Source organism: Dipodomys merriami, unplaced genomic scaffold, assembly GCF_024711535.1.
Source record: "Dipodomys merriami isolate MVZ:Mamm:240054 unplaced genomic scaffold, mDipMer1.0.p SCAF_435, whole genome shotgun sequence".
Taxonomy (NCBI): domain Eukaryota; kingdom Metazoa; phylum Chordata; class Mammalia; order Rodentia; family Heteromyidae; genus Dipodomys; species Dipodomys merriami.
Genome location: NW_027205993.1, coordinates 164,858 through 225,805, shown reverse-complemented (window position 1 = coordinate 225,805; position 60,948 = coordinate 164,858). Strand labels below are relative to the sequence as shown.

At 45.7% G+C, this 60,948-nt stretch overlaps 3 protein-coding genes across 5 annotated transcripts in view; 2 read left to right on the top strand and 1 right to left on the bottom strand.

Moving 5' to 3' along the window:
• Nucleotides 1-4,389: 4,389 nt before the first annotated feature.
• Nucleotides 4,390-33,344, top strand: LOC138807808 (tyrosine-protein kinase ZAP-70). 3 transcript variants are annotated; one of them, XM_069993572.1, is made up of 13 exons: nt 4,390-4,510; nt 13,172-13,590; nt 14,548-14,708; nt 27,016-27,154; nt 27,244-27,328; nt 27,408-27,454; nt 27,651-27,702; nt 28,438-28,630; nt 29,126-29,332; nt 31,283-31,475; nt 31,550-31,690; nt 31,791-31,903; nt 32,882-33,344. In XM_069993572.1, exons 2-13 carry the CDS (start codon nt 13,189-13,191, stop codon nt 33,003-33,005), a joined length of 1,857 nt encoding a protein of 618 aa, XP_069849673.1. In that variant the 5' UTR covers nt 4,390-4,510; nt 13,172-13,188; the 3' UTR covers nt 33,006-33,344. The 3 variants fall into 3 exon arrangements, with proteins under 3 accessions (XP_069849673.1, XP_069849675.1, XP_069849674.1); XM_069993574.1 differs by lacking the exons at nt 13,172-13,590; nt 14,548-14,708 and having other exon boundaries at nt 4,405-4,510; XM_069993573.1 differs by lacking the exons at nt 4,390-4,510; nt 13,172-13,590 and having other exon boundaries at nt 14,627-14,698.
• Nucleotides 33,345-53,748: 20,404 nt separating this feature from the next.
• The window catches only part of LOC138807830 (transmembrane protein 131), a gene marked incomplete at its 5' end in the record, with an annotated part of 140,668 nt that continues 133,468 nt past the window's right edge, over nt 53,749-60,948 (bottom strand). Inside the window, 6 exons of the mRNA XM_069993630.1 lie at nt 53,749-54,813; nt 55,882-56,042; nt 57,455-57,552; nt 58,329-58,425; nt 58,515-58,636; nt 59,712-59,877. Coding sequence (XP_069849731.1) covers nt 54,529-54,813; nt 55,882-56,042; nt 57,455-57,552; nt 58,329-58,425; nt 58,515-58,636; nt 59,712-59,877 — 929 coding nt within the window. The remainder of the gene's footprint in view (nt 54,814-55,881; nt 56,043-57,454; nt 57,553-58,328; nt 58,426-58,514; nt 58,637-59,711; nt 59,878-60,948) is intronic.
• The window catches only part of LOC138807807 (small ribosomal subunit protein eS1-like), an 838-nt gene continuing 179 nt past the window's right edge, over nt 60,290-60,948 (top strand). Inside the window, exon 1 of the mRNA XM_069993570.1 lies at nt 60,290-60,948. This exon is cut by the window's right edge and continues 179 nt beyond it. Coding sequence (XP_069849671.1) covers nt 60,308-60,772 — 465 coding nt within the window. The 5' untranslated portion in view covers nt 60,290-60,307 and the 3' untranslated portion in view covers nt 60,773-60,948.

Genomic DNA, 60,948 nt, shown 5'->3' with positions numbered 1-60,948 from the left:
GGATTTTTATATGTGGTGCTCATGGCAGTCCCTAGTATCTACTATAGGGCCAGTGCTAATTAGTAGAGATCTCTGAGGTGACAGCAGTGAAATGGCGGTTTGAAGGTTGCAGAAAGAGCCAGGTATTGGAGCCTCCTCCCCAGTCTACCTGCTTTAAATCAGCTTGGGTAACCAGGGCTTGAACTCAGGGCCTCATGCTCTTACTTAGCTTCTTCTTCTTTTTTTTTTTTTTGCTCATAGCTGGCATTGTATCATTTGAATTATGCCTCCAGTTTGCATTTTTCTGGTTAATTAGAGATAGACTCTCAAGGACTCTTATACCTAGGCTGGCTTTGAACCGCAAGCCTCAGATCTCAACTTTCTGAGGAGCTAGAACTACAGGTATAAGCCACTGGTGCTCAGTTTCCACCTTGGGTTAAATTTTGTTTTAGGCGATACTGGGGTTTGAACTCAGGTTTGCACCTGTTAGGCAGGCATTCCATGTCCTTTTTTGCTTATTAAAGCCATTAGGGTCTTGATTTTTTGGGGTGGAGGGGGCCTGAGTTGGCTTGGACTGAGATCCTCCTATTTATACTTCCCATGTGGCTGGGATGACAGCTGTGTCCTCTCGCACAGCTTTATATTAGTTGAGAGGAAGTTTCTAGAGCCTTTCTTTCCTGAGCTGGCCTTCCAAACTCAGCCTCCTGAGTAGCTATGATTAACAGGTATGAGCCACCGTGCCTGGCCAGCTTGGCTTGATTTCTTTTTTTTATTTGAAGGAGGGTGATAGTCACTTTCAATTTTAGAATTAAGAACTTGCTGAGTTGTACTGCAGTACTCTAGAGCTGCCCCTGGAGAGCACTAGGAACTCCGTGGTTGCCTGTGGAGGTGCAGTTCTAGCACACTGCAGAACTTAGGAAAATAGAGGGATGATGATGGTGGTGATGATGGCGTCAACCTCATGAGGTAGTACTGTTGTCATCCCCCCATTTCCCAAATGAGGAAGCAAAGGCACAGAGAGTCCAAGCAACTTACACAAGGTCCCTCATATGGAAAAACCAGAACACAGCAGGAAAGCCCACCTAGAGGGAAGGCAGTAAAGTTTCTCAGGGTAGGAGGTTATCCAGTAGGGCTCTTGGTGGAGGAGGATTTCATCTCCACTGCTGGCGTCATTCATCTGAGGTGGGACACTCCTTTGGAAGTCCAGAGCCTCCTCCCCTAGTCTACTTACCTACTTACTTACTAGATGTGTCAACTCCTTCCCTCCTCTTTCTCCCTTGTTGTTGTTGTTGTTGTTGGTTGTAGGGCTTGGACTCAGGGCCCAGGCACTGCCCCTGGGCTTTTTCACTCAAGGCTAGCGCTCTACCACTTTGAGCCATAGTGCCACTTCTGGTTTTCTGGTGATTAGTTGGAGATAAGATAAGAGTATTACAGACTTTCTTGCCCAGGCTGGCTTCAAACTGCGATCCTCAGATCTCAGCCTCCTGAGTAGTTAGGATTATAGATGTGAGCCACTGGTACTTGGCCAGACCCACCATTATGGTAGGAGCTAAGCTTGGCCCACTCAACTTCAGAAGACCTGGACACAGAGACCCACATTTGCCCCGTCTGAGGATTGAGAAAGTTTCCTAGAGGAAGCTACATTTAGCTGGAGACCTAGAAAAGGACCAGCAGTCTAGCAGTTGAAGAGAGTTCAGTTAAGGTCGTAGTGTGTACAAAGACCTGGAGGTGTGAAGGTGTGCCAGCAATTTCTCCCAAGGTTCTTTTATTTACGGTATTTACCTGAACTCATCAGTGCAAATGCACATCAACTCTCCCAGCCCAGTTTCCATCCGTTGGCCCCTTCCTCTGAGCATTTAAAGATGCATCTACCTCCTCCCACGAGGGTGGAACAGATGACCTTATCTCATCTCAGTATCTGCCTGTGATCTCAATAAGGATACATTCTTCAGCTTCTTTTACACATTTCCAGTTTCAGGATGTGTCCTCTGAGACAGGAAGGGGCCAGTGGTTGCTGAGGCTGGGAATCCCCTGCTCAGGGGACCCTAGACACTGAGAGGCCCTGCCCACCCAGATATATCCCATCCCACAAGTCCCAAATGCTGCCACCCCTTCTTGCCTGTATGCAGCCTGCTCAGCAACAACATCCTGGGAATCCATCCTCATCTCCAAGTTATTCTGCAACCAACGTTTTCTTCCAAGTCCACCAATGCATGGGCTATGAGGACAATCCTGCGTGGCAACTTGGCATCTGCTATTTGCTGCTTAGCCTCTCTGGAAGAACTAGGTTATTAATTAAGTGATTGCAACATTGTTTGGCACCTACTACTACGACGACGATGACCACTACTACTACTATTACTACTGTTGTGGTAGTTGATGTAATATTTATTTATTTATTTTTGTGCTGATCCTAGGGCTTGAATTCAGGGCCTGGGCACTATCCCTGAGCTTCTGTGCTCAAGGCTAGAGCTCTACCACTTAAGCCATAGCTCCACTTTCAGCTTTTTTGGGGGTGTGGTTAATTGTAGATAGGAATCTCATGGACTTTCCTGCCTGGGCTGACTTTGAACCTTGATCCTCAGATCTCAGCTTCCTGAGTAGCTAGGATTATAGGCATGTGCCATTGGCACCTGCCTATATGATTTCAGTCTACCAGACATTATTCTCTCAAACCCAATAAAGTGTACCTTATATTCAGAGAGGTCTTTGTGCACCCCAGGTTGTACAATGCCTGTAGAGAAAGGATAGCTAGAGACAAAAATAGTCTCCCAAGATTGGTGCAGAAGAACAGAGCCCTAGTCTAGAGCCCCATTCTGAATGGGGAGGGGGACTTAAGCAGCAATATCTAGCAGAGACCTGGGGAGGAAGTCCCTGGGGAAGGAGCTGTCCCTGGAAGGCAATTGGGCTGTCAGGTCCACTTTCCCTGTGGACCGCAGGACTCAGGGCAGACAGGTTCTTAGAGGGCCTCCAAAGTGGCCTGTTTGTGAGGTCTTACAGGTGGGCAAGCTGCTAAGACTTCCCAAAGTGTCCAAGAGACAAGGAAACAGTAGGGAAGAAAGGCCCTGGAGGCCTTGGGCACTAAAGGCCTGGATATGAGGTGGGTGGGTAAATACAAGGGAAGGGAGAGGAGGAGGAGGAAGAGGCTGTGGCCAGAGCAGGATGTGGTGAGAGGCCAGGAGTGGGGTCAATCTGGGTGGGACAGGACTGGATTGTGTGAGAGCTGGGGGATGTGGTCACCCTGTCTTTGCATCTAGACTCCGACTCCTTGTAGAGCCCTTCCCTGATTCCTAGTCTATGAGGGGGCTCCTCTGAGTACACAGCATCCAGCTCTCATCTATGTGTGGATTCAGCTATCTCCCCCTACTCTCTCATTTGAGGACATTTGAGGACAGAGACTGGGTGTCACTGCTCTCTCTCTGCCTGGCACAAAAAGGAGCTCAGAAGTTTTAAGTTTTGGCCTTGTTCGGTGGGTTTCTCCTCCATTGAGCTTTTTTTTTTTTTTTTTTTTTTTTTTTTGTGGTGGGGTTAGTCATGGGTCCTGAATTCTGGGCCTGAGTGCTGTCCCTCAGCTCTTCAGCTCAAGGCTAGCGCTCTACCACTTGAGCCACAGCGCCACTTTTAGCTTTTTCTGCTTGTATAGTGCTGAGAAATTGAACCCAGGGTCTTATGAATGCAAGGCAAGCACTCTACCACTGAGTTACCTTCCCAGCCCCTCCATTTAGCTTTAACCTGCCTGTGAAACAAATAAATCACCCCTCTGGGGGTTCAGCCAGGGGCAGTCTCTCGTCCAAATCCCCTTGGGGGAAAAGTGGGATGAGAGTGTCTTCCAGTTTTCATGGGACCTGGGGGTCTCCTTCCATCCTGCTGCCTCACCCCCACTTCAGCACATCTAGGCTCCCTTTTCTCTGCTGCTCAGGTTTGGGGGCAACTATTCATTTTACCCACCAAGCCTGCAGTAAGCCTTTCCGTTATGGCCCCTCTCTACATGCGGCTGAGGCAGATATTACATGGCACTGGAAATGTCCTCTGCCCTCCCCAGAGCCTGTGGCGTGTGATTTTCCTTGAACACAGCACTTTGTGACTTTGCCATACACTTCAAATGCAACCCTTCTTTCCTGTCTTCACATCAAAGAAATGCATTGAGTTGTACATTAGTCTGCTGGTGAGAGAGCCCCCCCACAGCAGGCCTTCCGGCCAGGCCTGTCCTGCTTGGACCTTAGTGTTGCCACTGGGCCAGTCAGATGAGTGGCCACCACCGGGTTCAGACCATATCCTGTCACAACAGCCACCCAAAGGGGTTCTGGAGCACGATCCCCTCCCCCAGGTGTGAACCTTGGCAGGAAGTGACTTTCTTACACTTGCCGTGTGTGTAAGAAGGGCAGGGCTCTTAAACTGGGGCTCCGGCAACCAGGAAACCCATGTTTATTAAGTGGGCCTCAATTCTTTTCCTAGAGTAGGCCTGTGTTGGTGTTAGGGACCAAAGAGCCTTTCAGGGGCCCTGGGCCATCTGCCATCTGCACATCTTCAGGTAAGTCAAGCCCAGATGGGGCAGCACTTGGCTCATAGCCCTGGGGTGGCCTGTCTTTGGAGGACAGAGGGTCGGACATGAGTCAGGAAGCTGCTGGGAAGGACAGAAGGGCCACACACAGAGCTGTGGCCATGATGGAAGTAGTAGGTCACTTCCTAGAAGGTCAACAGCACAGTAGTGTCTAGGGGATACAGAAATGTCTGCTTAGTCCCTGGCTCCTGCTGAGCCATGTTAGAATCATATCTTTGGCTCCAGGAAGCAGAGAAACCTCTGGAGAAAGGAAATGTGTACTCTAGGTCCTGTGAATGCTAGGGTAGCTCAACAGAGCTGTTAATTTGAACAGCGCAGTGCTGATGAGGAGACCCAAGGCATTCTCAAGTCTCTTGTAGGCAAGCCCATGTAGCCTACAATCTGGGAGGACTCAGAGAGGTGAAGGAACCAACTACTTGATTTCTTCTTGATCACGCTGTGTCCTTGGCAAGTTTCTTGGTTGGTCAGAGCCTTGATTTGTGCTTGATCTATTAAAAGCCTTGATCTGTTAAATGCAGATACAAATATGAGCACTGAGTAAGTGCTGAGGTAGAGGCTGAGAGAGGTGTCTCTGACAGGGAAGAGTCTTGGCAGGGAGAAACAGAGGTTTATTGGTGAGTAACTCAAGAGCTTCATCTCTCTTGTCTTGGCTAGGCCAGTGAGCACGTAGTAAGTGTTTCCTGACAGAATAGTCAGGGCTCACAGGATGGAAGAAGGTCTTTAGATGCCACCTGGAAGTCTTTCTGGACTAATTTACAGCTTCCTTTTCCTCTCCCCCTTTCTTCTTTTTATTTATTTATTTATTTATATTGTAAAGATACTATACAGAGGGTTACAGTTACATGAGTGAGGTAATGAGTACACTTTCTATTGAGCGTTGTTACCCCCTCCATTGTTTTCCCCCTACCATCCCTTCCCTCCCTACCTTCCCCGAGGTTCTTTTTTTTTTTTTGATTGTGATTAAGTGATTACATAATTTCCCGAATTTCACAGTATTGTGGAATAATGATGCTCATTTAAAGTCACAAGTTCATTCTAACTTTCCTGGAGCAAATTGTCTATCACAGTCTATAACATATAACGGTGTACACATGTTATACACCATATATGTGATCAGCAGCATGGGGATATTTAGTAGTGGTTTGACCAGATGAGTGGGAGTTCTTTGTTTCTTAAATCCTGTTAGTTTTGTCGTATCACCTAACATTTTGGATTTAGCATCCACTTATCAGGGAGACCATGTACCATTTGTCTCTTTGCTCTTGGCTTACCTCGCTCAACATGATTCCTTCTAGCTCCATCCATTTCCCTGCAAATGCCATTATTTTGTCATTTCTAATGGTTGCATAATATTCTATTGTGTATAGATACCACAATTTTTGGATCCATTCATCTGTGGTGGGGCATCTAGGTTGTTTCCATATCCTAGCTATTGTGAACAGTGCTGCAATAAACATGGAGGTGCACGTGTCCTTTTATCTTGGTTCCTGTTGTTCAGGGTAGATGCCTAGAAGTGGTATGACTGGGTTGTAAGGGAGGTCAATCTTTAGCTTTCTAAGAACCCTCCAGACTGCTTTCCATCCTCTCCCCCTTTCTACCAGCCTCACCCATGTAAGCCCTGCCAGAGCCGCTGGGTGGAGGGACAGCTGGCATCCTGTTAAAGTCTACATTCTAGAACCAGGGAGCTGGATTTGAGTTCTGGCTCTGCCACTTGCCAGCTGTGTGACCATGCACACCTCTCTGTGCCTCGGGTTCTGGACCTACAAATCCTTCCTACCCACCCTTGGCTGGTCTTTCTTGAGGATTAGTGAGAAGATAAATAGGACAGACACCTGGCCCATAGCAGGTGCTGTATTAGTTTTTGCTATGATCTTAATGATTATCACTCATTCTCAGGCTCTGAACTCCAATTTCTAGAAACTCTCCAGTGGGCTGCAATACCCAGACCCCTACTGATCACTCTGTGCTAACCACTCTATGCTGACCACCTTCTGGCCTAGTACAAGGAACAGAGGGGAAAGGAAGTGTTTCTGATCTGGAGCCAGTTTTTCTCCCCAGATCCCAGGGCCTCTGGTAGTGCCTGGAGATATTCTTGGTCTTTATTTGGGGCTGTGACTAATGTTCAGTAGACAGAGGCCAGGTGTGCTGCTGAATACCTTACAATATCCAAGGAAGCCCTGTCCTCTTGCTCACTCTACCGTTCCTTCTCTCCTTTTTATTGTCCTGGAGCCTCAGATTCAGAGGGGGAAAGTTCCTTGCTGGTGTCACATAGCTCTTAGGACCCGGGTAGTAGAGGTTGGGGGAGGGGTTGGCCTTGCTCTGTGGGGTGGAGAGACACTTGGGGGGTGATGAATTTGAGGACTTGCTCCCGATCCCTCAATAGCCCAGGTCCTGACAGTCTAGGCCCTGATAGTCAACAACAGCTTAAAGTGCTGCTGCTATACCTTGGCCAATCTAGGGCATGGGACCATGAAACCCCTGAGAATTCAGCTCAGAGCTGTGTGAGTACTGGTGCTTGAATTCAGGACCTCTCACTCTTGCTGGGCTTTTTCATTGAAAGCTAGTATTCTACCATTTGAGCCCCACTTCTGGCTTTTTGCTAGCTAATGGGAGATAAGGGATAAGGCTTTCACAGTCTGTTTTGTGAACTGGCTTCAAACTGTGGTTCTCATGGTAAACACTGATTTGAGGCTTTTGATGCTCAAAGTATGTTCTGTGGAACAGTTGACCTTCCACATCTACTACCCATGGGAGTTAAAGTCATACAACCAGAGCCCTCTGAAATGTTCTCCCAGCATTTGAAGCATATTTGACAATTTGGTCCTGTCTCACTTTGAAGTCTGTTTGGGATCAGGTCTGTCTGGGACAGGCATGGGTAACACCGCTATTCCACAGAGGACATTTGAATGGTGGAACTTCACGCAGGTCTGTCCTGCTAATGATCTTAGGCTTCTGCCATCTCCACTAGCCAGAGTTGTCAGAACAAGCCTAGGGATCCATGGCCATGTTTGGAGCCATCCAGCAAGCTGTTGATTCTGGCAAAGACAAACGATGATGTAGGAGCAGTGAGCTTAAGAAGAGGTGGCCATGGTTACGTCCAGGGGATGAACAGGTTAATAATGGTGGGTTGGAGTAAGTAAAGGCCCCTGATCCAAGTGCTGCCTGGTGTCTCAATTATGCCAGGTTATACATCCCCCAGGAAGGCCAGAGGCTGCAGGTCTCTGGTCCCTGAGTCATGGATCACTCTGGGAAGCTGCAGATAGGCCCAGCTCTTCTGAGATCAGCAGTTCCAGGAAGGCCTGGCCTACAGAGGAGTGGAAGTGGCCTGATGATCTGCTTGTGTCTTACCCCTAGCCCTTTGTCTTCTGCCTCCTCTGCCTTTCACTGCCATTCTCCATGTGGCTGGCCATGGGGTCTCTATGTTTTACTAACAAGGATAGTGCAGAAAGGCTAGGAGATGGATGCAGAAGCAGGGCTGGCTGACTCCTGTACTCACTGCCTGGCAGGACAGTGGTTGTTAGTACTGTTATCATTAGGGTTGTCATGCACAGTGGGACAGGGAAGGTAAAGCTGAGGTACACAAGATAAGCTTCTGTCTCTGGGTTGCCTTCGCCCTGGAAGGTCCGCCTCCTCCCAGCTCCTCTTCTGCCCTAATTCACTTCTGTCTACCCAGGCTGCACCTGTGGCCACTGTAGGGTGGAACTTCGCAAACTGCAGCTTCCTGCCACAGCTTCCTGGCCCAGACACCAGCCTCATTACCCACCCCTCCCCACAGGCCTCAGATAAGCCCCCTACCCTGATGCCTTGCTTGGTACTCAGTGGGGGGGGGCAGCTTCAGGGTCTTCTAAGATGGGCCAGCTGGACTTGGGAAGATGGAGGAGGGAGAGGAAGAAATACTAAATGGGGAAGCACTCTGGATAAGAGTTTGGAAGGAAGACAACAGACACAGCCTGATAAACAGAGGGCTGAGGATTTTAGATCCAATGAAGTTAAGCAAGTGAAAGCTACAGTAGGTTCTTGAGGAAGGGAGGATGTGGGGAAGAATCATCTAGAAGCGCCTGGCAGATCCCACAGCTTATGTAGCTCAAGTGGAAATTGGGGTTCAGCTGACCACAGATACCATGTGAACTAGTTCTAGATCTCAAGTTGTATTAATAGAAACAGTGGGTGGAGATCAAAGTGGCGGTAGTTAATGCTTCCAGTGCAAATCTATCTCAGGATGGAGCTGGGGGTGGCAGCATTTATAGCCACAGACAGAATAACCAAGTAAGAGGACCTGGGAGTGGAAGCAAAGGAAGGAGAGTCAGCAGGAAGGAATGGAGTCGGGGGAGCCAGAGCAGGGTATTTGCTAAGGACCAGAGAGATCTTCGAGGCCTAAGCAGGAGGGGAAGGTCATTGGATCTATTATTGGTGGACCCAGCTTCAAGGAGGGTGATATCAGTGCTGGGGAGCAGGTGGGGAGGGGGCAGAGCAGTTTTTAGGTGGGATCAGAGGTAGGGTGGGAGACAGACTGAACTTTTCTTCCTTTAGTTATTTATTTTGGTGCTGGTGCTTGAAATCAGGGTTTGAGCACTGTCCCTGAGCTTCTTTGATCAACACTAGCACTCTACTACTTGAGCCACAGCTCCATTTCTGTGCTTTTTTTTCTTTTCTTTTCTTTTTTTCTGTCGGTCATGGGGCTTGAACTCTGGGCCTGGGTGCTGTCCCTCAGCTCTTCAGTTCAAGGCGAGTGTGCTACCACTTGAGCCACAGCGCCACTTCCTGGAACAGATTCATAAAGAAAAAAACTTTTTTTGGAAGACTTTTCCTTTCTTTATTTTTATTTATTTTGTTGGTACTAGAGTTGAACTCAGGGCTCTATGTCTGCTCAGTTTTCTTCTTTTGCTGGTTTGGCACTCTACCACTTGAGTGACATCTACAGAATTTTTTTTTTTGTTGTTGTTGGTCATGGGGTTTAACTCTGGGCCTGGGCACTGTCCCTCAGCTCTTCAGCTCAAGGCCAGAGTTCTACCACTTGAGCCACAGCACCATTTCCAGTTTTCTGGTGGTTAATTGGAGATAAGAATCTCATGGACTTTCCTGCCTGGGCTAGCTTTGAACCTCGATCCTTAGATCTCAGCCCCCTGAGTAGCTAGGATTAAGGCATGAGCCACTGGTGCCCGGTTGTACATTTTTGCTGGTTAATTTGGGAGTTTCATAGACTTTTCTGACTGGGCTGACTCTGAACTATAATTCTCCAGGTCTTAGCTTCCTGAGTAGCTAAGATTATAGGCCTGAGCCATGGGGTGCCTAGCTATTTTATTTTCCAGGTTGGCCATGAATTCCTGGATCCTCTTGTCTCAGCCTCCTGAGTACTGGGATTATAGGTGTACACAACCACAACCAGCTAAAAACACTTATTTTAGACACTGCTCCAGATGGAAACACAGAAGCAGAGTTGTGGTCACTGGAGCACTTGCTGGTAACTGTTGGGACATTCAAGACCCCTCAAGCCTGGGCCCATGCAACACCAGGACATTCAGGACCCTTCAAGCCTGGGCCCATGCAACACCAGCACCAGAGACATCTAGTCAGCAGCCTCCAGTGCCCTGACTCAGACTTGGCCTGATTCTCATTCCAGTATTTTCCTCTGGCCCCAGCACCCATCTCTGTGGGCCCCTGGACACCAGGGCAAAAGGCACCTTTCCTCACCCAACAAACCTTTTTGATGCATTCTCTACTTACCATTTTTTTTTTTTCGTCTGTAGTGGGGCTTGAACTCTGGTCCTGGGCGCTGTCCCTGAGCTCTTCAGCTCAAAGACACAGCTGTACCACTTGGGCCACCGTGCCACTGAGATCCTCGGATCTCAGCCTCCTGAGTAGCTAGGATTACAGGTGTGAGCCACCAGCACCCGGCCTCTATTTACATTGGCACTACTGAGAAGACATCTTGCAAACATAGTTTATGTCCTGGTGGCCTTAATGGGCCTAACTTAGAGAGACAATAGGTCATTGTTATATGGAGCTGGTTTTCTTCTCCAGTATTATACAAAAAACTTGCAAGTATACAGAAAATGAAAAGAAAAGTACCCCTGTTATATACAGAATTGTACCCTAGCTCCTACACTATGTGCAATACTTATCACAGAAGATAAACATCATTATTCACAGATTCTACATCTTCAAATTCATGCACTTGCTAACTAACATTTATTTGTAATCCTCCAACTAGTATATTGGTTTTTGGTCATCTGCAGACGCATTCACAAAGGAAAAACATTTGAGTCACTGATGCACACATCCCCACTGAGGTTAAATAACGTGGGGCTCTGGCTTTTTTTCATATCTCATTCTGTAATTAAATGAATTTTTTAAGTTATTAGGGAATCAAACTTGAAGTTGTGCACATGCTAGGCAAACGTTCTATCAAATATGTGCTTTTTAAACCACCAATCTGGAGCAACATTTCTGGAAATTTTGTACTTTTTGCTGGTGAATAAAATATCCTAAGTCCTGGCTGCTGGTGGTTCACATCTGTAATCTTAGCTACTCAGAAGGCTGAGATCTGAGGATCACAGTATAAAGCCAGCTCAGGCGGTAAAGTCCATGAGCTTCCTATCTCCCATTAATCAACAAAAAGTAGAAGAGGAGGCATGGCTCAAGTGGTAGAGCACTAGCTTTGAGCAAAAAAGCTAAGGGACAGTATCCAAGCCCCACTGGTACACCTACACACAAACACACACACACACACACACACACACACACACACACACACGTCCCCAAATATAGTGCTAAGCTGTGCCTAATGGAACAGACATGGGTCAGAGAGGCAGTATTAATAAACCAACAATTATATGTTGCCAAAGTTTTCTTTTTTCCTTTTAGTCCTGAGGATCAAGTCCAGAGTTTCGTGCATGCCAATCAAGGGCTCTACCACCGAGCTACCTCCCCAGGCCTAACAATGTATAACATAAAGTGACATAAAACCCACATAAAATAGTTACATTTTGATCACTTGGTGAAAATGTGATCAGAGTAGTGCAGGAACCCAAATCCGTATTTCCTCTAGAAGCAATGGTTCAGTATTTGGCTAACTCAGTGTTTACAGTGATTTTTCAGTTATTGTGAATCCTAAGAATTGAGTGAGGGATGGTGAGGCATGGTGGCTCATGTCTGTAATCTCAACTATTTTGGAGGTAGAGGTTGAGAGGACAGTAGTTTGACGCCAGTTTGGACAAAAGTTGGCAACATTCCACTTCAACAAAAGAAGCTGGCCCAGAGTTCAAGCCCCACACCGACAAAAAAAAAAAAAAAAGAAGAAGAAGAAACTGGCCATTGTGGCAGCTGTACTGGACAATTTAAGTAGAAGGTCCTATTTCAAAAATAACAAAAGCAAAAGGGCTAAGGGTATGGCTTGAGTTGCATCATCTCTCACACACACACACAAATTGAAACATTTATATAACTATCTACTACCTATTATCCATCCATATCTCTTGATCCTTCCACTTGTAATCGTTATATTTTAGATGCCTTTTGAAGTCAATTTCAATCATCAGAATGCATCACAGCCTACACTTACAAGCATTATTTTCTGGTGCTTTATGGGAGGGATAATAACAGGCCCCTGTGTGATCCAATCTCCATCAAAGATAAAGGACATCACCATCACTCCAGAAAGTTTAAGGAAGACCATTTTATTTCCCAGATTCATTGTTCTTTTTTCTTTTCTTTCTCTCCCTCCTCCTTTTCTTTCCTCCTCCCTTAATTCCAGTTATCACTCATTTACTTGCTATTTTGACAGAACTGGATTTTGAACACAGGGCCTTTCACTTGTTAGGCAATTACTCTACCATTTGCCTAATTGATAAAGATCTTTGTGGTCTCTGCTTCCTGAGTAGCTGGGGCTACCAAACGTGACTACCAGACTACTTACATCGGCTTCATTTTAACGGTGGTATCAGGGTTCCTGGTGGAGTTAAACCCTAATATATCAAACAAATCCCCTATTGATGGATATTCAGACTAGCTCATGTTTTGTTAAGGAGGGTACAGGGACAAGGCAAGCGGCAACTATAAGGCTGAACAAGGTAGCTCTCATGAACAAAGCTTGTTGGGCCTCGGGTCCCTTTGCTCGTGCTGTTCCTCTGCTTTATGTTCCCCCACTCCATGGGGGGCTTTTTAAAAAGCTGGATCCATCTTCTGATCTTGGCTCAAATATACCGCCTCCGAGAAGGTGACCGCCATCTCTCCTGAACTAACATTCTTTCTCCTTTGGAATCACGATCTTAACTGTTCTGTTTGTTTTGTCCCACTGCCCCTGCATCTCCCCTGCCCCCCGCCCCTCCCCTTTAAAGTATCTTCTTCAGGAGCGCAGGGAGGGACCCAGTGTGCCCATTGAGTCAATCCTCAGCCCCGGGTGTGAAACAGCAAAGCATTCAACACGCATTTAGGAAATGGCAGAGAGCAGCTGAGGTATCTGCAGCAGGCCGCTGAAGTCAGAGGTGGGTCTGGAACTCGCGGTCTGTGTCCAGCTATGTCCAGCAAGCCGTGGCTCCTCTCCACGCGGACAAAGCAGGCTCTCGGCCGCTGGACGGGCTCAGGAAGGGCAGGGAGGGCCCTGATGCGCATCCCGCCCCTCCGCACCCACAGGGCCTGCGCGGGCTGCGATGCCGGACCCCGCGGGACACCTGCCCTTCTTCTACGGCTGCATCTCGCGCGCCGAGGCCGAGGAGCACCTGAAGCTGGCGGGCATGGCCGACGGGCTCTTCCTGCTGCGCCAGTGCCTGCGCTCGCTGGGCGGCTACGTGCTGTCGCTGGTGCACGACGTGCGCTTCCACCACTTCTCCATCGAGCGCCAGCTCAACGGGACCTACGCCATCGCGGGCGGGAAGGCTCACTGCGGCCCCGCCGAGCTCTGCGAGTTCTACTCGCACGACCCAGACGGCCTTCCCTGCAAACTGCGCAAGCCGTGCAATCGGCCGGCGGGCCTCGAGCCGCAGACCGGCGTCTTCGACTGTCTGCGCGACGCCATGGTGCGGGACTACGTGCGCCAGACGTGGAAGCTGGAGGTGAGAGCGTGGGCGGGGGGCGGGGCCTGCGGTCTGAGGGGCGGGTCAGGGGCGTGGCCTGGGGCTGAGGGATGGGCCAGGAGCGGGGCCTGGGGGCTGAGGGGCGGGCACGGGGCGGGCCCTGAGGGCTGAGGGGCGGGCCCAGGAAGGAGGCCTGGGGGCTGTGGGGCGGATACTGGGGCGGGGCCTAAAGCATTTGGACATTACTTGAAGGCGTGGCCTGGAGCCTATGAAGTGGGCCCTGGGGCGGGGCCTTGAGCCTTCGGGCCGGACTTAGGGGCCTCATTGAGGGACAGACCGTAGTGGGGCCAGTGGTCTCTGGGCCGGATTCAGGGACGGATCCTGTGGGGTGGGCCAAGGGTGGGGCCGGCAGCGTGGACCCAGGGGCAGGGCCAGGCAAGGCGTGTGGGGGATTTTTTTTCTCTTTCTGCCTGCAGAATGCGGTAGGGTGTGAGATTTGGAAGTAAGAGGATGAGGTTGATGGCGGGACATAGGGGGGTTTGTGAGAAACAGGCTCTGTGGTGGCCCTCCACAGTGTGCCATAGCCTGAGCTATGGTGCACAACTATCTGTGCCAGACTAGAAGGGCTCTCGGCCTGGGCGGGTCCAAAATCTCTGACTGGGAACCCAATCAGAGAGGGCTGTCTATGAGGCGTGTTGGCAGAGTAGCTTGAGTAGCCTGGGGGCAGTGGGTTTTAGTCCTCTAGAGCCTGCACTATGCTAGACCATCCAACTACCGCATCTGATCTTCAAGCTGGAGATGTGCTTGAGGGAGCCATGGTGCCTCTTGGAGAGGGTGTAAGCCGCCCTCCACGGTCTAGAGGCTGCATGGAAGAGTGTGACTGAGAGTAGCCTTACTGGATGGGGCAGTCAGGAGAGTCCAGGAGATGGACCTGTGAGGGCTCCTGGGGCTCTGTATTTGGCCACACTTAAATCCTCCTTTACCCTCCTTTTCCAGGGTGATGCCCTAGAGCAGGCCATCATCAGTCAGGCCCCGCAGGTGGAGAAGCTCATTGCCACCACGGCCCATGAGCGGATGCCCTGGTACCACAGCAGCCTGACGCGGGAGGAAGCCGAGCGCAAGCTCTACTCTGGAGCGCAAACAGACGGCAAGTTCCTGTATGTGGGACCTATGGTTCCTGGGTGTAAGGCTGGGGCTTATTGGCTGGGATCCTGGGTGGGTAGGTGATCAGACCCGAGTCTGATCGTGGTAGGATGGGGGGCTTGAGGGTGTGCCTGTGTGGACACATGTAAAGGGACTCCTAGCAAAACCTCCAGGTCCAATGGGTTGAACCCAACTTTTGCCACCTATCAGCTGTGACCCTTGGTCAGGTAGTCAAATTTCTCCCTGTCTCAGATTCTGTTCATTCATTAGATAGCTGCTGGGTATCAGACACTGAGGATGTGGCCTAAATCAAATAGACATAAGTGTCCTGGTGAATGACAGGTAGAACAAAAAAACAAAGGCCTCTCATAAAACCCAACTAATAAGGTCTAGCTAGATATGTATGATTGGAAATCCTGTGTGTGTTGTTTGGGTGGCCAGAGAAGGTTTTCACAAAAAGGCAACTCTAGCACAAAGAACTGGAGATGAGAAGGGAGTTGTGGAAGGATTGAGGTAGCTCAGTGGTGGAGCTCTTGCTTAGCACACAGGCCTTGGGTTAATCACCAGCACCAAACCACAAAACCAAACATCCTAGAAGAGAGATGGCAGCTTTGAGGTGGAAGGTGCTTCTGGCAAACAAGATGGCAAGTACAAAGTTCAGAAGGTAGACATTTACCTGACATTTTGAAGGAACATGGAGGAGGCCAGTGGTCTGGAGCATTAGAGCAGAGTGGGAGGAGGTTGATGCAGAAGGTAATTCTGGCTGTGTGTGTGTGTGTGTGTGCGCTTAATATTTAAGAACATTAAAACAAAGGAATTATGAACAATGTTACATTAGTATTTAAATATAACCTAAAACATTAGAAAGTAACATTATAAAATATAAAATGAAAAATGAGCTGGTGGCTAACACTTGTAATCCTAGCTACTTATGAGGCTGAGTCTGAGGGTTGTGGTTCAAAGCTTGCCTAAGCAGGAAAGTCAGTGGAACTCTTATCTCCAATTAACCACCAGAAAACCAGAAGTGGAGCTGTGGCTCAAACTGATAGAGCACTAGCCTTGAGCAAAAAGAATTCAGGGACAGCACCCAGACCCTGTGTTCAAGTGCCAGAACTGACAAAACAAAACCAATCAGATCTTCATTAGCATGAATAACAGTGCTTGTCTGTTGATAAATTCATTTCAGTCTGGGAACACGGAAAGATAATGCTACTCACAGATCTGCTACACCATTGAACCTGCTTCTTCCTTCAATTTTAACTGGGTTAAGATTGAAAACTCTAGTTCACACAAACTGGTTGTGAGTGATAGAAACAGAAAGATACTCTTCTACAAAGCAAAAGAAAGTAAAAAATGCTGACAAACTTTAAGGTGTCATAATCATTCTTAAGAGCATAAGTACAAGTAAGTTGCTATAATTCATTGTCTTTGTCAGAGTTAAACACTAAGTTTAACTCTGTTACTGATTCAGAGTCTTGAAAAGCAAATTAATATGCTAACCAATTTCATGTTCCTCTAATATATCCAATTTCTGTTCTAGAAAAAAGTGAGCTGGGTGCCGGTGGCTTACGCCTGTAATCCTAGCTACTCAGGGAGCTGAGATCTGGTTCAAAGCCAGCCTGGGCACAAAAGTCTGTGAGACTCTTATCTCCAATAAACCACCAGAAAACCAGAAGTGGCACTGTGGCTCAAATGGTAGAGCTCTAGCCTTGAGCTGAAGAGCTGAGAGACAGCACCCAGACCCAGAATTCAAGCTCCATGACCAACCAAAAAAAAAAAAAAAAAAAGGTTAAATGATTAAAGTTTGAGACAGAGAAGTGAGATGCAGTAATATATCTGGTTTCATTTCTTTCAAAACTCTTCATTAATAACAATCTCTTCAATATGTTGTAAAAACTGTAGAACCATGTAGTGTCTTGGACAATTACTTTTTTTTTTTGGTGCCAACCCTGGAGCTTGAACTCAGACATGGTGCTGTCCCTGAACTCCAGGCTAGCATTCTACACTTGAGCTACAGCTCCACTTCCTGCTTTTGGGTAACTAATTGGAGATAAGAGTTTCATGGACTTTCCTGTTGGGGCTGGCTTTGAAACATGATCCTTAGATCTCAGCCTCTGAAGTAGCTAGAATTATAGGCATGAGCCACTGGCATCCTGCTAAGACAATTACTTTTAAGTCTTGCTTGCTACAGCATCTTCTGGAGTACTTGGATCTCTTCAACATGTTGGAATGCATCACTGATTTTCTGCTGAGCTTTTAAATTCAGTTAACATAATTCCAAACATATTGGTTACATATGCCAATTTCATGACTCAAGTACTCATTACTTCATCACTCATCTTCAAAAATGTTTGCAAAATAAGATTTTCCCCCTTAAGATTATGAACCTCATTTGTGCATTCATAAACCCAATTAGTATTTTACCTTGAGAACCAATGACTTTGGTGTGATAGAGTAAATGGGTCTGACTGATTCCAATTTTTGAACAGTATGTTTCAAGAAGTTAGTTAATAAGTGAGCTCCCTTTAATAAGATTAGTGACCTTTACTGCAGTTTCACATAGTTCTATAAGATCTTGTGGAAGGTCTCTGGATTTCAAGCTTCAGTGATTCTGTGTGGCACCATTATTAGTCACTGGTAGCTTTTATTTTCGATCACTCTGCTTTTGCTTCCCAGTTATGCTTGCTGTACCATCACTTTTAATGCCTTTACCATTTACCCACTTTCATTTGTAATGATCAACAATTATGCACCTTTCTAATTCTGTAAAAATATCTAGTCCACTTAAATGTTAGGTTAAATTAAGAACCATAAAAATCCTCCATAAAATGAGCTCATCACTCATATCTGATTTGTTGGCATTGTTTTTGTTCTTCTTTCCTCTCTAGCCTTCATGGCTCAGTTTCCTAACAGTGTTAAGTGTTTTTCTGGCTGCTCCTCTTTGAGACAGGAGTCTACCATGAGTCTCTGGCCTTTAAATAAAGACTCCAAGATTCAACCTCTCAAAATATGGCTTCTCTGTTTTCTCATCTTACAACAATATAAAATAAGTGTTGTGCAAATTCATCAAGTTGAATTACAAATTCTATACCAGACTGCCACCAATTAATAAGCAGTGTTTCTAAAGGCTCTGCAGTAGCAGGTGTAGTTTTTAATTTATTGGCCAACTTATCAAACATTCTGCACACCATATCCAAACATTCTGGAGTAAGTTTTCAGTATCTGTGGGGGATATTTTTTCTTTTGCTACAGATAAATTCCACATTAAATATTTCTCACTAAAAGTAGAAAAACAACTAAGAAACTGTGTTTCCTAGAAACTGTGCTAATACATTTTGTTAGAAGTCTCTACCGAATAAAGCACACCACACACACATCCAGGGAAGGAAAAGGTTTGATGTCAGAGAACCTGCTTTTATCTTGGGTAATTATAGGGGGGTGAACCTATAGGAATGAGGGAGGAAGTAAACCTTTAAGAATGGGGAAATGGGAGTCTGTATTGTGTATGGGAAATGGATGGTAACAGGGAGTGAGTGGGAAATTGATTGTGAGGGGGTTGGTGTTATTTGTTAGGCCAGGTCAGGGTGACTGAGATGCAAGCAGCCTGGTGGAACCTGAGCAGTTATAATGCTGGCCACCACAGGATGACTCCCAGAGCCAACAACATTTCTTTTCTTTTCTTTTTTAAAAAATATTCAAGATGCTTATCAATAAGTTCAGCTTGCTGCTGAGTTTCTAACTACCTTTTGAACTTCGGAGGTTTTAAGATTTCGTTGCCAGAACATTATTACAAATAACACACTGAGGTCTGTCATTTTTCAAAGGGGTTTTTACATTTGATAAAATCGTATTTGAGCCTGGGAATGTGGCTTAGTGGTAGAGTGCTTGCCTAGCATGCATGAAGCCCTGGGTTCAATTCCTCAGTACCACATACACAGAAAAAGCCAGAAGTGGCTCTGTGACTCAAGTGGTAGAGTGCTGCTAGCCTTGAGCAAAAGAAGCTCAGGGATAGTGCCCAGGCCCTAAGTTCAAGCCCCGGGACTGGCAACAGAACAAAACAAAACATATTTTGAGTAATCTTCATATAATAGCTTATATTTTTTTCTTTTTGAAATGAGGCTCAAATGAAGTTGGAGTTAGAAGATTAGTGTCAATATTCTTCTCAATATTTTCAGATCCATTAGTTGAACTTGAACAGGTTTCTGCATGTTTCATTATTCCTTTCTTGTGTGTATATATGTGTCAGTCCTGGGGCCTGAACTCAGGGCCTGGGTACTATCCCTGAGCTTTTGTGTTCAAGACTAATGTTCTGCCACTTAAGCCATAGCTTCACTCTGGCTTTTTGGTTATTAATTGGAGATAAGAGTCTCTAGACTCTTATCTGCCCGGTCTGGCTTTGAACCACAGTCCTCAGATCTCAGCCTCCTGAGTAGCTAGGATTACAGGTATGACCCACCAGCACTCAGACCCTATTCCCTTTTCTTTTAATAAAGAAATGATCCAATTAAACAGTTTGCTCCAATCTGATTAAAATATAATCTCTAATCCCCCAAACCATAGAGCCTCTATACTGTTATCAAAAATATACTCAGCATGTGTAACTGAATCTCAACTGAATGTCTCAAGACCTTATGTCTAGTTGTAAATCATAATATGAAAATAGAGTGTACAAACACTTGCTATTATGAAAGTCAAATGACACCCACTAGCAAATGATTGAAAACCCCTTCTTAACCAGTATACACTGTATTCATCATCTACTTTCCATCAGATACCTTTCTAGGATATTGAAATTTACCTACATATTTCAAACAGAGGATCTAGTGCAAAGCATTTAGATATTTTATATTTTATTTTGCTTTTAAATAAAGTTCATTATGACTCACAGAATGGAATCAATGACTCACAAATGGGTCACATCCATACCGTGAAAAACACAAAGACATTTTATGACATGTTGTGTTATTAGCTTGAGTATGTCTGCTTGATGAGGAAAAAGTAGCTTGATCTGCTAGATTATTCTTGAGTTGTATAGAAACTTCTTCATGTGGGAGGAATACATCTTAGATTTTCAGCCCTCATACTTTTTGATGAGAAGACTGTTTAAAGAGTGGTAATTAATGGATGGGTTCAGTGAGGATCCAATGAAGTTTTTTTTCCTATAACTAGGTCAACTATTCGGTTGGAGTTGATGATGTATTATTATTATTATTTTTGTCAGTTGTGGAGCCTGAACTCTGGGCCTGGGCACTGTCCCTCCTCTCTTCAGCTCAAGGCTAGCACTCTACCACTTGAGCCACAGCACCACTTCTGGCTTTTTCTGCTTATGTGGTGCTGAGGAATTGAACCCAGGGCCTCATGCATGCAAGGCAAGGATTCTACCACGGAGCCACCTTCCCAGCCCCACGTATTTTTATAGAGCTTTTTTGGAATACATTCTTGATCTCTAGTCTAGTCCCAGCAAGCACATTTCACACTTGGACCTGCAACTCAGTATACTTGCCATTTATGCATTGAACCACTTCCAGTCTCATCCTAAATTCCCTCATCCAGCCAGAAGTGGCTCCCTTACCTTTTCTGCTCAAGGCTAGCACTCTACTATTTGATCTACAGTTCCATGTCTGGCTTTCTATTGGTTACTGAAGATAAGAGTCTCATGGACTTTCCTCCCATGGCTAGGCTAGCTTTGAACCAAGATACTCCTGAGTAGCTAGGATTACAGACGTGAGCCATTGGCACCTAGCAAGTGTGGATCTGGCTTTTATCATGGGTCAAGTACAAGCTTATTGAAGCAACTCCCTTTACCTGTGCTTCCAATGACATCAGCACCCACCCCAAGGATCTGTCAGAGGATTATACAAATTAATACATGTAAAGCAATAGCACAGTACTTGGCATGTACAAAACCACCTTACATGGTAGATCTTCCTGTATGTAGCAACTGTGTGTCTGTGCAGATGAGGCCTTGTGGCTATTTGTGAGTTTATTATGGCCAAAGAATCTCTAAAAACTAAAAAATCTCTTAAGAACTGCTGGAGGAAAAAAAGTAAAGCAAACCAAAAGTGTTCTACCTAAGTTAGATTAGATTGCTATTAAAAACTATCAACAAAAGCCCCAAAACAAAACAAAAAATCTACTATGAATTTGAGAGCCCACCTGCGGCTGTTGGTCTCTGATTTGCACCCAGGTTGTGTGTGTGTGTGTGTGTGTGTGTGTGTGTGTGTGTGTGTGTGTGTGTGTGTGTGTGTGTGTGTGTGTGTGTGTGCGTGCGCGCACACACATAAATGTTATCCAGATATCTACTCAAGTCACTCAATCCTTGAATTGCAGAAAATCTTGGTGCTTGCTTCTTTCCCATGACCCCAGGAAGTTTGTGTTCTCCTCCAGGAAGTCTATGGGAACAATTCCCAGGGTCTTCCTTCTCATGGGTGCAGTCTTGGCTAAAGTTATTCCAGATGGATCCTTATCGTTACCCACTGTCCTAGGGCTCTTCCTCTTCTGAGGCCAGCCCACTTGGAGGAAGTGATCCCTTGCCTTGATTTCCCTCCTCCAGGTGAGGTTCCCTTCCCCAGGCCATGCTGTTGGCTGTTCAAAAGCTCTTTTTTTCCCCACCCTATCTCACAGATTTAGGCTGTGAATTGAAGTGATTTTTTCTGAGGTTTCAGAGGGAGCTCTTGCATGCATATTACAAATTATGCTTTGAGGCTAGGGGTAGAGCGCAGTGGTAGATGACTCGCCTAGAATGCACAATGCCCTGGGTTCAATCCCTAGCACAACAAAAACAAACCAAACTAACTAAACAACAACAAAAAGACTCAACTCAACTTCCAAGATGGTATTTTTGTTTGTTTGTTTGCTTGCTTCAGAACCAAGGTTTGAACCCAGAGCCTTGTGCTTGCTCAGCAGGTGCTTGCCACTTTAGCCAAACAACCAGCCCTGATTTTTGCCAGTTATTTTGGGACTTTTCTGCATTGACTGGCTTTGAACCACAATCTTCTGGATCTCAGCCTCCAAAATAGCTAGGATTACAGATGTGAGCCACTGGTGTCTGGCAAGGATAGCTTTGGAACAACTAAGGTGGGGGTTGTTTTCTTCATGAGGAAGCCTTTGCATTTATATCAGTTAGTTTTGCTGCATAACAAACCATTCTGAGACTTACTGGCTCAAACTCACAGTTTTTTTTTTTTTTAACAGTTCTGTGAGTCAGCTGAGCAGTTTTGGTCCCCTCAGTTGGGTGGGCATTGAATCCAGTTGGATGGTCACAGTTATACATGTGGCTCTTGGCTCAGTGTTGCCTTCATGGTCGGGGTGGTGATGGTGGTGGTGGTGGTGAGCTGGTGAGCTGGTCAAAGTATGGTCTTGTCCAGGAGTGTTCACACAGTACTGGAGTTCTAGTACTGTGCAAGTTCCAGAATGCAAGTATTTCCTAAGCCTCTGAATATACAGTGTGACTGATGTCCTTTTGGCCAAAGCAAGTCCCATCACAAATGCAAAGCCACTGTGGGAAAGGGATTACCTTCAAATAATTAAATCAGCTATATTTACAAACATTTATCATAGGATTGGAACAGGAGGTCATATTGAAGGCATGGGCATCTCAAACTTGGTGAGTTTGGGGTTATCTTTCTTCCCTCCCTCCCTCCCTCCCTCCCCTTTCACCCCTCCTTCCCCCCTCTTCCCTCCTTCCTTTCTTCCCTTCCCTTCCTTCCTTCCTTCCTTCCTTCCTTCCTTCCTTCCTTCCTTCCTTCCTTCCTTCCTTCCTTTCTTCCTTCCTTCCTTCCTTCCTTCCTTCCTTCCTTCCTTCTTCCTTTCTTTTTGTGAGGGAGGGTTGGTGGTGGCTGGTACTGGGGCTTGAACTCAGGGCCCACTCTCCCTTAGCTATTTTGCTCAAGGCTAGTGCTCTACCACTTGAGCCACAGCTCTACTTAGGGTTTTTTGTAGTTAGTTGGAGATAATAGTCTCATGAACTTTTCTGTCTAAGCTGCCTTCAAACCCCAAACCTCAGATAATCCCAGCCTCATGATTAACTAGGGCTATAGGCTTGAACCACCAGTACCTGGAAGTGCCCTCTTTTTTTCCCCATTTAGACTATTAGCAAGAGAGCAGGGCTTGTATCTGGTATGTCTAGAAGACTCTGTCTTCTGGTACCATGAAGGTGTCTGGTCCAGGTGTTCTTCACCTGCCCAGGTGTGATGCTCACTAAGATTTTCCCAGCATTCCCTGGCAAGGCTCACACTTTCTTATGTGTACATCACCCAGGTGCCTGAATGGCAGAGCTCTTTCCCAGTGGAAATTCCACCTGGAATTTCTGTGATTGCAGCCCCCTTTTCCTCCTTCTCTGCTTTTCCCTTCATAAATGTAAATTCATCTTTCTCTGACTTTTTAGTCTGGGTTTCCTTCTTGGGTTCCTCTCAAATCTCCTGATACAGCTTTCATTACCACAAGTCTGTCTTGGTTTTTCTTTCTTCTTCTCTCATTGCTTTCCTTCCTCCTTTTCTTCTACCTAACCATATTGTCTCTCAAATGGTTTAAAATATTTTTCATGGTTTCCTGGACCACCCTTTACTTTTTGTCTGTACTGGAATTTGAACTAAGAATCTCCTGACTAGTAAACAGGCACTCTGCCATTTGAACCACATCCTTAGCCCTTTCTGCCTTAATTTATTTCTCAGATAAGGTCTCTTTTTCCTGGGTTAGCCTTGAACTGCCATCCTCCTACAAGTGACTGGAACTAGATGCATATGCAGCCATATTGGATTTTCTTTGTTTTAGATAATTTCATGAAGTTTTTGACTGTGCTAGCCTGGGATCCTCTTATCTCTACCTCCCAAGTAGCTGGGATTACACCTGTGGACCACCATATCTGTCAAGGCAGATTGGATTCTGAGTCTCTATACTGGTTTCAACAACAGTAGAGTCTCAGCTTTGATGTGTGTGTGTGTGTGTGTGTATGTGTGTGTGTGTGTGTGTGTGTGTGTGTGTGTGTGTGTGTGTGTGTGTGTGTGTGTTTTAAATCTTTTATTTCTGGTTCAGTGTTGTTTGACAAACAATTTTATTGCCTGAAGGAACATTTTACAAACTATTTGCACAACACAACAGTTTAGGACAGGTTTTGAGTTAGCCAGTCAATCGAAATACAAGGAATCTCAGGAAAACCAGGACTAATAATGGCTTTGGGAATCAAACTGGCTTGAAGTCTAAGAGGCAAATGGGACCAGCAGATGGCAGGGGGTTGGGAGAAGGATCTGGGTGGTGTACAATGACTAAAGCTTGCAGTTGAACAGGGGCACTGTAAGGGACTCATTCACCAGTTATGAGGAGCCAGCCAGACTCCTGGCAAACTAGGCAGGGCAGGGCAGGTAGTAGATCTTCTCGTAGTACCTATAGTCAGTAACTACTTTGTCAGTATGCGACTAGTTGGGGACAGAAAGTCAAAGCAGTAGCCATAGAACCTCACATGGGAAAGGGGTGAGGGCAAGAGAATAGTCCTGGTTGTCTACTTCCCAGATAAGAGTTCAAGATAAGGGTTCAGAAAGGCAGATACCACTTGGCCTAGAATTAATGCCAAAACTACCCTTACATTGATCCCATCTAAGTTGTTGATGAGCAAATGGATTTGTATGTAAGGCTGTGTGCTGCAAATATTTGCTTTGTTTCTGTGTACTTGGTGGTGGCATTTTATGGTGCTGGTTAGTTCAATTTGAACAAGAACTTGACCCCTGAAAAGGTCATTCCAGAGCATCTTGCCAATATTTCTTAACCCCTCTGGGTCGTGGAACTCCTGCAGAAGCTGAACTCCTTTTATACCCTCCCCAACCCTTAAGTTTCCATCCCTATAACAAATACTGGAGACAAAGCAACTTAAAAAGAGAAAAGGTTTATTTTTGTTTAGTTCATGAGCAGTTGGTCCTGTTGTTTCAGGCAACAGAGTTAGATGTCAATCATAGGTAGGTATTAGCATTTGAGTTAGAAATGGATTTGGATCCTGATTCCACCTGATACGAATGGTGAACCCTTTAGGTATGAGATAAAATCTTTTTGTTGTTGTTGTTGTTGGTCATGGGGCTTGAACTCTGGGCCTGGGCACTGTCCCTCAGCTCTTCAGCTCAAAGCGAGTGCTCTACCACTTGAGCCACAGTGCCACTTCTGGCTTTTGACGTTTATGTGGTGCTGAGGAATGGAACCGAGGGCCTCATGCACTCTACCACTGAGCCACTTTCCCAGCCCCAAGAGATACAATCTTTTGCAAGCTACAAAACAGGATGATATTATTTCTATATGAGGAATGCTGTGAAGATTAAATGACAAATAGATGAAGAGTTAGTTGCTCTATTTGTTAATGTTGTCAGATACTATATGTTGTTGTTGTTGTTATTGTTATTATTATTGTCAGGTCCTCTAGCTTGCTTGGCTTGGTTGATGCTCTAACATGTGACCTCCAGCCTGGCATTTTTGTTGGCTGTCTTGGAGATGGAGGCTTGCAGGTTTTTCTGCTCGGGCTGTACTCAAATTGTGATCCTCTGGATCTCAGCCTCCCAAGTAGCTAGGATTACAGGTGTGAGCCACCAGTGTCTGGTTCTATATATTATTTTAAGAATAAAGACATAAGTCAATTTCTTTGCCCATGCCTCTTGCTGAAGGGCAAGTTTAACCTGCAAGTACAGAGAACTACCACTACCTAGTAGGCTTTTTACTTACTTATTGCAAATAAAGTCGGCTATGTGGCACTGGAATATAAGCAGTGACACTACCAATATTTCAGCCAGTGTGATATATTTCTGCTTTTTCATAAGTTCACATCTCTCCTTCTAAAGACAGTATTTGCCGTATAACACACCACCCTAAATAGTGGCGTACAGCAGTCATTTATTCCCTCTAGGCAATGTGAGCTGGGTTTAGCTGGGTGAGTCTTCTGGTTTCTTGAGTTCATTCATGAGTCATCAGCTGGGAGGGTGACTGGAGGGCATGGTCCCAGATGGTTGCACTCACACATCATGCCATGCATGGGCAGGCTGACACCCCTGGGCTTCCCATGTGGCATCTCCAGGTTAGCTTGGTAGACACAGAATTGTCAGGAGCAGCAAGAGAGGGCAGTAAGGGCTTGGTGCACAACTCTTTCTCAAGCCTCTGTGTGTGTCATGCTTGTAAATATCATAGGAGCTAAAGCAGATCACTTGGTTAAGCTCTGATTTAGTAACTAGAGAAATAGATTTTTATCTATCAGAGAGAACAATTGGTGGTGGTGGTGATGGTAGTGGTGGTGGTGGTGTGGTGTGTGGGTGTATGTATAAGTATTATCTACATACTTGGTGTTGAGTTTCTCTTGTCTGCTTAAAACTTAAAGGTATGGCCCTTTGGAAGTATTTTTACTTTTAAGTGAACAAGTCTCTAGCAACTGTAACCTCCAGACTAGCCCACTAATCTAAATTATTAAAGTGATTTCCTTTGGTGGAACATTTGTTTTTTCTTAGTTTGTGTTCAGAGTTCTCACTGCCACACCTTCCCTGATTTCTTGTCTCTTTAAGTATCCCCAAGACAGTTGTGGGATAGTCTGAGAACTGTGTCATCCTTCTTTGAGTGGCAGTTGTAGATACCCTGGAAACTTTGTTATCCTCATCACTTTGTCTTTTGGGGAATAAGCCATCCAGGAACGGACAGGATGGTCACAGCCACCCCCCTGACTCTCACTGAAGCTCCACTGTGGTGATGTAGAGGATATTTTCCTGTTTTAATCTAAGGAAGGGCCTAATGGACAGGTGTGCTCACAGCTGTCTGGTTTACCACGTATCTAGGCACGGAGATGCATGGCCTGGTGGTATTTATTCAGTGATTAAACATGCATGGTGGGGGCTGCAAGTTTACATTTCTGAGGATTCTCACTCATAGGTCACTTGATGGCTAGTTCCTGTGGCCAACCACAGGTCAGCTGTTTATATCTCAGTGCAATCTCTGAGCTTGGGGATTAGCTGTCCTGTAAACCTTCTACATCTACGAGAACCTTCCCCCTGCATGACCAGCTGTCCTTCCTTCGCTGGAAGTCGACATTAACATTTATGCCAATGGCTCACAGAAAGCAGTTGTGGAAGATGCTTATTGGCTTCAACATGAGTTTCATGCCACAGTTCCAGTGAATGGCACCCAGTTGGCCTGTGTGTGTGTGTGTGTGTGTGTGTGTGTGTGTGTGTGTGTGTGTGTGCGCGTGCGTGTGTGAGCAGGCGCATGCGTGCGCATGCACACATGCGTGCATGCGCACTGAGTGATACTGAGTTCTAAAAGGGCCCTCAAGCTGCTGTAGGGCTGACGCCCCTCCCTCCCTGACAGGCTGAGGCCCCGGAAGGAGAAAGGCACATATGCACTGTCCATGGTCTACGGGAAAACGGTGTACCACTACCTTATCAGCCAGGACAAGGCTGGCAAGTACTGCATTCCTGAGGGGACCAAGTTTGACACTCTCTGGCAGGTAGGTGACCATGTACCTTGCTCTGGGGTGATGTTAGATCAGTATCAGGGAGACGAGGAGACCCACCTGACACCCTCTCCTCTCCATAGCTGGTGGAGTACCTGAAGCTGAAGGCCGATGGGCTCATCTACTGCTTGAAGGAGGTCTGCCCCAACTCCACTGCCAGCGCTGCAGGTGAGGGGGGCAGTCGGGGTGAGAGGGATATAGATGCAGGAGGCTAGGCCCCATCTCACTGCCACTTCTGTGCCCTCAGGTGCCGCCGCTCCCACGCTCCCAGCCCACCCATCCACCTTCACCCAGGTACATCAGCAACACCTAGGGGCCAGGGTGGGGTGGTTGGCCCCTGGGGAGCTGGCATGGAGAATGACTGGGTTGCAATGGAGGGAAGAGGGGCTCCCAGAGCACAGCCCTCGAGAGTCTTTGGTAGGCCTGGGTCTCGTGGGGGGCCAGGGCCTCAGACTGGGTTCTGCTAACTTACTGACCCCATGACCTTCAGCCTCAAAGACGGGTGGATACCCTCAACTCAGATGGATACACCCCTGAGCCAGGTGAGCCAGCACAGGTGGAGGTTGGGTGGGGCTCATGTCTAGTCGCAGAGAGTGTGGGGAGGAGGAGGAGGCCAGGCCTGAAGCAGTGGATGTGCTTTGCCCCTGTGCCCACACATGCCTGTGTGTGGATATTCCAAGGTGTGCTGACATGGATGGGGGGGGGAACACTGGCCCCAGAGCTTCCTTCCCTCCCACCCCTGCCCCGAGACACACAGCCTGTATGTATGTATGACGTTCCTGGCAGATGAGAAAGAGGGCAGGTAGCTCATTCTCACAGTGAGATGGGTGGAGATGGGAAGACTCACTTCAGAGCCCATACTCTCAGGACACTGCTGCAGGTGCTCACATGTTTCCTGTGGGTTCACAGAGACAGCTTTGTCTCCATGGTTACACAGCCTCTTCAGCAACCTGGTACCTGCGCTGTGAGGTACCGTTGCAGACAGGGACAGGCAGATGCAGGGTGGGTGTACACCTCCCAGCCGGCCTCCTAATTAGGTCTGATGCACAGGGGACCCGCAGATGTGAAGGCAACTGTGTATAGTATGAACACACACACGGACACACACTAACACCATGCTCATCCATATGTCTAGGCATGCTCTGGGGGGATGGCATCCTTGTCTAGGGTGTGTCTGTCCCCCTGTCCATTCTCCTGATTTGGGAGTACCTGACTCTGTGTGTGTGTGTGTGTGTGTGTGTGTGTGTGTGTGTGTGTGTGTGTGCACGTGTGCCCAGCACGTCTAGCATCTCCAGAGAAGCCCCGGCCAATGCCCATGGACACAAGTGTGTATGAGAGCCCCTACAGTGACCCTGAGGAGCTCAAGGACAAGAAGCTCTTCCTGAAGCGCGAGAACCTTCTTGTGGCGGATATTGAACTTGGCTGTGGCAACTTTGGCTCCGTGCGCCAGGGCGTCTACCGTATGCGCAAGTATGGCTGTTCTTATGTGGGAGCAATGGGGGCCGTGGTGTCTGACTGTCTCATCAGTCTACTTGGAAAGCAGACTTTAGGGTGGTACATGGCATGCTGGAGGACTGTCTGGACAACTTAGGGACACTGGAGAGGGGAGTGGGGATGCAAACCTGGGCCAGCTGTAGCTGCAGCTCAGGGGACCTGCACAGAGGGGTCCCTTGTCCTGTACTGACTATTGGATAGAGGAGACTGTCACTTTGGCTGAGGGACTGACTTTGGTGAGTCTCTCTAGTCATGGTGAGGGCGTGGCTATCAGCTGTCCTCAGTTGATGCTCCTGGCAGCTGGGAAAGTAAATGCCTTTGACTTGATGGGAGTGGCAAGCCAGAGCATCATCACCCAACTTAGGGGAGAAGAGAGAGGTGGGTCGGGGTCGGGTGGGGGTGCAGTGGGATATTCCAAGCTCACACTTCTCCTGCACTCACTTCTGGCATGGCTGGCTGTGCTCCGGGCAGGAAGCAGATTGATGTGGCCATCAAAGTGCTGAAGCAAAGCACAGAGAAGGCAGACAAGGACGAGATGATGCGTGAGGCACAGATCATGCACCAGCTGGACAACCCCTACATCGTGCGGCTCATTGGGGTGTGCAAGGCTGAGGCGCTCATGCTGGTCATGGAGATGGCAGGGGGCGGGCCCCTGCACAAGTTCCTGATTGGAAAAAAGTGAGCATGGATGGGCTGGGTCACCGGGGTGGGAAGGGCAGAGCCAAGATGCACATACTCACATGTGGGAACCATCTATACACTCATCTTCACACCTTCAAGAAGGCCGCTACTCAAGGATTGGAGAACTGAGGATTGTGGTTTGAAGCCAACCTAGGCAGACACATGGACAAGACTCTTTAGTTTCATTAACCAGCAAAAAGTTGGAAGTGGAGGCATGGCTCAAGTGGTAGAACATCAGTCTTGAGCAAAAAGCCAAGCAAGAATGCCAGGCTGAGTTCAAGATCTAGTACTGACACACACACACACACACACACACACACACACACACACACACACACACATACACACAGAGTATGCACAGATATCCAACCCTTACACCCTTCCATATTCACACTCATGCTGCATAGCAGAGATCCTGAGTACTCTGGTGGCAACAACAGGATCTACCACAGGGTTCTGGTGACAGTTAAAGATGTTGATGCTTATGAAGTACTTAGACAGCATTTGACCGTGCAGACCAGAGCTTCGTGAATGTCATCTCTGTCCCTGCCACTCGGAGTCTCTGGGCCAAATCCATCACCCACAGGAAATGGCTAATAGTTGAGTGTGACATAAATCAGAGCAGAAAACTGCAGCCCACAGTTTGCTTTTGCATCACATGATATAGATTTTTAAAGGGTTAAAGACCCTTTAAGAACAAAGACCATGTGACAGACATCATATGTGGCTGGCAAAGACTGAACTGTTTACTTTCTGCTCTTTACCTAAGTTTGATCATTTCATTTGTGTTCCCAAACTCTTTCCCCACAGGCACAAGGTTACACTCACTGAGGAGTGTTTTGCTACTTCAAACTCTGTGCTGGGGGCAGATGCCTTTGCACTGTGTCCCCATCACACATTCAGTCATAGATGGACGGCTATCTGTTGGGCAGGTTTTTGGTGTCAGGCACTTGGGTTATTAGTAAATGAAAGAGGCAGAGACCTTTACCCTATTTCCTGTCTGGAGAAGAGGCAATAAGGAATACTTGTGATGTAATATTGAGCAAGCTAGGAGACAGATTTTGTAGCTAAAAAGCTGGGCAGGCCAAGGAGGCAGAACTGTCAGGATGAACATGGTGCTTGAGCAAACAAGGAGGCTTGCTGAGCCCCAATCTGGGGGAAGAGTGTTCCAGGCAGAGGGTACATCTTGTGCAAAGACCCTGAGGTTGTGGGTAAAGCCTGGTGTGGTGGTGGAATGAGGAGAAGGGAGCTGATGTGGGCTGAGAGGTGATGGGGCAGATGGTGCCCATGAGAAGTCTTGGTCTTTTACCTGGGGTAAGGTGGAAGCCCTGGGACCCAGGCTGGGAAATGGGGGAAGCGCTCCATTCAGACACAGGGAGGACAAGCCTGTGGGATGGCTATGGAGAAGAGAGGCAGGAGGCTGGGTGGAGCCTAATGTTCCAGTCCAGAAGAGAATGAGGGTCCAGGTGACAGAAGTGGGAGGATCATGGAGGTATTCTCAGGCACAGCTGCCAGGGTGAGGACAGATTCTTCGAAGGGTAGGGCTGTTGGAGATGGGGTGGGAGAGCTCTGTGTGAGTGAGTGTGTGTGTATCATACACGTGTATACATATGGAGACCTTCACTCAGGGCTCTGCTTTGGTTGTATTGGAAAAAAAATCCTGAATTTCCCAAGGGATACAGCCAGGTACAGGCAGAGAAATCAGCTTGAGGGTTACAGTGTGTACTTATAGACTGGAGTTTCCAGACGGGACAAGAGCAAAGGTTTTGTGGGTTTTGCACATACCCGTGTCCTCATCCTCTTGCCTGGCATATAGCAGCTGCTCAGCAAATGTTTATTGAACCTGTGGTGAACTAGTGGTTCCTTGTCTGGGTTAGAGATGAAGGCTTTGGCCCTGGAACTTAAGCTGTCTTCTCCCTGCTGATGTTGCCTTCCCCTTCACTCAAGGGAGGAGATTCCAGTCAGCAACGTGGCTGAGCTGTTGCACCAGGTGTCCATGGGGATGAAGTACCTGGAAGAGAAGAACTTTGTGCACCGAGACCTGGCTGCCCGCAATGTGCTGCTGGTCAACCGGCACTATGCCAAGATCAGTGACTTCGGCCTCTCCAAGGCGCTGGGTGCTGATGACAGCTACTACACCGTGAGCCTGGGTGGCTGGGGCTGGTGGGTTGAGGGTCCCTGAACCCTGGCTTAGCAGTATCACCCCCTTCCCAGGCTCGTTCAGCAGGGAAGTGGCCTCTCAAGTGGTATGCACCCGAGTGCATCAACTTCCGCAAGTTCTCCAGCCGCAGCGATGTCTGGAGCTATGGGGTCACCATGTGGGAGGCTTTCTCCTACGGCCAGAAGCCCTACAAGGTAGGTATGGGCAGAAGTGGACACACAGTGGGCTGGGGAGGGTGATCAGGATGTTGTCCCCCTAGTTACTTATACATGTCCTTGGCCTTTGCTTGAGCAGAAGATGAAAGGCCCAGAGGTTTTGGACTTCATCAAACAGGGCAAGCGGATGGAGTGCCCACCAGAGTGTCCACCAGAAATGTATGCACTCATGAGTGACTGCTGGATCTACAAGTGAGTGCGTGGGTGGGTGGGGCCCTGGCTTGACCAATCCCTGGGCCTGGGGCCTGAAGGGGGTCCTGGGGTCCAATCAGCGTCACTGTAACTCCCCAATATTATCCCACTCAAAGACCTTTATCCAGGTCACAGCCTTTCTAACACTTGCTATACTTAGTCCATCTGCAGCTCTGCTCAGCTCTCTACCAGCCAACACTCAATGTGTGACAGACTCTGAAACTCTAGTCTATACTTACTCAACATCTAACACTAGTGCTCAGACATTGGGCAATTCTCTAGTGTCCAGCCAACTCTCAGCACCTAATTATTGAGAGAGACAAACAGTAAGACCCAAACACTCAGTATACTCAGCTCCTCCACCTATGTCCTCCCCAAATACCCCATCAGACAACACACCCAGATATTCTGTCACCTTATACTGTTTGTGCAGCAACAGCATTTCCACACTTGATGCTCCACCAGCCTGCACTTAATGATGTGACTCTGAAACACTCAAGCAGAATGGGTGACCCATCTCTCTCCAAAACATGCAATTCGGGCTCCATCAGAACATAACCAGCATGCCAAACCAATAACCAAGGGGGCCGGTGTGTGGCACCATAGCACATGTTCTAGAACTCTCCTCTCCTTTCCCTCTTCTCTCCCTTGTCCTCTTTTGCACTGATACTGGGGCTTGTACTCAGAGCCTTGTACTCTTGCTTAGCTTTTTCACTCAAGGCTGACTCTACTACTGTGCCACACCTCCACTTCTGGTTTTCTGCTGGTTCACGGGAGATAAGAATCCCATAGACTTTTTTGCCTGGCTTCAACATTAGAACCTCAGATCTCAGCCTCCTGTGTAGCTAGGATTATAGTGTGGACCCCAGTGCTTGGCTCCCATTGTTTTTCTGAGCCCTGAAAGCCCACTGCAACCAAACCCTCTCCACACCTCTCTTCACCTGAAGATGGGTTTTAGATCTGCCTCACTTCCTGCAGGTGGGAAGACCGCCCAGACTTCCTGACAGTGGAGCAGCGCATGCGGACCTATTACTACAGCATGGCGAGCAGGGCCGAGGATGCTCCACAGTGTGGACAGGGGGTGGAGGCTGCGTGTGCTTGAGTTCCAGCAACTCTGACCCTGTGAGCCCCATCCTCAGCCTTTTCCTCTCTGCTTGCAGCTGGTCCTGGGAGTGACCATCTGGTTGAGGTCAGCTTGGCTTCTCCCTCCCTCCAGTGGGGATGTAGTAAGGGGCACCTGAAACCTAAAGCCCACAGCCCCCTCCCACTTTCTACCTGGTCTCCAGACCTTTTAGGCTGGAGAGGACAGAGGGGGGGGGCATGCTGGGAAGCCTGGTTTGGGACTGGTACCTACTGAGGGTCCTGGGCTGAGGGGGCATTGCTCACAAGGAGCCGAAGCCTAGAGTCTCCAATGAAGGTAGCTTCAATCGTGGGAATAAACTCTTTTCTCTCTCACTTGCATGCCTCCTCTTTTCCCAGGAGAAGACCTGAGTCTGGAGGGGGTGGTCACTGGAAGGCATGAAAAACCTGAGTGGTTCTTTCATGAGCCATGCCTGAACACACCTCTAGGGAGATGGGGCTGCTCTCCTCACTTTCCCCCAACCCTAGGAGCATGTTTCTGTGAATGAGGTGCTGGGACAGAATGGGGAAACTGAGGCCAGGTGGGTATAGGCAGGGCTCAGAGCTGTGTACCCACCAGACGTCAGCTTTCCTGGGGTGCAGAGGTGGGCATATCCATAATGACTGTTCATTGGGATCACCTGGAGAGGTTTCAACAAATCCCACCTAGTCCCAGCCCCCAATCAAGTGATACAGACACATATAAGTATGTTTTCAGGTCTCTAGATTGTCCTGTTACCAGCTCCTACTCAACTGCTGCCCTCTCCCTGGGCCTAATTGGTCACAGTTGAGGTCTTTACCACCTGATGTCTCTGCTCACCAGGGCAGTCCTGAGCCTGCTCCCTTGGGTTTCCCCAACAGGTGGAATGAAATGGAGGCATTTCTTTTCTCAGCTGTCATTGGCTTTCTCTCCAGCTCCCAGCCAATGCCTCATCCCGTTGATCTGAGTGATTGGCTCAGGGGAGGGCATGTCACTCACTCAGAGCCAATGAGAAGCAAGGAGATTTGCTGGGCATTCTGGGCAGGTGAACTTTCATTTTATTTATGGTGTGAACCCAGAAGCACTGGAAAGCCTATGGTCATTTTGTGAGACTACGGGAGAGTACCTGGGGCTGCAGCATCATTGTGTGGAGTGGGAACATGATGGCCAGGTAGGCAGCTGCCAAGAGGAGGTCTAGAGCTTTGGTGACATGTGAGTACATTGTCAAGCCACAAAACTCAACATGGGACAATACTATTAACGTATCAAATATATCAGCCCCAATTCTAATTTCCCATTTGCTGTTGAGTTTTAATAATTTCAATGTAAGTTTAAATTGGCACATTTTATTATTTCCCTTTAATGAACTTTGTATTTCCCCAGGAAGTTTCCGCAGTTCTACAGTCAATGTCAGACACTCGGCCACATGTGTAGTTGTTTTGAGGTTACATTTGTAAAGGTTTGGGATAGTTTTTAAGGATCTTCAACCCCCACCAGATGGTACCCGGTGAGGGTACTCCCCTTCCCGCCCGACTGGATTCAAAATAGACAAGAGCATGATAATTGTAAAGGTAAATACATAGAACTCCAACTAATTCAATTTCATCATTCTATGTGACCACTTGGAGATCTCTGGGTATAGACCTTGCCTATAATCCCAGGACTTGGGACTCTGAAGCTTGAAGATCATAGAGAAACGGAAACACCATTAAGGGCCCACTAGGTGTGGTGCTTCAAGCCTATAATCCTAACTACATGGGAAGGGATGATTGGGAGATTGTGGTTCAAGGCCAGCCGGAGCATAAAAGTTCATGAGGTTCCATCTCAACCAATTGTCTGGATATGGTGGTGTATACCGGTTAGCTCAGCTAGGGGAGAAGCACAGTGGGTGGGTGCAGTGGTGTGTAACTCTCATCCCCAGCCACTTAGGAAAGCACAAGTAGGCTCAAAGCCATGGCTGGTCTAGACATTAAGCTCTACCCTACTTCAAGAATAACCAAGGAAATAGGGCTGCAGGCTTGGCTAAATTAGTAGAGAACCTGCCTTACCTGTAAGCGCAAGGTCCTGAATCCAATCTCCAGTACCACAAGGAAAGGAAAAAAAAAAAAAAGAAAAAAAGGAAACCAAAACTAAAATGGTGCCTTAAGAATGATACTTTCTGGGCTGGGAAGGTGGCTCAGTGGTAGAGCGCTAGCCTTGCATGCCTGAGGTCCTGGGTTCGATTCCTCAGCACCACATAAGCAAAAAGAAAAAAGCTGGAAGTGGTGCTGTGACTCAAGTGGTAGAGCACTAGCCTTGAGCTGAAGAGCTGAGGGACAGCGCCCAGGCCCAGAGTTCAGGCCCCACAACCAGACCCCCCCCCCCAAAAAAAAAGAATGATACTTTCCATTGGTGATCACTTCACCTATGATCTATATTATTGAATTTGAATAATGGTAAAACATCATTTCCTAGTTATTTTAAAACAGCAAGAAAATTACATCAGTGGCATGATTTAGGGGCTTCCCAAATTGTACTATATGCAAATGTTTAAGCTTTATTAATATTATCTTGTTACTAGACAATAATTTATGCTATTACCTAAAATATAGCAGAAAGTAAATATACTTTGACTTTTCTTTTCTGCTCAAGGCTAGCACTCTGCTACTCGTGCCACAGCTCCGCTTGACTTTCATTTCTTTTGTTGTCACTGCTATTATTTTTTTTCATGTCATAATTTCTGCTGAAAGTAATATTTCGGTAGATAGGAGGTGTTAATAAAGTGATCCTGTCCGGGAGTCAAATACACTGGGACTCTTAGGACAAGTGAGAGTGCAGTTTCACAAAACTGCCATGAGGTGGCATTGTCTCCAAAGCTGAGGCCAGCTCAGCTCCTCACACCTGGCTTTCATCTACTCTACTTCTAAGTCTCTAGCCTCTGCTCAGTTCTTTAGGACCCAGTATTGTGTCCTTCAGTAAAGGACTATTTGCAGATCTTTCTTACTAGCAGTTCTGACTAAATCCCCAAATATCTACGTTGACTCTTGCCCTTTTGTGTTTACTATTGCTCCCGTCCAGAATGTTTTTCATCCACATTTTACTGATAACCACAGTTTGCTTACACATTCAGCCCTGATTTATCTGAGGGGGCATGTAGCTTAACCCCCTAGTGCCAGCCTCATTTTCTTTTGGTAGACTGGCTGGAAAGAGAATATAAATTCAGGTCAAGTCATCAGGGATCTGAGCAGGGGAGGATCCTGGGGTATAAAGAAAGAAAGGCTTCCTGCTTCCGCTGTCCTGTAGTGGGAGTGAGTGGCTCTAGCTTTAGTCTAGCTCAAATCTCCTTCATAGATAACCAGTAACTAAACAGAAGGTCTTCCTGGTGTATACCTGTGTGCTCCTTGGTTGGGCTATTCCCAGATGACCTTTCTGATTCCTGGCAGATGCCAGTTTTCCAGAGGAGGGGGAGGTACAGCTCTGAAGAAGCCCTGAGCTGCCAACCAGAGGCTTGAAGTCTCCTTCAGAAAAGTGCTTGTGAGACCAGGTGGGGTGGCAGTGGTACAAGCTTGTAATCTCAGCTGCTCTAGAAGTAGAGATCAAGAGGATCACTCTTTGGGGCCAGTCCAGGAAAAAGCTAGTGAGACACCATTTCAATAAATAAGCCAGATGTGGTGGTGTGTGTGATTTCAGCCTTGCAGGAGGCATATGTTGGGGGATTGATGTCTGAGGCCACCTTGGGCAAAAACTGGAGAAAAATAACCAGAACAAAAAAGGCTGAGGGATTGGCTGCCGTGGTAGAGTACCTGCCTACCAAATGCGAAGTCTTGAATTCCATCCCCGGTAATCACCAAAAGCAACAAGAAAGTGCTGGCAACCGGGGGCTGATGTGACTCAGGTGAGGCTCTCTGGGATCCAGTGGAGGCAGGGGGGACCCAGCTGAACCCTTGGCATTTAGGAGGCTGGGTATCCTCAGGAGGCTGAGAATCCAGCCCCTTTCTCCTTTGCTCAGACTTTCTGCCCCACTGTCTCTTTCCCTCTCCAGTTTAGTCTCCTTTTTCTGGTCATCGTTGGTCTCTTTTAGCTTTCTCCCCTCTGCCTCTCCCTGTCTCTAGCTCTCTCTGTCTCTCTCCTGGTCCTTGTCTGTTTCCTCTGTCTGCTGCCATCCCCATGCGTCATTCATCCTCATGCTTCTTGGGTAGGAGAGAGCTGGCTCTTCAGCTCTCAGTCTCCTCTCCCCTCCCTTCCAGAACTGCCCTGGGAGAGGACCAGGAGGCCAGGGCCAGGTACCCAGAGCGCCCCCTTCATGTGGAGCTGTGTGGTGCATCATTGAGCCCCAATCCTTGGGTGCTGAACTCCCTGGGCCAGCAGCTACTTCCTCCCAGGCTCTGCTAGGGTCAGTGGGCACTGTCCAGCCATGCAATGCTTCCCACCAGCCTCAGCCTTCTGAACATATGTGGAAAGAGAGTCTCAGTTTCCTGCTCTTCCCTGAGGCTCCACCATTAAGGGTTTTATACGATTGTTCAAAGACCAGGACAACCCAGGACTGTGTGGCTGGGCTACAGACTGGCTGGAGCTGGTTACTGGAGGCCAACGCTGCAGAGGGGTCTGATTAGGACAGGTGGTGGGTGAGGCCCTGGTTGGCCTGTGGGAGGTGTCTTGGGTGGGTGCAGTTCCTTGTCTGTGGTAGGCCCCTGTTGCTCAGGATGGAAGGATTTGGGGCTGCTGGAGGGTTCCAGTGTTAGGGTGGTAGAGTTGGTGTGTGGAGGCGTGTTGGTTCAGTCAGTTGGTGTTCTCAGGTATCTGGCTATTGTGTGCTAGTCTTGGCTGTTGGGTGTGTAGTTTTGGGTGTGATTAGCAGTGAAACATCATTTTGCCTGTTTCTTGTTCTGTGTGTGGATCTTCTTTGCATCTTCTGAATGATTTTGGTTTGAAGTCTGTTTTATCAGATGTAAATATAGCTATTCCTACCTACTTTCAGGGTCCATTTGCTTGGTAGGATTTTTTTCTACCTTTTCACCCTAAGCCAATGCTTGTTTATGTCACTAAGGTGTTTCGTATGAGCCACAAATTGTCATGTCTTTATATATATATATATATATATATATATATATATATATATATATATATATATATATGTTTTTTATTGTAAAAATACAGTACAGAGTAAGGTAATGAGTACATTTCCTATCGAGCATTGTTACCTCCTTTGTTTCCCCCCTACCATCCCTTCCCTCCCCACCTCCCTAACTCCTCCCCCCACAAAGTCGTAAAGTTTATTTTCAACATAGTGTCTTGTACATCTCATTGTTACAATGGGTCAACCTGTATCCTTGTTTCAGCCCTTTCTTATTTCCATTCTCCTCCCCAAATTAGAAAAATATATATACAAGATGCAGGGCACCAGAATCAAATACAGTGACAACAGGGGTTATATGGTGGGGGAAGAACATACCAAAGAAACAAAAAAAATTACATAGTATATTTTAAATACATTAAAAACAATAGCAAGAAAAAAAAACACTTGTGTCCCTATCTTGGGATTCATTTCACTTAACATCATCTTATATGATCACATGTACATAGCTTTTGACCTTTTCTGCTTGTCCTAGGTATATATTAGTTATTGCAAATAAAAGAAACCATGGGACCTATGTTCCTTTGGGCCTGGCTTATTTCACTTAATATAATTTTTTCTAAATCTTTCCATTTCCTAACAAATGGGGTGGTATCATTCTTTCTGACGGAGGCATAGAATTCCTACACACACACACACACACACACACACACACACACACACACACACACACACCCCACATTTTCTTGATGCATTCATCTACTGAGGGGCATCTGGATTGGTTCCATATCTTAGCTGTGGTAAATAATGCTGCGATAAACATAGTTGTGCTGGGAGCTTTAGTGTAGCCTTGTTTGTTATCGTTTGGGTAAATGCCCAAAAGTGGGATTGCTGGGTCATAGGGGAGCTCTATGTGGAGTCTTTTGAGGAACCTCCATACTGCTTCCCAAAGTGGTTGAACAAGTTTACACTCCCACCAATGCAGTAGGGTTTCCTTTTGGCCACATCCCCTCTAGCATCTGTTGTAATTAGATTTCTTGATTATAGCCATTCTAACTGGGGTGAGGTGGAATCTCAATGTTGTTTTGATTTATATTTCTTTTATGGCTAGAGAAATTGAACATTTCTTCATGTGTCTATTGGCCATCCTTCTTTCCTCTTCAGAGAAGTTTCTCTTTAAGTCTTTAGCCCACTTATTTATTAGGCAGTTGTTTCTTTGAGGATTTGTTGTTGGGGGATTTAATTTTTTGAATTCTAAGTATATTTTAGATATGAGACCCTTGTCCATTGTATGGCTAGTGAAGATCTTCTCCCAATCTGTAGACTTTCTATTGGTCTTGCTAGCTATGTCCTTTGCCATGCAGAAGCTCTGCAGCTTCATGCAATCCCATTTGCCCAACCTTTCTTTGATTTGTTGTGTGTAGGGTCTTTACTAAGAAAATTCTGGCCTGTGCCAAGGAGCCATAGACTTTCTCCTATTCCTTCCTGTAATGTTTTCAAGGTGTCTGCTTTTACTTCGAGGTCTTTGATCCATTTGGGGTTGATTCTGGTGTAGGGTGACAGGTGTCTTACTTTTTAATCCAACTTTCCATTCTTTTTTCTTTCTTTTTTTTTTTTTTTGTTACTGGGGTTTAAACTCAGAACCATGCCTCCAGCCCTGATTTTTGTTTGTTATTTTGAGATAGGGTCTTGCTTCCTGCCTAGCATGTACCTGCTTATGTCAAGTTTCCTGGCAGCTAGAAAGCAGAATAACACTACTGCGTCTTGCTTTTCATTGAGAAGGGATCTCTTGTACTTTTCTCCATCCCAGTTGGCCTTGACCTATGATCCTAACAATCTTATTTTCCCAATTGCAAAGATTACAGGATGAGTCACTACTGTTCAGCTTATTCTATATATTTTCATTGGTGAATTGAGACCATTAACGTTCAGTGTTATTATTGAAAAGTGTGTAGTCATTCTTGCCATTTTTGTTGTTTTTGTAATGTTTGGCTCTTTTCTACTCTTTTCTATCTGCTTAACTGGTGGGATTTATTTTCTCCTTATTTTTGTAATTAGACTTATCTTCTTCTGTGTGTAAAAATTTTTTTGAGTATCTTCTGCTGGTTTAGTGGCCACACATTACTTTGGTCTTATTGATTATAGAAGGTTTTTCTTTGTTCTTCAGTTGTGAATGACAGCTTTTCTTGACAGAGCATTCTGGGTTGATAGTTACCAGCTTTTCTTTTAAGGTTTCTGTTGAGAAATCAGCTGTTACTCTGTTGGTTTTACCATTATAGATGACTTGTTGCTTCTCTCTTGTGGCTATTAGTATTCTTTTGTTTGGTGCCATTAACACTTTAACTACGATGTGTCTTGGAGTCTGGGAGCCTCTTGGCTCACAGGCCACAGGCCACATTTGTGGGTCCATGCACAACTGAGGGCACCGTTCTGGCAAGCCACTTACAAGAGAAATGCTCGTCTGTCTTAACTGTCACTGTAAGATAGCCTTGTCCCTACTAGAAATGCAAAAATAAATCAACCTCAGTGTTAGGAAGGACATATTCCTGAAGCTGGCCTCCTCACCCAGCCCTGCTTCCCACTGCCAGCCTCAGTGTCCCATCTCAGAACACCCTTCCAGAACTCAGAGCAGACATGAGAGTGAAATGTTTGAGGAAAGAGTTATGCTCCTTGTGGTCTTGGAACCATAGACAGAGGCGGGAAGGGCCAATCCAAATGCTGTCAGCATTTGACAGAACTTTCTAGAGATTACAACTCACTGACAAACCCAGGCTGTGTTGAGAGTTGAGGAGTATGAGCACATGGGAGAAACTACTTTCCTCTGCTCTACATCAGGAGCCCAGACTGAGGCTCCTCTGACCTTTGTCCAGTGCCCTTGACCTCAAATTATTCCAGTTCCTCCCTCTGGCTCTGGAAGGCAGCTGTGTCAGGGTCATTTCAACAGCTCTAGGTGGCCAGGGCTGTATCCTTGAGGACCACAATTTCCCAGGAAGCCCAGTGGAACTTCAGGTTCTGCACACCTGCTCAGAGAAGCCTCCAGCAAACAAAAGCTTCAGAATGTATCAACAGGCTTAATGACAGTACAGCCACCATGACAGTAGGTACCAGGAAGGCCCTGCAGGGGTGAAGCTGATAAGTGCTCAGAGTGCTATGCAGGTCCAGCCCCAGTGGTTCCCATGCAGCTCAGAACAAAGCCCAAATCATCCTAGGACCTACCATCTTTCATACTAGGCCCCATCTCCCCACATCTGCCTTTGCTATCAGCTGACCTCAGGATCTTTACACATGCTGTTCTCTCTGCCCAGAGCTCTCCCAACCCCTCTCCAGATATCTGCAAGGCTAATGACTGATGTTACAAGACTTCTCTTCCAGCCCTCAGGGAGAGGTCTTGCATCTGCCAGGACCTATGACTAGAGCCTCTGCATACTCAGATCTCTCAGCCTAAAGTGCAGGGAAAAGTCTCTGAGACACAATCACAATTCTGGGCTTGTAAGCACTGATAGATTCTAGCACAATACCAGTGAGAGACTTCAGAACCTCACTCTCACCAGTATATAGGTCATCCAAACAAAAAATAAAGAGACCTCAGAACTGAATGATACTACAGATTGTACTTAACAGATATCTTTAGGATATTCCATTTAAGGGCTACAAGACATATTCTCATCAGCTCACAGGACTTTCTCTAAAATAGATAATATTTTACAACATAAAGCAAGTCATTGCAAATACAGAAAAAATGAAATAACTTCTTCTATTCCTTTATTTTTTGAAAGATCTAACTTATTGTATTTAATTTCTTGATTTCTTTTTTGGTGGTCCTAGGAATTAAAACCAGGACTTCATTTATACCAGGCAAGTACTCTACCACTTGAACAATGCTCAAAGCTAACTCCTAATACAATTAAACTAGAACTCTACAACAAAAGACACTACTAAAAGCATTCAAGCACATGGAGACTAAGCAGCACATTGTTGACTGACCCAGGAGTCATCAAATCACAACTTTTTGGATATAGCAAAGGTGATATTAAAAGTTTATACTATTACTAGAGCATCTACATAAAAGAGAAAATCACAAATTCACAGCATAACGATATACCACAAATTCCAAGGAAAAGAAGAACAAGCCAAACCCAAAATTAGATGAAAGCAAATAACAAAGATTAGGGCAAAAATTAATAAAATGGATACCTTTAAAACTACACAGAAACCAGGCGTTGGTGGCTCATGCCTGTAATCCTAGCTACTCAGGAGGCTGAGATCTGAGGATTGCGGTTCAAAGCCAGCCCTGGCAGGAAAGGCTGTGATACTCTTATCTCCAATAAACCACTCAGAAAGCCAGAAGCGGTGCTGTGGCTCAAGTGGTAGAGCACTCGCCTTGAGCTGAAGAGCTTAGGGACAGTGCCCAGGCCCAGAGTTAAAAAAAATACAAAGCAAGCTGGGCACCAATGGCTCATAACTGTAATCTTAGCTAGTCACGAGAGGCTGAAATCTAAGTATCACAGTTTAAAGCCAGTCCAGGCAAGAAAGTCCATGAAACTCTTATCTCCAAGTAACCATCAGGAAGTTGTAAGTAGAGCTGTGACTCAAGTAGTGGAGCACTAGTCTTGATAAAAAAAAAATCTCATAGAGAGTGCAAAGGTCCTGAGTTCAAGCCCCAGGACTGGCACACACACACACACACAAAAAAAAAAGAAAAGAAAAGAAAAGAAACTACGCAAAACATCAGAAGACAAAAAGTTCTTCTTTGAAAAGATGAATTACATTGATAATCTCTTACCTGATCTAACAAAAACAATGAGGAAAAAAAGACCCAAATTGGTAAAATTTTAGACTAACATGTGATATTACAACAAAAACCAATAAAATCCCCAGGATCATGAGGGAATTGTTGAAATTCAAATCAACTAGAAAATCCAGAGAAAATGGATAAACTTCTTGATGTAGTTGAACTACCAATATTAAACCAAAAGGACATGTAGCCACTTAAATAGATCTGTAACAAGCAATGAGATTGAAGCAATAATAATCTCTTAACACTGAAAACCCCAGAGCTGACAGACTTAGCTGAATTCTATATGACCTTTAAAGAACTAACTTAATAGTCCTCAAACTTTCCTATGAAGCAGAAAAAGAAGGAACACTACGAATGCCATTCTATGAAGCTAGCATTACACTCATTGCAAAACTGGACTATGACACAACAAAAGAGAGAATTATGAACGAATGTACTTGATGAGCAAAGATTCTCAATATATTTGTAAACCATTAATCCTATCACCTTATCCAGTTGCCACACTCCAGGGATGCAAGGATGGTTCAACATATGTAAATCAATAAATATAATACAGCACACAGAATCCACTGATGCAGAAAAATCCTTTGATAAAATTCAACATCATTTTATCATAAAACTTCTGAAGAAACTAGGATTGAAAGAATGTTTTTTTTGTTTTGTTTTTTTTTTTGGTCGGTTGTGGGGCCTAAACTCTGGGCCTGGGCACTGTCCCTCAGCTCTTCACCTCAAGGCTAGTGCTCTACCACTTGAGCCACAGCGCCACTTCTGGTTTTTTCTGCTTGTGTGGTGCTGAGGAATCAAACCCAGGCCTCATGCATGCTAGGCAAGCACTCTACCACTGAGCCACCTTCCCACCCCAAAAGAATGTATCTTAACATAATAAAGACTACATATGACAAATCTATGGCCGACATCATACTTAAATGGGAAAAAGGGAAATTATCTCTAAAATCAGGAATGAGAAAAATGTGTCCATACTACCCAATTTATTCAGTGTAGTTATAATATTCCTAGCCAGAGCAATTAAAAAAGAGAGATAAGTAAAAAGGATTCAGCTAGGAAAGGAATAAGTCAAATTACTTTATTTGCAGATGGTATGATCCTATACTTAAAATGTGAAAGGCCTTACCTTCTAAGAACAAAATATGGGAAGATTTCCTAAGCTCACGAATTGGCATAATTAACACCATGAAAATGGCCGTACTAACAAAACAAATTTATAAAATTAATGCACTACCTGTCAAAAGCTTCCTATATCTGATTTTTGGAAATGTAGCAGGCTATAAAAATCACACAAAAATCAGGTAGGAGTCTTCCTCCTGAATGGACAGGTGGCTCAGAACTCCCTGGGTTGCAATTATTCCTTGAGTTTTAAGTTCCTAGGTGCGGCTCAGTATTAGCCTGCCTGCCCGCAGGCTACTTGCAACCTGATCACTGTGGCTGTTCCTGCAGCCTGGGCTCTTGACTCGCAGAAGCTAGGCAAGTTGCTGGGGATTGCCCTTAGACAACAGGACTGCAACTCAACTCTAGTGTCTCAGTCCTGGAAAGGAAGTCCTATCTCAAGAAGGTGCCTCTTTGCCACTCTTAGAGACATGGAGGATGAAGAGTGGTCTTTCCTGATGGGAAAACAACCATGACAGCATGGCTTATCATGCTGGGGATGTCACACATTGGGAAATCTTCATATTGGGGTTTGAGGCTTGTGAGATGTGTATTTGTCTCTCAGCTAGGTTGGCCAGTCTGTCTCAGAGGTCACCTGGTTTACTTTGTTGTAGAGGCTTGGGCATCTCTTCCCACTAACAGAAGCTGTAAATTGTTTCTGAACAATTTACCATCCTCTTTTTAGCTGCCCCATCCCTCATCTGAGCATCTCAGTGCTCCTTTTCATTTGTTTCATATACAGAATCCAACAGAGGAAGTCTCTGCTCTGCTGTCTTAGAAGAAATGAAATCATCATTATATCTGATTGATACATTATTTCTTTTGTTAATACAAAGTGACCTTCATTATCTCTTTGGCGAATTTTAAAATTACTTTCATATAATACAAATACATTGATTCCTACTGGATTTCATATTCCACTTGCTCAGAACATCGATTTCCAAACTAACTTTCAGTCTCGGGTGAGTTTTGCCACTGAGTTTCTTGCAGACACAAAATAGTTGAATCTTGATTTTTAAACATCCATTCATCTAGTCTGAATCTTTTTCTTTGGAGAGCTAAGACCATTTACATTTAGGGTTAATACTGAAAAGAATTTTTCCCTTCTTCCTTTTAGAATTTTGCTGCTTTACTGACTTAATAATGTTTAAGTCCTCCTAATTCTTATTGTTCTAATGAAATTTACTCTTTACTGAATTCCCATGCTGGTATACACCTTTCTTCTTTGTGTGGCATTTCTTTGAATATCTATTGTAATGTTGACTTAGTGGTCATAGATTGCTTTAGCTTAAGCTTATCCTGGTAACTTTGCTGGACTCAGTGATCTTGATTGGCATTTAATTCAGAGCTTGAAATAGTGATGTATGACCATGCTTTCTTGGCCTTCTGTAGCAGCCAAGAGGTCTACTGTTATTCTGATAAATTTACCTTTGTAAGTAACTTGGCACTTTTCCCTTTCATGTTTCTTTATTTTATATTCTTGGCATTTAAACTATGACACAGAAAGGTTCTTTTCTGGTCACATTTGCTTGGTATGTGGATGTCCAGTACTTTCTCTGGATTGGGAGAATTTTCTTGTATAATTTTATTGAATAGGCTTTCTATGCCTTCCTTTAGTCTGTACCTTGGTTTCTTATTCTATACCACTGATGTGTTCTCTTGCTTTCCAGAGGTCTTGAATGTTGTGATCATCACTACCCTCTTATTGCTAGCTGAGTGTAGGAATTCCTCAGCTGTCTTCTATCCCTGTTATTCTTTCTTCTGCCAAGTCTAGCCTATTGGTAATGATTTTCATTACATTGTAAATTTTATTTACTGAATATTTTCATTTCTAATTTTGTTTCCTTCCCTCCCTCCCTTCTCCCCTCTGTCTCTTCCTTCCTTCCTTCCTTCCTTCCTTCCTTCCTTCCTTCCTTCCTTCCTTCCTTCCTTCCTTCCTTCCTTCCTTCCTTCTTTTTTGTGTGCTGTACTGGAGCTTGAACTCAGGGGCTTCTGTCCTCATTTGGCTTTTTCTGCTCAAGGCGATGCTCTACCACTTGAGCTACACTTCTACTTCCAGATTTTTGCTGGTTAACTGGAGATAAGAGTTTCACATAGACTTTTCTGTTTGACCTGGCTCTGAACTGGCTTTGGTCTGAATAGCTAGAATTACAAACATAAGCCACCAGCATCTGACTATCTTTATTTCTTGAATTTCTTGTTTGGGTTGCCATTGTGTGTGTGTGTGTGTGTGTGTGTGTGTGTGTGTGTGTGTGTGTGTGTGTGTGTGTGTGTGTGTGTGTGTGTGTGTGTGTGTGTGTGTTGTGGAGCTTGAACTCAGAGCCTGAGCGCTGGCCCTAAGCTCTTTCACTCAAGACTAGTGCTTTACCACTTTAAGCCAGAGCTCCACTTGCACTATTCGGTGGTTAATTGGAAGTAAGAGTCTCACAGACTTGCGTGCTCTGGCTGATCTTTAGATTCTGCTTCCTGAGTAATTAGGATTACAGATATGAACCACCAGCACCTGATTAGGTTGCCAGATTTTTTGTTGAAGTCCTAAATTTCATTTTTCATTTCTTTTCTTTTCCTTCCTCCCTTCCTTCTTTCCTTCCTTCCTTCCTTCCTTCCTTCCTTCCTTCCTTCCTTCCTTCCTTCCTTCTTCCTCCCTCCCTCCCTCCCTTCCTTCCTCCCTTCCTTCCTTCCTTCCTTCCTTCCTTCCTTCCTTCCTTCCTTCCTTCCTTCCTTTCTTCTCCTCCTTGTCTTCTTCCTTCTTCCTTCCTTCTTTCTTCTTCTTCTTCTTCTTCTTCTTCTTCTTCTTCTTCTTCTTCTTCTTCTTCTTCTTCTTCTTCTTCTTCTTCTTCTTCTTCTTCTTCTTCTTCTTCTTCTTCTTCTTCTTCTTCCTCCATCTTCTTCTTCCTCCTTCTCCTTCTCCTCCTCCTTCCTCTTCCTCTTCCTCTTCTTTTTGTTGGTTGTGGGTTTGAACTCTGGGCCTGGGTGCTGCCCCTGAGCTCTTCAGCTCAAGGCTAGTGCTCTATTACTTGAGCCACAGCTCCACTTCCTCCTCCTTTTTTTTCTTTTCTTTTGTTTTTTGTTGGTAGTGGGGCTTGAACTCTGGGCTTACGTGCTGTCTCTCAGCTTTTCAGCTCAAGGCTAGCATTCTACCACTTTAGCCACAGCACCACTTCCTTCCTCCTTCTTTTCATTTATCTGCTTTCCTGAATCCTTTTGGAAGTCATTGATCATTTTCAACATTAGACTTTTGAAGTCTGTTATTTTTGGAAGTACTGAGGTTTGGGTTCAGAGCTTCAAGCTCTTTTGGCTAGCTCATTTGGCTGGGCTCTAACACTTGAGCCCAGACCTCCCTCTCAGCTTTTAGCTTTTTGCTAGTTATTTTAGAGATAAGAGTCTTGTGAACTTTTCTGCTCAGGCTGACTTTGATCTTCCAGACTTCAGCCCCCAGAGAATCTAGGATTGTAGATGTCAGTCACCAGTGCCTGCCTCACTGACTTTTTTTTTGGGTCCGGTCGTGGGGCCTGAACTCTGGGCCTGGGCGCTGTCCCTCAGCTCTTCAGCTCAAGGCTAGCACTCTACCACCTGGGCCACAGTGCCACTTCCGGCTTTTTTTTCTTTTTGCTTATGTGGTGCTGAGGAATCGAACCCAGGGCCTCAGGCATGCAAGGCAAGTGCTCCACCACTGAGCCACCTTCCCAGTCCTGGGAGATTCTTATCTCTAATCAACCAGCAAAAAGCTGGAAGTGAAGTGTGGCTCAAATGGTATGGCTTGAGTGAAAAAGCTAAGGAACAGCATCAGGTCCTTAGTTCAAGCCCCAGTATCAGCACACACATACACACAAATCAACAACAATGCTAATAATTACAGACCAAGTGAAATGTCAAAAACTTGAAGCATCTTTCCTGGTCCTCTAATATTGGGAGCCACCAGTTTTGGGGTGAGGGAGGCTAGTGAGCCATATCTGGAGTCCACAGTGGCTGCTCTGTGTTCCCTTGTGTGGTTTGGTCCTATATGTAAGCTGAGAGCCAGACTGGTCAAGCTATTTTATATTTCACTTTGGAAGCCCTTTGGCACCCTGGAAGGCCCTGTTGGCCTCAGTGAGCATTGTGGCCCATAAGCAGGTTCCCAGTCACTGCATAGGTTCCTCCCTCCCAGTTTGTACATGTAGGTGGAACAAATAGTTGAGCTAGGAGTGACCCCCATCTCAGGTGCACTAGAAAAGTGTGAGGAAGCAAGCAGAGTACTGAGTTCTCCAGTGGGTGGAGAGAACCAGGAAAGCAGGGCTGCCAGTCTCAGAACTTTCAAGTCCTGCAGTGCAATAATCCATCCTTGGAGAGGGGAGGCTGTGGAAGTCAATCTGCTGGTTCTGTGCTCAGAGATCTCAGTCCCACCGGACAGTAAACCACATATAGCTAGGGAGGCAACTCTGGAACCATTTGACCACTTGAGCCACATCACCAGTCCTTTCTGCTCTTAGTTATCTCTGATAGGGCTTTCCATTTTTGCCAAAGGTCTGCTGGGATTATAGTAAGTACCACCATGCCTGGCATATTTTGAATATTCCTTCCCATTTGTTCATCTTTGTGATGATTTACTATATTGATAATGTTTGATTCTATTTCTCTTTTGTGTATCTGTTCTTCTAGTGGGATCTATACTTTTACATATTTACATGATGTCTTCCTTTCATTCTACATGTAGAACTTCCTTAAGAATCTTTTATAAGAAGCCAGGCACTGATGGTTCACAACTGTAATAATCCTAGATACTCAGGAGGCTAAGATCTGAGGATTGCAGTTTGAAGCCAGCCCAGGCTGGCTTATCTCCAGTTAACTAGCAAAAAGCCAGAAGTTGAGGTATGGCTTAAGTGGTAGAGTGCCATCATTGAACAAATAGCACACACACACAGACACACAGACACACACACACCATTTTTTGTAAGGCTGTCTGCTAGTTGTGAATTCCCTTAGTTTTTGCTCATCTGGGAAGATCCTTTTTTTCTCCTTTATTTCTGAGAGATAGCTTTCTGGGCATAGGAAAATTGCTTAATAGTTATTTTATCTCAGGACTTAGAATATGTCATTCCATTTCTTCCTGGCATTTAGGGCTTCTGGTGATGTCTGCTGTTAATCAGAGAACCTAAACTTGACATTTTTCTCTTGCAAAATGTCTCTCTGTGTTGAATTTCTCATTTATGGCCTGTATTATCTTCCTAACTTGTTAGTCTATGTTCTCCTGGATCTCATTTGATTTTTTTTTGGGTGGGGGGGAACAGTACTAGGATTTGAACTTGTGTTTGCTAGGCAAATACTCTACTACTTGTTATACCTCCAAGCCCCATTCTTTAAAATTATTTATTAGGCATTTCACACATTTGGATTTATTTGTTAATCTGTTGCTAGAGAGTTATGATCTTAAGGTCTGAGAGCATGGCTTAAGTAGGGTGAGGGGGAGAGCAAGAGAACAAGAGAGTGAGAGGGAAAAAGAGGAAGAGAAGAGAGGGAGAGAAGAAAGGAGGAGAGAGAGGGGAGATAGAGACATACACACAGGAACTGTTTTGGAGGTGTTACATTACCTTGTTTCTTTTCATATTTTTTTTTTTCAGGTAAGAGGTAGGTTTATTCATCGCTCCGGCTGGCACCAGGTCAGGTTGACACTCCATGCTGCTGGGAGAGAGTGTCTGGCCCTAGGCTAGGCCTTATCTAGGGTAGGGGTGGGGGTGGGGGAAGGTGTGGCCAGGCAAAGGAAGGTGGGACCAGGTGGGAGAAAGGTGTGGCCACATCAAATCCAGACGTGACCTCTTCCAGGAGTGCCAGGTGTCTAGGCAACGCAGGTACTGGGTGGAGACTTTGCTGCAAGGGGGGCGGAGTCTGCTCGCCATCCAGGAGTGGACCTTACATTCCAGCTTTTTAATAATCATGAAATAGGGTGCAGATTCTCTCTGGCTACTTCCTGCTGACAAGGGGTGTTGACATTAGGGGTAAAAGGCCAGAATGCAGTCCCCTCCCAGAGAAGGCATCGAACAGCAGCTGTCCCTTGGTAGGCATGAGTCCTTAGATGAAGTCTGGAGGAGACAAGTCTCTTGGATAAAGTCTGGAGGAAGTCTCATGAGGCATTGGGGGACTGGACAAAAAAAAAAAATACAGAGAAGTGGTAATACGGACGTGGATGTGAAGGCCAGCGATGGAATTGGTGAAAAGTCTCACATGGTGTCTCAAGGCAGTTCGGTTCGCAGAAAAAAGGTGGTTAGGAAATTGTAACATTTCCAACTCAAAAACTCCATCCGAGTCACGGCACCATATGTGAGGTATATTAAGTAGGTAGATTTCATTAGGTAGCCAATGAAGAGAATACCACATGCTGTAACTGCTGCCCCTGCCGTGCATGGTGGAGAGGCATGGCTGGAAAGGAAGGGCTTTTCCTATTTCTTGAGTTTATATAATATTTGTGCAGCTGGTGGAGCATTTTGATGGAGTGGTCTTAGTAAGTAGCTTTCTCCTGAAGATGTTTCTTGGGGTTTTGGTTTGTCATGCAGTGTTGGGTTTGATTCTGGGCACACAGTATCTCCTCATGGTCTCTTTGACTGGGCATGGTGACTTTGGGCAATGTGTACTGTGGTGGAGACCAGAGACACATTGTCTCTGTATGGTGCAGGAGTTGAGACACTGCAGTTGGCACAGATGTGGTAAGGCAGCAGGCAGCAGTGCATGTGTGGTGCTCAGTGTGGGGCTAGTTCTCTGTGAAGCAAGGTGGTTTTCTCTGTTAGCTTTGCTACTTGCCAGCACCTTTGGCACTGACTCATCCCAGCAGTGATGGGAGATTGAAACACGTCCTACAACTAGTCAGTGGTATGGGCCCAGGCCCAGGCAAGGTGGCAGCAGGAATGGGAGCGGCCCTCTGGGGTGCTACCCTGTCTTAACAGCAGTGCTTGGTTGGACAAGGTGTTTTGTGTGTGTGTGCGTGTGCGTGTGCGTGTGTGTGTGTGTGTGTGCGTGCGCGTGTGTGTGAACAGTGGGAACTGTTCAGGAGCCAGGACAGCAGTAGCCATGGTGCTCTGCTCTGCCGCATCGGTGGACCTTGGCTTGGTCCTGGTCAGGGGCTCTCAGTGCAGTCTTCCTGGGTGAACAGGGATTGTAGTGATGGCTAGGGCTTTTCTCCTGACTCCTCCAGAGCTTATGCACTTGGAGTGAGACCAACCCTAGAGCTGGGCTAAGTTATCCTGAGCATCCTCTTTGTGGGTCAGGGTGACAGCCAAAGCCAGAGTTACTCAACCCCCCTTGTCATGCCCCTGTGGTGGGACAGTAACAGGAACTGTGTTGTTCCCTCCCCATCCTCACTGAAAGAAGCACCAAACATGGCATGGAGGTGGGCAGGAGTGAGCCCTGCCTGCAGTGCTGGCACTGCCATGCTGTTGGTCCCGTATGGCAGCTCCCCATCTGATCAAGGGCAGTGGTCACTCTGCTGGTGGCTTTGCAAAGCAGCAACAGCACAGGCCTATGGAGACCCAGAGATGGGAGTGTGCAGGATTCTGATCCCTAGAGCTGCCCAGACTCAGACAATGGCTCTCTTCTCAAGATGGTTCCTGGCTACAGAACCCTTGGCGGGGGAGACCCTTTCCAAATCTAAGCTACTGTGAAGATTTCAGCTCTTATCTCAATGGGCTTCAAGTCTGAGGACTGGGGGATGTTCCTGTAGCCAGCACTGCCAGTATCCCCACTGACAGTTTGCTGGGGCTTCCACCCATCTATAGATATTCCTCCTTCAACTGTAGAGCAGAGATGGCAGATGTGGGAATCTCTGACTAATTGTCTCCTGCTAATCTCAGTGTCCTTCTAGTCAATAACCTCAAAGTGCAGCTATACACCTCAGTCTTTATGGAGTGTTGGGCACTTTTAAGTTGTCATTTTCTATTTTTTTGTATATTCATAATTCTAAAATTAATTCTTGATCTAGCACTGCAGTAGTTATAACAAATTTTCAACATATTTTGTGCATGGTCAAACTTTCAGATCTCGCTGTTGGGTATGCTGCCCCTTAATTCCCACAAGTGATTTGGAAAACCTAGATAGCAGCAGGAACCCATGTTTGTACTTTTTCTCAAGTACATTGTAGTCCTCAACTCTGCTAAGGACTCTCTCATCATGATATGAAATTAGAACTTAGGAAAAAAATGTGGCTGTCTCAAGCGATAGCATGATAGAGCATATCTGTCATACCCTATTGAAGTAGTGTGATGATGAAATACGGTCTTAATGAGGGTTTTTATGAAGGTTATAGGGTTATAGACCTTTATACCTTATTTGCTTTGGTGGAGACTCTCAAGCCTTAACTATATCTTGACTCTACAAATGTACATAGGAGACTGTGCCAACAAGATTGTGCAAGGTCAGCTACAGCCCAGCTGTGCACCATAGCTCTGGGTGTATGTATGCTTCTGTTGTCCCCTGAAGGGACAAATCATAGGTTGTTAAAATCACATGTCTGGTTCAAATGAATTTTAGTGGAAATCAGAGCAAAGGTCAGATTAAAAAAAATCACACCATATGGTGATTCAACTAAAAAAATCTCTCTTGACTTTCATTGGGGGTTGATTTCATATTGATGTTCAAACAGAACATTTATGTTTAGCGTATCCTCGTTACTTAGCAAAGACTAGCTTTAAAATAGACCTGAAATATGAGAATGAAAACAGCAAGCTGGAGCAGGCAAGCCTCTGAGAGATTAACCCAAATAGATAGATGCATCATGGCTTGCTGACACTTGTCTGGTATGCAGGCAGACTAAAGATCTCATTTAGAGGAATTGTAGACTTAAAATTGGAAAATGCTCGACATACTTTGCCTTAAGAAGAAAAAAGAAAGCCTTACATTTGTCAACTTTTCTTCTGCAGCTTACAGACTTAGCAAGTCTGCCCCGAGCTCTCGCTGCCAGACAGTTCATGCTGGCATCTCGATGTGGAACTCCACCTTTCCTGCCTGTCTGTGGCTCCCTCCCTTGGCTTCACAGAGGCCGCCTCTATCTGGCCTGACTTTGGGGTACAGCTCTGCCAGTTTAAGTTGCTGGGTAAATGGCTGCTTCCAAGTCTCCCAAGCTCTATAAGCTCAATGCTTTCCTGGTTGACTCCCCCAATCTAGAACTGAAAGGGGCACCTCTGAGCACCCTCACTGTGGAGCTGCTCCTGGGTCTCAGGAGCCAGGTTCCCCAGATTCCTTTGACTCTTAGGTGTTCCTCTCACACACAACCTGCTTCTCCATGGCACAGTGTCTTCCTGTTGTCCTGGGATTTCCTTAAAGAGTTGGATATAGGCATTGATGAGTTGGACAGGCCTTGTCCTGAGAAGAGTAACTAGATCTGCAACCAGCTAGCCCCTGGGCTCTGAGTGGTTTATCAGCCAGGTAACACTTCCTCAGTCTCTCAGCGGAGACAACCAACATATCCCCATGTTTTAGCCAGATGCTCAACAAAAGTAAGTGTTCAAAAAACATGAGCAACTTTTTAGTTTATTTTGGAGGCCTTTATGTTTGAGATAGTGGCAGAGGACAAAACTATCCCTAGAAACAGGCTTGAGGTCATTCTCTATCAAGGACCCTCAGTGGTTACCATGGGAATTTCATTATATCACAGGTTCCAGCCAAGACAAATCTAAACTGATCTGTCAATGCCAGAGGGTAAGGCAATGATACCAGGGCTCATTGTGCTGTCAGAAGAATCTTGTGTATAAAAAGGCAAAACAAAACCATTCAAGGCTTTTGAAAAAAGCATCATTTATTTCAAAGTACAACACAAAGTTGTATTTTTAAGAAATACACATTCAATCTTGTATCAAGACTTGGCTATGTGCATTTCAGTTTATCTTTAAAATAAATTCAGGTATACAAATCTTACATACCTCAAGTACAAACAGCACAGAAAATGCATATGGTCTCAACTGAATGTTTTTACATTCATCCATTGTTCTTAAGTTGACTTACATTTCTGTAATCTGCTTTTAAGCCAAGACAGTCTTACTTTAAAAAAATACTCTATTTTCAGCACAAAGTCCTCATACATTTTTAAAATTAGATCTTGGCGCATAATATTGTGAAATTATTAAAAAACAAACTTGGTAATTTAGTAAAATTGTCACATGCCAGGACTTCTGAATCAATTCAAATTACTCCCTTAGCTGTAATGCCAAACTTGTGTTCATACAGTTTATAAAGAAAGCATGGGAGAAGACAAGAGGGGAGAACTGGGTAGCAGTTAAAGTTTTCAGATGGACACTTCTTAGTGGTCTGTGGCTGAGTGGAGACTTCTCTACAAGCACAACAGCAAATCTCATAGTATCATAATTGCAAGAAAGATCTGAAAGAAGCGGGTGGAATAAGCCTGCCCTGCTGAAGTCTGTTTTGCAAAGATGAGGAGGGTGGGGAGTGGGAAGCAACAGCAGTAAGAGCCTTAAAAAGATGTCTCAAAAACTGGCATATCATGATCTAGATGAGGGGCCCCTACTTTTGTTTGTTTTTGCCTAATTTCAAGTTCAATTCTCATGAGGGAAGTGTGAATTAGACCAAGGGTCAGAGCTTCTTCTTCCAATTGTAGGGCTCCATATCCGCCAGGGGTTGTAGGTCTGTCCCAAGTCATCGGATGGACTGGAAGTGGAAGGAGCATGGGTAGCGGGTGAGTTTTCTGTGCCCATGAGGCTGATGCCTGACAGTGTGTTCGCTGGAGTGGTGAAAGGAAGGGCACTGTTGAGGTTACTGGACCAGATTGAGCTGCTGAATGGAGTGGAGGACCACAAGCCACTGGTATTGCCAAGGATTGACTGTGACAAAACACAACACCCAAAACTGGGCATTAGAAGAGATAGGCAGGAAGCGAGTAAAGAGTATGTACACAAAATAAGGCTGCATCATATGTCTTTCATTTCACCTACTTTTTCTCTGGTACCAGTGTTTAAACTCAGGCTCACACTTGCTTGCTCATTTGGCACTCTACTACCAGAGCCATACCTCTAGCCTGTTTTTTTTGCTGTATTATTTTGGAGATGGAGTCCCTTAGACTTTTCTGGCTGGGCTAACCTCAAACAGGGATCCTCTGAATCTCAGTATCCTCAGTAGCTAGGATTATAGACATGGTGTCTGTCTTATTTTGCTGAAACCACATTTCATAATGCTACGCCAGAGTCTGAGCAGACAGTTGTAATCTTCCAAAGAAGGGCTGGCAAACGATGGCCTGGTTTTGAGAATTCATCTCTATGGGCACCAGTGAGTTACCTATGTTCTGGCTGTGCTATTTTTATACCTTGATGGTGGAGCTGAACAGGTGCTGTGGAAATAGGACAGTCTGCAAAGCTTCAAACACTGACTTCCTGACTCTTTTTGAAATCTATGAAAGTAAAATGTGTGAGGTAAAATAGCTCCAGTTAAATCTTACACATCGAATTTACTTTGCCTGACAACAACCAAATAATTACAGTGGGGTCTTATTTTTCTGTTATAATATTGTGGAGAAGAAACCAATCATTGTTTTTCTTGGTAAGACTTTTCTTGACTTTTTTTGGAGGATAATCTTTACAGAAAAAATTAGCATAGAAGCAGAGAGTGTTGCTTCTTAGAAACAAAATACATTCCGTTTTTTAGTTTTCTTCTTTGTGGACAGTGAAGCCATGGTCAGTGCTCACCTGAGCCTCTGATGGCACAACACCTCATGTTCTAGTACATAGGGTGGGAAGAGGCTGGAAAGCACCCCTGTCTACTAGGTAAGAAGCCAGGGACACTTAGGAGATATAGACAAAGCAGTGAAGATCATGAAAGTACTACCCACCCATTTCACAGTGGTTTTTTTTGTTGTTCATTGACTGTCTGCAAAGGCCTAGGCCTTGGGTACTCACAGAGGCTGTGTGGGTTGGGGAGCTAGCAGTTGCTGGCCAGGAGGGGCTGGGATCTGTTGCTGGAGAGTCCCAAAGATATGAAGGGCCACTGTTAAACTCATTCCAGCTTCTCTGTGAGGCCTGATTGCAGGATCGAGATAAACCGAGCTTGCTGAAAACTTCTGAAAGTAAGGAGACAATCATCCAGTCTATATTTGATTTGGCTGCAATCACTAGAACTAGACAGGACTCAGTGACACACACCTCTCTGCTGCTCACTTGGAGCTGCCACACACTCAGAACTCTGACCCATGGCACACAATCTGCATTCTTAACCCATATTCATCATTAGATTACTTCAAAATGCAAACATTCCTCAAAACTTACCTTGTAGCTAATGCAAAACCAACATATAATAACACCTAATTCTTTCTTTTTTTTGGGGGGGGGTCCAGTCATGGGCCTGAACTCTGGTCCTGGGCACTGTCCCTCAGCTCTTCACCTCAAGGCTAGCGCTCTACCACTTGAGCCACAGCGCCACTTCCGGCTTTTTCTGCTTATGTGGTGCTGAGGAATTGAACCCAGGGCCTCATGCATGCAAGGCAAGTGCTCTACCACTGAGCCACCTTCCCAGCACAGTAACACCTAATTCTAGATAGCAAGAAAAAAAAGAGGAAGCACCATGGCACATGTGAGTCTTATGTTAGACTAGAGTCCTTCCTGGAAGCTCCTAAGTACATGCTGTAGAGAAGATTATCAACCAGCCTGCACCCTCAAAGTGAGCCATCACAGGAAGGAGGGAGGAGGAAGAGAGGGAGCTTTCTATGTGGGTGGCAATGATGTGTATATAGCACACAGACATCCTTGAGGAACTGTATGTGGCAGGCTCTCGCAATCTCTCTAGGAAAGCAAGAAGAGAACCTGCTTCCATCACATCACATCGACCTTTAAGTGTTTGACTGCAAGTGAAGGAAATGTACTTTAAATACATCTGCTCAAGGGGTGGCCATGCTTCCTCTTTTCTTTTTTTTGGGTCTGGTCGTGGGGCCTGAACTCTGGGCCTGGGCGCTGTCCCTCAGCTCTTCAGCTCAAGGCTAGCACTCTACCACTTGAGCCACAGCACCACTTCCGGCTTTTTCTTTTTGCTTATGTGGTGCTGAGGAATCTAACCCAGGGCCTCAGGCATGCAAGGCAAGTGCTCTACCACTGAGCTACCTTCCCAGCCCAGCCATGCTTCCTCTTATGTAGCTTGTTTCTTTCTTTCTTTTTGTTGGTCATGGGGCTTGAACTCTGGGCTTGGGCACTGTCCCTCAGCTCTTAGCTCAAGGTGAGCGCTCTACCACTTGAGCCACAGCGCCACTTCCGGTTTTTTTGTGGTTTATTGGAGGTAGGAGTCTCACGGTCTTTCCTGCCCGGGCTGGCTTTGAACCATGATTCTCAGATCTCAGCCTCCTGAGTAGCTAGGACTACAGGCGTGAGTCACCAGCACCTGGCCTGTAGCTGGTTCCTCTTAACACATCAAACCACATCTCTCCTCCTCCTTCATGTTTGTCCATAAGCTTATTAAGTTATATATCTAGTGAAAAACACTCACCACCGGTAAGATTAAAAGAATTTCCAAAGGCCGAGAATGAATTGAGAGGGGTGAAGTCAGGGCTGCTTGGATTGCTGACAGGACTCCATAAACCCGAGCTAAATGTTAAAGGAGGAATATGTAACACACAAAATGTAAAACCGTTAATTGGGTCCATCATTCACAGCTTCAAACACAGGAGTGCTGCTTCAAATGGAGACTGCTCAAATATGAGAAACAAAGATGAGGAGAACTGCAAAGTGGCTGCTACACTGTGAGGATTAGGTCATAGAACTAAGCTCCTGGCACCTTCCTACTTCCTACTCACTGAGAGCCTGGTTCAGAGCAAGTGTCTTATTTATGTTTACATCTTCTTTGTAATGGAAGGCTTATTAAAAAGCGATTTCAAATATACGCTCACCTGTTACTCGAGCAAGGTAAGCTGTGGCCCTTACACCTCTGACAGGCTTTGTTCTTGCTATTTGCCTCAAAAACCAACTGATATGACTGCTGATGTCACCAAGTCGCTGAGTGAAACAAGCTGGGCTAAGAAGGGACAAGGCTAGTAATTTGCTGTAAGTGGTCTGGAATTTGCTTCAATTTCCTTTCTCTGAAAGAGGCTTGTTTTCTACTTGTAAATCAGACCATAATAACAGATGAATGAACAGATTTTGATCCACACATCTTCTGGGCTGAGGCAGGCCACAGGTGCCTCTTCCCTCACTCAGGAAAAGAAAACTGGTGCCTGCAGATGGGCTTCCGAGAGGCCAGTGACCACTCTCAAAAAGGCTTCCTTGAAAATGAGGAAAAATGCTGAAACCATGCTTCTACCTATGGGAAGAAGATGCTAACCCGACCCAGGGAATTTCTATTGGTTAAGAATGGCCTACTGTACCTGTCTGAGCCATCACTGTCAAGAGGAATGTGTGAAATGCCAAGGCTGCTGGAAAAGTCTGTTTTGTTTGAAGAAAGTTTAGCAAAGCCATTCCCACCTGCAACAATGGAGTTGTGTCAGTGAAAAGCAAGCTGAGAGGAAATCCACTCACTGTGCTCGCCCAGGTCTCCAGACAGAAACACTCACCTGGGCTTTTGTCATAGCCAGCTGTGACTGCAGCAAAGGTCGGGTTGCCATTTTTACCTGGGAGTGAGGCTGCTTTTGTCAATTTGCTTTTGCTTCCGTTAGGCTGCTTTGTTTTTGGGTCACTTGGGGAAGAAGCAGAGAAAAGGGTGGAACCGAGGGTGAGTCTTGGGAATTGCGGGACCCTATAGTGGGAACCCTGTGTATGCTTTGCTAAGCTGGGTTCAGGTCTTGTGACAGCTCAGTGCACAATTGAGTCTCATGGAAAAAGCCATGGGCTCAAGAATGCTTAATGAGATGAAAAAGGGCTTTCCAGGAGGCCTATGAGAACAACCAGGGAGGGATCACAGTAAGGGACTAGAAAGGAGGGCAATCACATTTTAGAGAAAAACACTAGGAAAGAAGTCACTGGGCAGAGAAACATGCTGTCAGAATGGGAGCTTACTGACAAGCATCACACATAGGTCAAATCTGTTTGGGGAAGGCCACTTCACTGTAGTGAGGATCAAAGGATTCCTTTTCTTATCTCTTGGTGGCTCTGTGTATGGAATCCAAGGCCTTGCTCATGGAAGGCAGACACTCTACTGTTGATGTACACCTCTAGGTCAGTCTCTGTCTCTTTTGACAACTGTGGAAGACCCTAACACTAAGCCTACCTACAGGATGTGACAAATTGGTGCCTGTGTGATGCTGAGCTGCCACAAGGTGAGACCACACTCCATGAATGTTATGTGTTGGGCAGACACAAAATGGTGCTGTGCTCAATGACCATGGCTACTGTGTCCCCCACTGCCACTTGTCTGTGTGGTTAGACAGTTGCCAACCTGTGTGCTCACTCCATGTAAGCAGGAACTTGTACAACACAGACGGTCTTTGCCTAGATCTTGGCCTTTAACCTCCTGAGACCAACAATCTGAAGGTTGATATAAAAAGGTGTTACATAAATCCATATTCCCCATTCATGGAGAACCTTTCTAGAGCTTCATTTAATGAGAACACAATTCTGGTAAGTTAAAAAATGTACTTCTCATTCTATGGTAATGGGAATGGGCAGATTAGTATAGGAACAGGGCCTCTGCAGCAGGAAGAACTGATCCCAGGTAGAGGGTTGAATAGCCAGAAAATGAGTGTGACAGAAGAGCCCTGTGGTTGTTAAACATCTCTGTGTCAGGGGGACATCAATCAGGTGGTAGAGCCTACCTGTTTGAGCTGTTGTTGACGATGCTGCTGTAGCTGCCCCGGGATGTGAACAGGCAAGGGGCAGCGGGGGAAGATGGAGAGGCAGGTGTTGGTGAGGTCTGGCGTTGTTTTAAGAAAATGTCTGCGTTGAGGGTTTGCAGAGAAAGTTTATAAAGACTGTCAGTAGCTGGAAGTGAAAATAAAAGGTCATATATTAATTAATATGTATTTTTTATAGTCTTCAAAAGAATTCAAGTGCTTCTGTATGAAAACAAAATGCTTATATGTTCTGTTTAATTGTTTTGAAGAGAAGGATATCTGTTGTCCCCTTCTGATAACCTTTCTTGTCCTCTCCACCACAAGGTGAGCAGCTTTCTTCTGCCATTCCCTTCTATCATTATGAAAAAAATCTGTCTTTGTATATACTTGGGGCTTCTAGGAAATCCCATGCCACCCAATAACAAATCCTCAAAGAAACAACTACTCCATTAATAAGTGGGCCAAAGAACTAAAAAGTGAGAGAAAATAAGAATAGCCAATAGAAACATGAAGAAATGTTGAACATCTCTGGCCATAAAAGAAATGGAAATCAGCCTTTTGGCTCTCTGACCAGCACCATGGTGGTCGGCAAGAACAAGCGCCTTACAAAAGGTGGCAAAAAGGGAGCCAAGAAGAAAGTGGTTGATCCATTTTCTAAGAAGGATTGGTATGATGTGAAAGCACCAGCCATGTTCAATATAAGGAATATTGGGAAAACACTAGTCACGAGGACTCAAGGAACCAAAATCGCATCTGATGGCCTCAAGGGTCGGGTGTGTGAAGTGAGCCTTGCTGATCTGCAGAATGATGAAGTCGCATTTAGAAAATTCAAGCTAATTACTGAGGACGTTCAGGGCAAGAACTGTCTGACCAACTTCCATGGCATGGATCTCACTGGAGACAAAATGTGCTCCATGGTCAAAAAGTGGCAGACCATGATTGAAGCTCATGTTGATGTCAAGACTACAGATGGTTATTTGCTTCGTCTGTTCTGTGTTGGTTTCACTAAAAAACGCAACAATCAGATCCGCAAGACCTCCTAGGCTCAGCATCAGCAGGTCCGCCAAATCCGGAAGAAGATGATGGAAATCATGACCCGAGAAGTACAGACAAATGACTTGAAAGAAGTAGTTAATAAATTGATTCCAGACAGCATTGGGAAAAACATAGAAAAGACTTGCCAGTCTATTTATCCACTTCATGATGTCTTCGTTAGAAA

What these genes read in the sequence shown, in the direction of transcription:
- LOC138807808 (XM_069993572.1), top strand. Translation starts at nt 13,189, where the DNA reads ATGCCGGACCCCGCGGGACACCTGCCCTTCTTCTACGGCTGCATCTCG. An exon ending in GGCGTCTACCGTATGCGCAA is followed by an intron (nt 28,631 to 29,125) that starts GTATGGCTGTTC and finishes TGCTCCGGGCAG; the next exon opens with GAAGCAGATTGATGTGGCCA. An exon ending in CTGATGACAGCTACTACACC is followed by an intron (nt 31,476 to 31,549) that starts GTGAGCCTGGGT and finishes CCCCCTTCCCAG; the next exon opens with GCTCGTTCAGCAGGGAAGTG.